General features: G+C 36.9%; 4 protein-coding genes, 1 long non-coding RNA gene and 3 other non-coding genes across 10 annotated transcripts in view; 2 read left to right on the top strand and 6 right to left on the bottom strand.

The window, feature by feature from the left end:
• The first annotated feature begins 220 nt into the window (after nucleotides 1-220).
• Nucleotides 221-34329, top strand: LOC113069376 (adenomatous polyposis coli protein 2-like). Of its 3 annotated transcripts, XM_026242430.1 has the most exons (16): nucleotides 247-329; nucleotides 3206-3279; nucleotides 10588-10746; nucleotides 14277-14367; nucleotides 16119-16380; nucleotides 17382-17490; nucleotides 17912-18025; nucleotides 18173-18268; nucleotides 23868-23957; nucleotides 24633-25014; nucleotides 25738-25836; nucleotides 25962-26101; nucleotides 26364-26441; nucleotides 26596-26712; nucleotides 26853-27067; nucleotides 27151-34329. In XM_026242430.1, exons 3-16 carry the CDS (start codon nucleotides 10603-10605, stop codon nucleotides 32711-32713), a joined length of 7500 nt encoding a protein of 2499 aa, XP_026098215.1. In that variant the 5' UTR covers nucleotides 247-329; nucleotides 3206-3279; nucleotides 10588-10602; the 3' UTR covers nucleotides 32714-34329. The 3 variants fall into 3 exon arrangements, with proteins under 3 accessions (XP_026098214.1, XP_026098215.1, XP_026098216.1); XM_026242429.1 differs by lacking the exon at nucleotides 3206-3279 and having other exon boundaries at nucleotides 221-329; XM_026242431.1 differs by lacking the exons at nucleotides 247-329; nucleotides 3206-3279 and adding an exon at nucleotides 5294-5378.
• A 1179-nt stretch (nucleotides 34330-35508) lies between these two features.
• LOC113069377 (receptor expression-enhancing protein 6) lies at nucleotides 35509-41632 on the bottom strand. Its single transcript, XM_026242432.1, has 7 exons — nucleotides 41400-41632; nucleotides 40792-40885; nucleotides 40534-40672; nucleotides 38295-38463; nucleotides 37233-37309; nucleotides 37068-37110; nucleotides 35509-36942 (listed from the first exon to the last, which is right to left on the bottom strand). The coding sequence occupies exons 1-6, from the start codon at nucleotides 41524-41526 to the stop codon at nucleotides 37090-37092; spliced, it is 627 nt and encodes a 208-aa protein (XP_026098217.1). The 5' UTR covers nucleotides 41527-41632; the 3' UTR covers nucleotides 35509-36942; nucleotides 37068-37089.
• A 1147-nt stretch (nucleotides 41633-42779) lies between these two features.
• Nucleotides 42780-48374, top strand: zgc:113223 (tetraspanin). The gene is made up of 8 exons (XM_026242435.1): nucleotides 42780-43090; nucleotides 44297-44354; nucleotides 44539-44663; nucleotides 44747-44821; nucleotides 44923-45018; nucleotides 45598-45726; nucleotides 46685-46846; nucleotides 47979-48374. Exons 1-8 carry the CDS (start codon nucleotides 43019-43021, stop codon nucleotides 48084-48086), a joined length of 825 nt encoding a protein of 274 aa, XP_026098220.1. The 5' UTR covers nucleotides 42780-43018; the 3' UTR covers nucleotides 48087-48374.
• Nucleotides 48375-49679: 1305 nt separating this feature from the next.
• trnaq-cug (transfer RNA glutamine (anticodon CUG)) lies at nucleotides 49680-49751 on the bottom strand. The gene has a single exon. It is a non-coding gene; the product is annotated as a tRNA-Gln (tRNA).
• Nucleotides 49752-51175: 1424 nt separating this feature from the next.
• trnaq-cug (transfer RNA glutamine (anticodon CUG)) lies at nucleotides 51176-51247 on the bottom strand. Its single transcript has one exon. It is a non-coding gene; the product is annotated as a tRNA-Gln (tRNA).
• Nucleotides 51248-58079: 6832 nt separating this feature from the next.
• LOC113069379 (uncharacterized) lies at nucleotides 58080-59960 on the bottom strand. The gene is made up of 3 exons (XR_003279714.1): nucleotides 59900-59960; nucleotides 58505-58661; nucleotides 58080-58416 (listed from the first exon to the last, which is right to left on the bottom strand). It is a non-coding gene; the product is annotated as an uncharacterized LOC113069379 (long non-coding RNA).
• A 2812-nt stretch (nucleotides 59961-62772) lies between these two features.
• trnaq-cug (transfer RNA glutamine (anticodon CUG)) lies at nucleotides 62773-62844 on the bottom strand. Its single transcript has one exon. It is a non-coding gene; the product is annotated as a tRNA-Gln (tRNA).
• A 7563-nt stretch (nucleotides 62845-70407) lies between these two features.
• LOC113069380 (thimet oligopeptidase-like) overlaps nucleotides 70408-72089 on the bottom strand; it is a 12083-nt gene continuing 10401 nt past the window's right edge. The window contains exons 11-13 of the mRNA XM_026242436.1: nucleotides 72014-72089; nucleotides 71083-71219; nucleotides 70408-71000 (exon numbers count right to left, since the gene is read on the bottom strand). The exon at nucleotides 72014-72089 is cut by the window's right edge and continues 53 nt beyond it. Of these exons, the coding sequence (XP_026098221.1) occupies nucleotides 70839-71000; nucleotides 71083-71219; nucleotides 72014-72089 (375 nt within the window). The 3' untranslated portion in view covers nucleotides 70408-70838. The remainder of the gene's footprint in view (nucleotides 71001-71082; nucleotides 71220-72013) is intronic.

The raw sequence follows: 72089 nt of genomic DNA on the forward strand, positions 1-72089 counted from the left end.
TTATGTTGTTTATTATTAAAAAATACAAGACAGTGTGATTCCTTTTCACAGTAAATCATACTGCAATCACGTTTCTCGACAGAACTACGTTTGTAAGTTGAAGTAATTGCTTATTTTTCTTGCCAATATTTAAGTTTGAGATTAAAATTAAAAGAGAGAAATGAAGAAAAGCGCCTGTGTGTGGGAGGAAGAGAGTGAGAGGCGTGACATCAGAGCGCGCAGCATCACTGAGTGCAGAGCATCATCATCATCATCATCACCACCACACAGACAGACAGACAGCAGCGCCTCCACGCCCAGTAAACACCACCAACGCTGCTGAACATGAGGTAAGATTTCAACCAATTCAGTCTGCTAGTGAACATGTTAAACCACGGGTGACAGGTGTATCACAACATATGCATGTTCGTGGTATTTATGCGCTAAATCTGACGGTTGTGTACGCTGTGTGTCCGTGAGACGTGGTGAGGTCCTGATGAGAATATTTATGAGGGCGCTAGAGAGGACCGTTTACCACAAGCGTTTTCCCACGAATCTCACGCGTTAACGAGTGCCAATAAGATTAATCTGCATGAGGGTAACACATATGTTGTTTTAGGGGTCTAAAAATGAATATCACAGCTAAAATATCACGGCAAGGTCAACAATAAAACAGCAAGTATATCTGCTCTATCCGAGTCGTGGGTTTTAATATTTTGAAACCCGAGGGTAAGGGTCATTTTCTTATTCAGTATATGATGAAAGCTTCCTAGCAGTCATTTGAAGTCATTCGATGCGCATACAAACAAAGAAAGGAGTTTTCTGCAAATGTGTTTCGGCCTCCATTACCGTTAATTTTGCATGAGCACAAAGAAAACGTGACGATTATTCGAGATGCTGATAACATGTCGTTAGATTTGTCAGTACATTGTTGTAAATAGTCTTTTGTTAGAAACTTGGTTCATCCTAAAACAGATTCTGAAATTAAATTGTCTCAATAACCATCAGTTAGACTATTATTTAGATAGATTTAGGGTTAGATAGATAGATAGATAGATAGATAGATAGATAGATAGATAGATAGATAGATAGATAGATAGATAGATAGATAGATAGATAGATAGATAATATTCAACTATAAAACAAATAATCCAGATTGATCTGTACCAATATATGATATTCTAAGAGATACCGTGTCTGATAGAGAGAGAGAGAGAGAGAGAACACAACAATACCTGATCCAATGAGACTAAACATGGAGCTGACTGGGGCTGAATTAAGGCCACAACTTCTACCTGTGGTTAATAAACATAAATCTGAGTTCAGCCAGCATTAATTGTTTCAGGGACCAGGAGTCACTGTCCACGAAAACCCATGTCTGGACCAGCCCTGCACAGCTTGGTGACTCAACTTAGTAAACTGCTTACATAATGATATGTGAGCATTATAGAAAGTGACAGTCACTGGGTGATGTCATTGCTAGTAAAACCTTGCTGGCTATTCAGAGACAAGAAAGCTGTGCTTTGTGAACAAACCATAAGAGCTTGCTTCCTGGGTGGTGAAAAGATTTTAATGAATGAGGTTTAATCTGTAGAAAAACCATATATAGGCCAGTTTTGTTTATGTATGTATTAGAGCTCCACGATTCTGGATAAACTGAGAAACATGATTTTTATTTTTTTTGTCTCAAATAGCGATCATTATTCTCAAATAAAGATCACAATGAATAATTCATGGATAGCTGAGCATGAAATGGTTTTTAATACATGATGTTGATGCAAAGAGCTACCCAATGTGAAGCTGAATGTCTCCAAGGAGTGCATTAAAATGCTTTAATGTACAGCTTGCCGTGCATTATCCTGCTTATACCGTGGTCATTCAAATGCATTGACAAGTTAAATCTGTTAATGATGTCTGCAGTGCCAATTTTGACTGAAAAGGTAAAAATTATGGTTATTTTCATTATTATTGAAGCTATTTTATTATTAAAAAGATGTAAAGCATGGTTAACGAAATTTTCTGTGCTCCTGAATGTTTCTGGGTGCGATCTCTGTGTGCAAGTGATATGTGTGTGTGTGTGTGTGTGTGTGTGTGTGTGTGTGCGTCAGTGAAAGCATTCATTTAGAACTTGTGATTTAACTGACTTGGAACGACCTGTGCATTAAACAGTTTTTTAATGCATACCTGCCAGGCCAGTCAATCAGAATTGAATATATCATTTCGGAAAGCTTATTTTATTGATGTTATCTATGTTTAATAGAAGTTCCGATGGCTGCTGATGTGTCATTTGTTTTCCCATATGCTAAGGAAGTAAAATAATTATTTTACGAGGTGGTGATTTTGTATGAACTCGTATAATGTGATTTATATATGATTTTCAGCCATCCCTAATCCTAAATGTCAATGGGGGGTATGCAGGTTGTACGAAAATATAAAACAGTTATGAATTACCATGAGACTGTGTTGGCAAACATGATATGTATGATGTCCCAATATGTCCCAAGAGATATGTTTTTTGTTGAAAGACATGTGAAGCTGAAACTTTTCAGTAGCACTTTTTTGTTTCACTCAAGCCTGATCATAATACAATATTGATCAGTTCTTGCACATTTTCAGAGCTTCAGTTTCATTCTTCAGTCTTTAGGGATGTTGGAACTGACGATATTCCAGACAGCAACCAGTGACAGCAGAGACCCAGCCCACATCTGGCCCGCATGAGTTTCACACGGGCCAGATGTGGGCCGGATCTGGGCCAACACTACAGTAAGTTGCTGTCTGGGATAGAGTATATGGTGAAGGTTACTGCTGTGTTGTGGTTTTTACATTTAGCAATGGTTGGAAAAATGTATGGTTGCACATTGCTTGCACCTCTCTTGTCCTCCTAATTTTTGCTGACCATTAGAATTGATTGTGATGAGTCATTAATATTACACTGAATAATTCAGTGACCTTATAAACACATTGTTGACTGATGGCTTTTTGGCATGGAGGCTACTTTACAGCACTCACACTGGATCAGCTCTGAGAAATGCCACACAACTCAGTTGACTGGTTGAAATCACTATCCCCCTCTTGGCTGATGGGTGAATTGCCTGATTTTGCAGCCACCATTTTATACAAACAGTCCACATTACAGCACTACAGTCAGGTTTACCTAGTCTCTTAACAAACACATGACCTGCTGGCTCAGGTACGGGATTCTCAGGCATGGTCCCTTGCTTTGCAGGTGCTGTTTCCTTGGTAACCAGAACGTCTAGGAGTGAATGGTTGTTGTGAGATGGTCAGGGAGGCGGGAGGAGGGTAAGCATCCTCCATCTTCTTTGTTCTCATTCCGCTGCTTGTGGCCTACTTTAGTTCATTGTATCAGAAAATCTCTGCTCAACACATGTCTGGTTACAATATTTCTTTTTTCTTTCTTCAATGAAATAAATTAAGGGGTTGAATTAATAACATTTAATTGCTATCCCTTACATCGAATTAGTTTTTCTTTGGTCTTATATATAATATAATATAATATAATATAATATAATATAATATAATATAATATAATATAATATAATATAATATAATATAATATAATATGAAAAAGAATACAACATATTATATTATATTCAATTAAAGATCAGACCAGTGAAAAACAGATGAAAGGGATAATATTATTTTATATATTGGTGGATTGATAAATGACTTAGTTTAGTGAGGTTCTTTGCTGACCTTTGCATCATTTGTAGTCTTAGCATGTTTTCCGGCTGTGGTATGTGCATGACTGAAGAGCCTCAGGCTGATGTTATATCAGAGTTATAGAGGACTTTAGGACACGGTCACAGCCACACGTGTGCATCAGAGTCACTCACACAACATCACAGACCGGACAAAGGAAATCTGTTTAAACTTTGAACTACAGTATTCAACATTTGAAGTGGATCACAACTTTGATGAAAGGTTTTGATCCACTTCAAATGTAAAATTAAAATTAAATTAAATTTGTGCATTTAGCAGACGCCTTTATCCAAAGATCTATCTATCTATCTATCTATCTATCTATCTATCTATCTATCTATCTATCTATCTATCTATCTATCTATCTATCTATCTATCTATCTATCTATCTATCTATCTATAATATTTCCATAACCTCCAAACACTCAGTCGTAGCAGAATTTTTTCTGAGTCACTTATCCATTATTAAAAGAACTTGGATGAAATTAAATTTTGCAATTCTCGGATTTCCGAAAGTCAGTTTCTTTCAAAAAATACAAATAAAAACATTCAAACCTGGGTCACCTTGTACAACAAACAGCTGCACAATAGCTGATTAATGTATTGCCCTGGGCTTGTGTGTATCTGTCCTCTATATATCATGTAATGAGATATTGGATGTCTTTCCCATGTAGCCTAGGGGAGGTGAGTTATACAGTTGTAGATCTGAGGATCAACGCATATACACTGAGACAAACTGTACATTGGGGTTTCACTTTATGTCTCGTCACAATGGAAAATCAGATGCTCCGATTTTTAGAGCATTCCCTGCTGAAGAGGCCAGGGATTGGTTGTTACTATGGCAACCGCCGAGAACTGCTGCCCCGCATTGGCAGCTCACTAACACTCTTCCAGTTATTTTCCTCAAGGGATAGATCTTAGAGTAGATTACCCAGCATCCACTGCAGCACATACAGCAGAGCACAAAAAGCACAAAAGATTTAAAAAAAAAAGAAAGTAGTCGCCATTTCCTCTCTTCTCATTTCCTCTCCTCCTGACTTAGTTAATTTAGCAGTTATTGAAATACCTCCAGGAGCCAATTAAAATGCAGAAACATCTGAAGTGTCTGCATAGTGCCCAACTGATTGTGCATTCAGCCTATTAGATCTGGAACAAGACTAGCCAGATGAAAAAGATGAACCAGCTGTGCTTAAATCCCTGTAGACCGTCACGCATGCTTCATCATCAAACATCTCTCCATTCTTCAACTCACTCTCCATCTCGTTTTATATCTTTTCAGAGGCACCAGCTTTCAATTTAGGGTGTCCTGTGCTGTCCAGATTAATTCATGCTGTCCAAATCCTGCTGAAACGTACAGTCAGATACACTGTTAGCTGTGTCCTCATGATCTAAAAGCAATCGTGTCAAAATCAGCCATTGCTCTGGCCATTGTGTTCCTGTCAAATTGGTTTTCTTCATCGATCTGTGAGTCTGAATTTCAAAGGATTGATTTTGGGGTTATGCGTTATCTTTACATAATCCAGCCTGTCCTTAGATGGAGCTCACCCGAGCGTATAAAGGCACAATGTCCTCCAGAGAGGTCTGAGTGAATGTCCTGGGGTCTGGCCGGCTCTGCTAACGTAGTTTAACACTGGCTGCGACTGGAATCTGTCTGGTTTGGAGAACGCAGCAGTCTGTTTGTGAGTAAATCTTTGTTTGACTAATGGAAGGCTATTAGAGCAGAATTACAGAGACTTAATTTAGACAATTGTCTTGATTGCAGTGAATGCCTTGTGCTGGCATGTCCATCAAGGATATCATCCAAGACAATTTTTATTTTATTAGAAATGATGAATCTGAAAGATGTTAGTGTTTTATTCTGTGCTAAGGTGTATTTTGTTCTGTGCTGTGTTAACAGCTTTAATGAGGTGTGTTACATTGTGTTATGCTGTCTGGGTGTGTGTGGGGGTGGGTAGGTGCATGAGGGGAATAGGTGCTTGAATCATTATTCTAATTTATGGGAGCATAAATGTGTAATATATATATAAAACCCCTATATATATGTGAAACCCCTTAAACCTTTGGAACACAATTTCAACAAAGGTGGAACTCCCTGAATGAGGTTTTGACTGGGCTAGTTTGACCTGGCAACCCTAATCTAAATCATTAAATAAATCTCTCTTTCATGTGCACATTTATGCATTGTTATGTTGAATGCAACTTCGCAGTTGCATTCAACATAACGCAGTAGGTAGGGTATTGCCAATTGGTGTTAGTAATCAGTCAGACGTCCTTGTGCAGTGGGGACTATGCACCAGCCAGTGCAAAAATGTGACTGTTTTCTGAAAATAAGCTCAAAAACAATCTGTGACCTTTTTAACTTTGATGATAAACCCAAACATGCCTAAAATAAGCAGCATATTAAGCTTATATCGGCTCGTGTTACAATACATTGGATATATTGGCCTGTGTTAGGGTGTGTTAAGCTGTGCTGGGCAGCATTTGGCTGTGTGTCCACCAAAGCATTTTTTGGCAGCTGAAAATGCCAGAGTTTTCTTTTTCAAAAAGTAATATCAAAAAGAATATCAACCCGCCACAACAGTTTAAAATCAGCCCAATTCAATGCAAAAATTTGTGGATTTGGCAACCCTGCATCCAATACCAGCTGCTTCCAGTAATTTAAATACTCTCGGCATATTCATAGCGGCTCCCTGATGCTCGAAAATTATTTTCAATATTAGAATGTTTGCAGGAGCAGACAGTAATGGTCAGAAATTCAGCGGGAGAGGGATGAAGAAAACAGTCCCATGCAGGGCTTTGATACAAAAATGCACACAATGAATGGCAACTGTAGAAAGCAAGAGATGAATCCCGGACATTTTGGGCTATTTAGAAATCCACAGTGTTTAGCTGTGTTGATTACTGTATGTGACTGTTTTAGGGTTGTGTAAAGCTATGCATGTTAAACTAAGCATTTATTTGTTTGATTTTTCAGCATTTGGAGCAGTTTTCTTATATAGTATGAAATATATAATGTTAAATTTGGACCTCATACCTGAAAAAGAAAAAACAGCAATAGAAAGACATTTGAACCATAACCTGAAGGGGAAAGTTTCTTTTATATAAACTAAAATATATAAAAGTATACTAAAAGCCCTGTACTAGTAAACAAATATAAAGAATCAGAAGACAGAAGGGACATAGTAGATTGTGTTCAAGAAGTTCTCATCATGTTGAAAATGTCAAATAGTCCATGTAACATCAATGGTTCAACCAACTGTGTTAAGATGTGTTGAACTTTTTTAGGGCATGTTATGTTATGATGGGCATGCTGCTTCATAAGTTACGATGTTGTGCTGTGCTAAACTGTCATCTATAGTGGTATTATCAATGGGTTTATATTATGGCAATGGTGCTGTAGACTCCACTGTAAAAATGTTTGAGGTTGAAGCTTCCCCATTCCCCAGCTCTTTTTGAAGACAGCATTTCACAGGCACAAATACAGAAATCTGTTTTCTTCCTCTAAATCTCAATTACAAACATGGCCACAACTGATAAAAAAAGTGCTTAGGGTATGTGAATGTCTGTTAGTACTGGAAGGATGGGAGCATAGGAAAACAGACAGAAAGCGAGGGATAGCAAAGAAGGCAAGTGGCGTAGAAAAATGTTTAATGTCTTCTTCCTGATCTGGGCTATAGTGGGGGATGGTGAAAGAGGGTTGGAGGAGCTGCTGGCACCAGTCACAGGGAGAATTAACACAGCCGTGAATAATGCAAACCTGTCATATCAACCGCAAGGAGGCTCTGCTCATACAGACAGATGGCTTGGTGATGATTTTTTTTTTTTTGGAACTTGATTATCCACAAGCTTAAAGGCAGTCTTTGCTGTCATTGTGTATTCCAGACATGGATGTGCGTTTTCATATTTATTTGTATACAAAAAGGCTGTATTTGTTTTTTGAGGTGAAAAAATGTTTTTTCAATGCAGTTTTACAGAAAATCAGTGTTATAGTATACACAAGTACAAACAATATAGTTTACATTTTTCAAAAATAGAAGTAATCAAGCAGTTTGCTGTATGGTATATACTCTTTATGCAAGTATACTGTCTGCATACAGATGAAGTTGGACACACTTAAGAGTTACCCCAGGTTCTGTTTACTCAGGGTTTAGAATACTTTGTTTTGTTATATACTATAACAATGATGGGTCTGAGAACCGTCATTTTCAGAGGAGTCTTCGGCCAAAGAAAGTCCTGATGCCCATGGCTCAGGACTTCTGAGGGCAGGCCCCTCTGGGGAAGAATGGTTTACACCTCATCATTTGGTGCCCATCTCTCCTCAGTCTGGCTTTGAGAAGTTCTGTTTTGCCTTTGGTGCATCAGGGCACAGTGCTTAGTTAAGCTTCTACCTGGAAACGTAGCAGTTCTGGGAGGCTTGCTACCTCCGAGCATCTCTAGAGAGATCCGTCCCCTGTCGGTTCTCTGCTTCAAGGCACCAACATAGCCACTCTAAGTACACCAGAGCTCAGTTTCAAGAGACTGATTCCCTTAGTAGACTTTCTGGCAGCGTGGAGACTTCTGCCAGATGTCTCAATATGGGTCCTGCAAACTGCCAGCTCTGGTAAGGGAACAAGAATTAAACACTCTTCTGAGGAAGAAGGCCATCAAGGTTTTGCCGCCTCGTGCAGTGAGCCGGTGTTTCATTGTTCCAAAGAAGGATGGGTGTACACCCTGGAGAGGTGACTTTTCACTTCTTGGTGAGGAGATCGCCAGCTCGAACCAGTTCACTGCCCGGTCGGTTCAGTTCTGGAGTTCCTGCAGGCTTAATTCTCTGCAGGGGTGATTGTATCCTCATTTAGATCAGGTCATGTCTCAGATCAGGTCCCGAGGACTGGTTTGCATGATGGATCTGAAAATGCATGCTTACCATCCTTCCTCAACACGGGAAGCTCCTGAGGTTTACTTTGGGGGCGAAGCTTACCAATACTGGATTCTTCTGCCAGCCATATCACCCTGGAGCCCAAGATGAGTTGCCCACTGAAGCCCAGCAGGGCTGAGCCTGGTCAGGACCTGGATGGGAGACCTGCTGGGAAAACTAGGTTGCTGCTGGACGAGGTGCTAGTGAGGCCAGCAGGGGGTGCTCATCCTGTGGTCTGTGTGGGTCCTAGCGCCCCAGTGTAGCGATGTGGACACCATACTGTCAACAGGCATCGTTCTTTGGATGAGACGTTAAACAGAGGTCCTGACTCTCTGTGGTCAGTAAAAATCCCAGGCCAAATTCGCCCATTGGCCTCTGACCACCATGGGCTCCTAACAATCCCCATATCCGCTGATTGGCTTCATCACTCTCCACCCATAAACTGATGTGTGGTGGGCGTTCTGACGCAATAGGGCTGCCGTCTCAATCGGAGCAGACAGTGGTTCAGCATCTAGATGTCATTCTCACTCATATGTAAGAGCCGGAGTTAAGACTGAACGTTAGGAAAAGTGTGCTTTCTCCATTATGGAGGACCACTTATCTGTGCGTGGTGTGGGATTTGACCGCGATGCATGCATGTTTGTATCTTGCTCGGATCGAGTTGATCCTCATAGCAGCTTGACCGTTTCTGCAAGTGTTGTCAGGTCTCCACTTGCTACAGAGAGTTGTCGAGGCCTCCGCTCCCCAGAGCTCCGCTAGGACATCATCTGTGAGTGGTGGGCTCTAGGAGAACCTCCTTATAAGATGTCCTTATAAGGAGTGTGGAGTGTAGTTAGATCTCCTCTTGGTTTAGAGAGTTGTTTTGTTGCACTGCCCTGCATGCCCACTTTGTCTTTTAGGCCTTGTATGAGTTTTCTCTTTAACAGTGGCCAATTTGACCTGAAGCCCCACATGAAGTACATTCAGGCCTGTTAAGTGTGAACACTGATGAAATATGAAATAGGCCTAAACTAAATTTGACAGCTCATTAATTCACCTTTGTGACATTTGCTGCCTGCAGTATGAAATATTCCTGAGAGGTCAAGAGCCCTGACAACAACCCAGACATTGTTTGCCCATATTTGGGTTGTTATCTGGCCCTTACTGGTCCAATCTGTCTGACATGGTTCTTTAGCTGGACTACCAGATGTTGGTCCTAGATTTAGTCTGTTAGACTGTCTTGATCAGGCTGATTAGAAGAACTGCTAATACACACACACACACACACACACACACACACTCAAACATGTTTGTTTTTGTGAAAAGTGGGGATATCCCATAGGCGTAATGGTTTTTATACTGTAAAAACTGTATATTCTATGGCCCTACACCAACCCTACCCCTAACCCTAACCCTCACAGGAAACCTTGTGAATTTTTACTTTCTCAAAAAACAAAAAAAACAATTCTGTATGATTTATAAGCATTTTAAAAAATGGGGACATTTCCCTTGCATTCAGCATCCAAAAGTGCATTCATATTTGTCATGTTACATTCATTTAGTTGACTAGTGCTTTGTGCTGTATTAACAAAAACATAAATGGAATTAATAAAATAGAGGGTCTATTTATACTAAGTGCAAATTGCCCACCTTGTTGGCTGAAGCTATTTACACTAATTCCACCAACCACCGTGTGATTCTGATAGTCAACACTGCAAAAGGCACAAACCGTTGTCCATTTATTAATTTGAATTAAAATTAAAATTTACACTGAATAAGTTAATATTGCATACTGTTTTACAATGTACTACAATACTGAGGTGCAGATAATTGTCACTATTTGCAATAAGTAGTGTAGAATAGTAATGGGAAGAATTTACATTTCCTACACCCATTTTTTTCAGTGTGGTTCTCCAAGAATGTACTGCTGACTGCACGCTGTATAGACTGAATTCATAATGAACCTAGGGACGTTATTATATTGCCTGACCCCTGCCCTTTGATCTTCTCAGGGATCCTATCGAGTGATGATGTCATACCCAACAGCCTCCTATGACCAGCTGTTGCGGCAGGTGGAGGATCTCCGTAAGGAGAACTCTCACCTGCGCCGTGAGCTTAAGGACAACTCACACCACCTGTCCAAGCTGGAGAATGAAACCTCTGACATGAAGGTGAGTGAAGCTCAGATTATAAAAAATTTATTAAAAGGACAGCCTTGTCTACTCAAGCCTGGTCCACCCAATTATGAACATGTTCTTAGATCTTTGATTTTGCTTGAATGTGTTGTATATGCTTCTAAAATTACATAACGGAGCATAAAACCGAAGCTGTCATGGGTAAGGTTGCAATGTCAGCAAGGTCAGGATAATATTTGAGAATGATGTAGACCTTAAAGTTAACATGAAATCAAAATTAAAGTTTTCTTTGTGTGTTAGTATCAATATGTTAGTCTTAAGGATATCTATAAGGCAGTGTGCTCAAAAACAGTGACAAAATTTGCATGTAGAAGATATAAGCTTTCAAAGCTTACAGTTCATCACTTCAGCCAAAATGGCTCAATGTTTATTTATTTTTTTGACGTCACATCTTACTTCATCTTCTCATCAAATCTTCTGACCAATCAAATGCTCTCTAGAATACGAAGCGCCCGCTTCTTACACTATAGACTATACGGTAGCACTTTATTTTACAGTCCTGTACCCATGTACATACTATGTACTTATTATAGTAATCACAATAACTATGTAATAACTAGGTACTAACCCTGAACCTACCCCTAAACCTAACCCTAGCCCATGTAGTTACCTTGTGTTACCAGAACTTTCTTAGATAAATACACTGTAAGTACACTATAAGTACATGTTAGTACACGTACTGTAAAATAAAATGCAACCGACTATACTATAGACGCTAAAACACCAGCTGAGATCAGTCACTTGTTCACAGTGTAGTATTTCCTGTACAGTGAATGGCCCCTAGGGCACAATGTAGGCGATAGGGAATGATTCAGATTTTCGATTGGTGCAAATTAGGTCTGGTTTCACGTTGGTTCACGTGAACTGCAGCAGCGCACACAGTCTGATCCGGACTTTGGGTCCAGGCCAGAGACCTGATCATATGGAGTGGATCATGTGTGAAAGTCTGCTGTTATTAAAAACTTTTTCAACTACAACCTCAGCATGTTTATGATCACTATTTTGTTTCTGCTAAGAGTTCCATATTGAATCTAAGGGGTAATCTATTAGACTGCTGCTGTAAAATGCTACTTTACCGAGTTCAACGGCTCTGGCCCGTTATAAAAATATATTTAATTTTTTTTTTTTTTAAAGGGGGCGGGGTTGCATGATATTTCCCACCCTCTCTTCCTTTCTGAGTTGAAATTATGTCACCACATAGAATAATTCTGCATGTTTCAAAGCACTTCAGGGAACCTTTAAGGTGAAACCATTTCATAGCAAAATTGCACAACTAATAATCAAGCCATTTTAAAAAGTTTACAAGCAGGTTTGCTATTTTCTCTGCACTTCTTAAATTTTTATTGTTTGATGAAACTGGTCAGTTCTCTAGTAAATGGCTTATTAGTTAAGCGTAACACCTGACAAGTTGACTTGTTGAATTACCCAAAAGAAATACCCCCAAAAATTACCCAAATTGTTGAACAACATAGTTTGCAGCATACAAGTAGCTTGATTTAGTTGTCTTTTTAAATAAAACTGGGATAGAAAAAAAATAATATATATATATATATATATATATATATATATATATATATATATATATATATATATATATATATATATATATAATGTATTTAGATTGAGTTTATAACTATGCCAGAAACAGTTTGCGCTTATATTATATTATATTATATTATATTATATTATATTATATTATATTATATTATATTATTTTGGACAATAAAATATTATATATATTAATTTATTACATAATTTAATCAACTAGATTAGCTTGTTTCTGAATAAACATTGCCTTTGTGTGGTAAGGCTTAGTTTCAATAAAGTGTCTTTTTTGGACTGTGTCTAGAATGCTTTGAGTTTGAGACATTGAGAATTTTCATATGTTTTCGAACAATTGCATTTTATTTATTTATTTTAGAAAAAACATTCTAAACATCAAAACGCATTCATTAATTTGGAATATTGTCTGTTAGGAATGTGTAATCATTTTGATATTTTCTACAATTCTAATATGTATGAAATACATAAATATTGTATATATTACTGTTGGTTGAGCGGTGTGAAGGGTAGGTCTGTGTGCTGAGGAGTGAGTCTGCATGCATTTGTCTCTGCTGTGACCCACTTTCAACAAAATGTCTGCAGACTCTAATGATGAATGTCCAGCATCTCTAAGCTGAGCACTTTTTAAATCACTGTTGCCCATTACAGCTCTCAGCTGACCAGAGAAGGCAACCATTAGATCATGGAGCTCATTTTATTATTGACTCCAAGGCTTAAATTGCAGAATGTTTGATGTGTTACATGAGATTGATGTCAGTTCAGTTTTCGTGTTCCAGTAAAATGGGAGTGTCTTTTTCCTGTTCATATCAAGTGATTTTGTGCATGAAATCCAACTGACACACAACATGAATTCACTGAAGATGGTACTGAATTTCATCAGATGAGGAAATACACTTAAAAGGCTGTGTGTATAGGTAGGTTGAAAGAAGAAGCAGATTCATTTTTGTTTTTATCAGTTTAACTGCTTGGAGAAATTAATTCTATAGGGAATAAAACCCCTGAAGAGCTCATTAGGAAACAGTAGCTTTGTTCTGTCGATTATTGTTTGACTTAGAGATAGCTATTCATTTCAAATGTTAAGTGTTGCAACATTCATATATAAAAACTCTACAAATGTGCATTGTATTTACACTGCCATTAAAAAGTTTGGGGTCAGTGCATTTACTTTTTCTTTTTTTTTAAATCAATTAATACTTTTATATGTCAAGGATCAAAAGTGACCCTTGAAGACATTTATAATGTTTCTATGTAATAAACAATTCTAATTCAAGAAAATTTGCAAGCTAAAATTCAGCATTTCTATTTCAGATTAAAACTACCATTTTCAACTGCGATAGTAGGAAATTAAGCACCAAATCAGCGTATCTGAATAACCATGTGACACTGAACGCTTGGTGTAATGGCGGCTGTAACATCACAAAAATAAATGGCATTTTAAAAGTATGTTAATATTTAAAAATTACTATAAAATATTAAATGACAATAAATATGTGATGTAATATTTCAGTATATTACTGTTTTCACTGTAGTTTTTGTCAAGTTTTTGCCTTGGTGAGCATTATACATTTGAAAGACTAACTTTTTCCTATCCATTTAAAAAATTCAGCTGGTACTCTAAGGGTTCATTTATTTATGCAGTGGAAATGCTTGTAAGCCATTCGCTACACAAAATCATTGATTGAACTTGATTCAGAAAATGCTTTCATGAGATTATAGGTGATACATGGGTCATATTCAATATCCCATGATTCCACTGTGGTGTAAACCCTGCCAAATCTGTTCACTCTCGCAGTCAGTTCTCCCCTCAATTTATCTTTTTACTTTGAAATACAAGAGTTCGATTTTTTTCCACAACTGGACTCCACTGGCAAACAAAAGACTGTCGGCTGCTTATTTATTAGTGTGTGTGTGTGTGTGTGTGTGTGTGTTTTGTGCTGTAATAGGAGGTTCTGAGGCAGCTGCAGAGTAAACTGGAGCAGGAGGCCGGGACTCTTGCCTCTTCAGGCAGAACTGATGTGCTGGACCAGCTCAAAGGTACTGCAGGAAATCTATTCCCTTTATCCACATTGTCATTCTCTTTGCATTTATCTTTACTTTAATATATTCATTTCTTACTCTTTATTTAACAATGTTTTTGATAAATGAACAAGGATGTTCCAAAAAAAAAGTATGAATAAATACCATAGAAATATCACAGAATTATACAGATGCTAAAATTAACCCAGACTGCTTTAATATTTTTCATAGTATTCAGTCAAATTTATTATGAAGTTAAACAGTCTGTTAAAACAAATCACCGAAGGTTACATGTCTTTGTCGCACGCAGTGGATTTAACTGGTTAATGCTTCTTTGGGTCTCCTGTGATTGCAGATCAAAACTGCACAACAGTCATGAGATATTTTGCAAAACTCTTTCAGTTTAACACTGAACACTCCACACTGTATTGAGGACGTGTCACAGCATCTAAGTGAATGTGAATTTTCTTCTGTTAGCTAAAATAAAAGCCATGTTATTGTTGACGTACTCTTTGGTCCGTGAGGGTGCACACATCTTTCCATCAATCAGTGTCCTGGCAACTCTATAACACACATCAGAGCGACATGCTGCGAAGGAAACAGACAACTGACTCTCATTCACTTTTAAACATCCTGAAACTAAATCATTTTAAGGACATTCAGTTCTTTTCATGGTTCTCGGTTAGCTTGGCTATTGACAAAGATTTCATGATTCAATTCGATCAATTCACAAGTTCTTGGTATGATTCAATATCATTTGGATAAACTGTATATCAGGAACAGTACGTGTAAACATTTTTTAAGGAAAACTATAAACTATACAGGGAACCCTGTCGGTTGCTACATTACTATTATATTAAAGGTTATATCGGAATTATTAAATTACATTGTTATTTAATTTAATATATAATAATCAAGAAAGCAAAAATGTTGTATACAAACATTTAAACTAAAGTACATATTAGGCATTTTATAGCAATTTTACATTACACGTGTACAACGTTTTACACTCTTTTAATATTTAACATACATTAAATGAGGAAGACATGAATAAATGAAGGTTAAGTGAAAATGTAATAAATATATATTATTGTTCATATGTTATATTCATATTTTGAATGGTAAAAGGTAAATGTAACATTATGTGACATTGTTTACAAGCCGTTTTAAAGGCATTTTTCACAGTTAAAACTGTGACTGAGTTATTATATGAGACTTGATATAATAATATATAATAATACATTTCATTAAGTCATACTGTTTCTTTCAAAAGACCTTCTGATATTTATTTTGTGCTATAACTAGTAATAAAGGGAAATAGTTGATCGCTTCACGTCAGCTTTGTGCTTCTGTTTAAACTATTGTTCGCATTGCTGACTAGAAAATTGCTAGAATTTGAAAGTAAGGAAGCACAAAGCTTATTGTGAGTACTGGATAGTTTGCTGAATTATGTTCAAGCATCGGAAGAAAACAGCATAGTATTGAAGATCAGTCCTGGGATTTAAGATTTTTTTTTATATTGGATAATCAAAATGAAGAATGATTCAAATAAATAAATCAATACTGTCAACCCAGCTCTAATTCTTGAATGCAGAAGACTATAGCTAGTAAATATGTAAACTAGGATACTATTAAATATGCAAGCACTAAAGCAAAATAAATGTTTCTTAACTGATTGCACACATCTTAATTACTTAAAGAATCTATAAAAAATAATAAAATAATAAAAACAATAATAATAAAATCTTTGACTTTTCTTGTTTTTCTAGAGCTGCATATGGACTTGACCAACTACTACGAGCTCAAGTACCAGCCTCACAACCTGCGTGTGTTTCCAGAGATGATGACTAGCCAGATAGGAGAAGGGGAGGAGAGACTGAGCCTCGGCAGGGCCAGGAGTCCCGCCTGTCCACCGTCCCGCCAGTCCTCATCTGCATCTGGAGAGGGCACAGCTGTGCACCCTGGGAACCCTCATCAGACTGGAGAAGGCCGTGTCACTGCCCAGCACTTAGAGGATCTCTGTAAAGAGAGGTAAGATCATTACATCCAAACACTTTAATCATCTCGTTTTTTAAGGGAAGTGTTATTTCCTTTAGAGGGTTTGTCCACTTTAATAACCTGTGGCGTTTAGTGTAGGTCACATCCATGAACCAAAATTACTTGCTATTGCTAGTCAAACGTAGGTGGTTTAACAGGAAATTGGCACTCTCATTTTAAAGAGCTGGACTGCAGTTTAGCTGGAAAATTCAAATTCATATAACTTACAAAAAGTTATTTTACTATATGAATTTCCTAACATTTTGTTCTGAAAAAAAAAAAACCATGCAAAAGAACAAAAAAATAATAATACAAAGGAAACAAACAAAAAATGCATTTACTTGTCAAATAAATGTTGTTCTTTTAGAAATGATTTTCATCATGGAACGCTAAAAAATATATATCATGGTTTCCCCAAAAAGTAAGATTAAGCATCACAACCATTTTCAACCCTAATAATAATAATGAAAAATATTACTTAGGTATCGAGAATATATGAGACTGATTTCTGGATCAGGATCATGGATCACGTGACACTGTAATATAATTATTATTATTTTATTTATTTATTTCTGTATTTTGGATTAAATAGCCTTGATTTGAACATATGTGAGTTCTTTCAAAAACATTAATACATTTATTAATAAATAATAAATGAATAATTAATACATCAATTAAGAATTAATAAATCAAACAACAAGCCCCAAACTTTTGAATAGTAGGGTTTCAATTTTATATCTCTAATCTATTTCACGTGTAAAGGAGCACATATGTATAACATGTGGAAATTAACAATTTGTCACAAGAAAGAAGTAATAAAACTCCTAAGTAATAAAATATGTAATACATATTGAAGTCTATTTCAACACCCTGTGGTCTGTCGCCAATTCTATTTGATTTCACACTCACAAAACTGATTTTAAATTAGATTTCTGCCCAATGCTGCTGGAGTAGACTAATTTCAGGTTTCAGGAGTGTGTGTTTATGTGTTTTAGGTCCATGCTGCTGAGTGAGATAGAGAAAGAGGAGACAGAGCGGCGGTGGTATTACTCACAGCTGCAGAGCTTGTCTCAGAGACTGTCCGAACTGCCGCGGCTTGATACGGTAAGCAGCCTAAACAACTTCCACCCCAATTACTCACTGATGGGACTGTGTGCATCTGCAGCCAAAAATGAGGTCACCTGGTTCTGCTGCTTATGACCACAGATTGTCCTTTGAGTCAGGTGTCCCTTGTCTAGTTTAAATTAATGGCACTGATTCTTAAAGAGATATTACAGCCAAAAAGTAAACATTTGTCATTATTTACTTACCAACACGTTGTTCCAAACATTTTTTTTTTACCTTTGAACAAAAAAGGAGAAGAATGTTTGTGCAGATCTTTTCCATACACTAAAAACATGTTGATTAAATGTGTTTATAGAACAGTCTGTAATTCTCTTTCCTGTCTCTAGGGGTTTGATCATGGTAGAAAGAATAGTATGCATACAGTACAGATGATGTCTGTGCATTTTTCTGTGCTTCACAGTTCTCCATGCAGGTGGATTTTATTCGCCAGCAGCTGGAGTTCGAAGCTCAACAACTGCGCTCCGTGATGGAGGAACGTTTCGGCACCAGCGACGAGATGGTTCAGAGAACACAAGTAAGAATAGATTGTAGATTCAATGCCATGTTGTCATTAACAAAGGTCCAGCTGTTAAACCAGCTTTAATGTCACTAACCAACCAGCAGGATGTATTTGGTCAGTCAGCTAAGCTTTGATGAAACATTTTGAACTGTACTCGTACAGATTCGTGTTGCTCGATTGGAGCAGCTGGAGAAAGAGCTTCAGGAGGCCCAGAGCTCACGTGCTCCTCAAGAGAAGAGTGCTCTTCCAGAAGCTCAGGTGACCTATACACCCCTGTCCTCCATTTGAGTCTGAATCATAAAATGCAACTGTGATGCTCAGTTGATTGTCCAAAATGATTATATTGTTAACAACAACAGCTCCATCGAAAAGTTAAAGAAACAAATAACAATAAGTGACCTTTACTTAGTTTTATTTATATTTTATTGTATATGTACAAAAATTCCAGATGACTGCCCAGTGATAACAATAACAAATATAAAAAGAATACATAATAATAACAAATGATAAAAGGTCTAGTTTTCTAGTTTTAAAGATTCTACTGGGAATATGCATCATATATATAAGTGCATATATATAGGTATATATAAGTGAACCATCATATATCTAAGTTAAGCAGTTTTGTTTTTTAAAACATTATTCATTTTTTTCATCTTTTGTCTACTAAATTGAAGTTGAGTATGTGAATTATAACCAATATATAATAATAAAAATAATATCTGTAATAATATTTGTTTTAACACTAAGAATTATTTTAGTGTATAATAGTTTAGTAAACACAGGAAATTTTGTGAGTCACACTTGTTATTGACAGAAAAACACTAATCCTAATATGTTCTCGGCACTTTAATGATTTCATTCCAGTGAATTATTAAGTAACATCAAAATGCTACAAAGTAAGTTTCCCTGCTGTTATTTATCTCTCAGTAGTGGCGTTTTCTCAGCACAATTTATAGATGCTGTAAACTACTGGGGTTTGCATTGCCAGAGGCTACACAAAAGCACAGAAAACATTGTTGACTGAACCAGGCTGCTGGAAAAGTCGCATTAAAAATGTGACATTTATAGCTCAGGTAATGGATAGAGGGAGGTTGTAAAAAAAAAAAGGAAAGAAAGAAGAGGAATCACTATATATGTTACATAACAGAGCTAAAATTAAAAGTTCCTTTTGCATCACTGGAAGTTGCTAATTTTAATTACAAACATGATAAATTGTAATCATCATGAATTAGTCTTAAGCAATAAATTAGAAGTGTGGTTTCCACTATGGTGTACCATAACTGCTCTGTTACATAAAACATATATATCAAATATTTATTGTAATTTAATTTAACTTGTTGTTCCGTGTTTTATTAATGGAACATGATGCAGTATTCGTAGTATCATAAGATATTTCTGCAGTGGTTGCTCCGAGAAACATTATTCTTGCACAGCTTCACATCCACCCAGTCTCACCTGCCGCTGTCTCACAGCACACACTGGCACTCAGTGTTGCTATGCAGAAAACAGGGTATGACCTCCGCAAGCTGCCTCCTATTGGCTGCTCAGTGACTGGGATGCTTGGCAAGTGTGAAGATGTCATTTTAAAGCATAGTTCTCTGAGACTAAACGATTCCCACCGCGGCAAAATTGTCTCTGGTCAACTCTGCACTGACCATGAGCCCTTGAGGCCTGCTTTTTATTAAGGCTGAGAATGAAAAATGAAGGAATGAAATGATAAAGTCAGGATGGGATGACACCTTCAGTATAAGGTTGCCATTTAAATTGTATGCTTTAGATTTTTCTCTGTTTTGGGACCTTCACTGGACTCTTCAACTCAATTTAGAATAATAATAGTCATCAAAACTATGAAATGAATTGGAAGTATTCAGTAACCAAACTAGCAAATCGAACTTATATGCTACCAACAATATTAATAATAATGTTTTATGTTCTTTAAAGTAGGCACTCATTGTCTAAATCACACCTCTTGACTTTCTCTCACCCAACTTCATGAGGTGGATCCGGGAATACTTGTTTAAATTGGATAGGGCTTATTGGGCAAATATATTCTGAAGACTCTAGAATATCATTCAAGACATGTCTGTGTCCTCTCTTGTAATCTGGTTGTCTAGAGATTGTATTTGTAGCTGGTGCCAAATGTTGCCATAGTGAAGGGTTTGAGCATGAAAGAACGGATCAGGTCTCTGGCACTGGTGCTGATTCACTCTCCAAATGCAGATGTTGTGCACATGCTCAAACTGTTTTTAAACAGAAAAAAATCAAATGTATGAATATCATAGCACTGGGTATAAGATATTAGACCATGCTGCATACGGAAACGATGATGATGACGATTTTTTTAGCTGGTTTCAACTGGTGTTGAGGCAATGTTATTAAGTTAAGCTCTGAGGCAGATTAGTCACAGGTGTAATTCATCACTTCATGTTTGACAGCCACGGAGTGACATTTTTTCTTTATTTTGAAGAATATATTATGGAAGGCATTTTCTGCCAAATTTAAATAAATAAATTAAATGATTAAAATGAAAATTGAAACCAGATTAACAATTTCATTACAGAAAACTGTACGCAAAATATGTGACAAAATTGAGAATTAAATTAAATGATTTCATTTTCACAGTGACATCCCTGTCAAATTGAAACATAAAATGCAATTGGTGATTTCACATTTGATTTTCAATACAGTCTCGAGGCAAGACTGCCAATATTAAAATGAAAAGCCAAACGTGAAAAATAAACTACAAATACAGTTTTTACAAAGCTCTTTATTAACGCTCACGCAATAATGGTGACACAATTCAAATTTAAATGTAAATTTCACAGTTTTCATTTTCGTTTTCATTTTCAAAGACAACCTGCATGCAAATTCTATGTTAATGAGTGGGTGTGGCTCAATTACGCTGTTACGTGGAGGAGCTAAAATGGCGGTTATGGCCAGTATAGCAGCAGAATTAAACCAGCTAGCAAACATTTCGGATGATGATGACTTCATTTTGCTACGAGTTGAATCTATATTGGATACACTTGGACATTTTGCAGCCGTCACAAACTCCGATGTCGATCCTCGAGTTATAAATAGTCTTAGTGAGGTTGTGCAGTGACTTCAAGTTCGGTAAAACTGGCAAGATATTCACAGATTCGACTTTTCCGGATCAATAACTCGCGAGCAAAACGTTTTTGGTACACGAATTATGCCTCGTTTTACTCGTAGTGATGTAGTAAACGAGCTACAAGCGAGTTTGCCTGAAAACAAGCTTTCCTCCGCTCTGTACAAAATACGTTGATCTCAATGCGCTGGCGTCTGAGAGACAAGCCCTAAGGGACCGTCTGCAAAGTGCGAAATGCGAAAAAGGTTACTAATAAAATACTTAATAACTTCACAGTAACACACTGTAGTGTCACCAAATTCAGTTCACACATCACTGCTCTCCTGCTGCTTATACTACAGTGTTGGTTTTAAAAATAGTTGCTTTTGCACAATTTTACGATTTTTTTTATTATGAAAACGTCAATAACGTTACTGTAACACACTGTACTTTCACCAAATTCAGTTCAAACATCACTGCTCTCCTGCTGTTTTTTTTTTCATAATAAAAAAATCATAAAAAATGTGACAAAGCAATTATTTTCAATATGAGTGTAGTAGTATAGCCAGCAGGAGAGCAGTGATGAGTGAACAGAATTTGGTGGAAGTAAAGTGTGTTACAGTAAAGTTATTAACTATTTTTCATAATAAGAAATCCTAAAAAATGTGCAAAAGCAATTAATTTCAAAATGAAAGTTGTAGTATAACCAGCAGGAGAGCAGTGATGTGTGAACTGAATTTGGTGAAAGTACAGTGTGTTACAGTAAAGTTATTAAATTTTTTTCCTTAATTAGTATTCATAAAAAACATTTGTTAAAGGAATTATTTGCAAAATTAAAGTTGTTGTAAAACCAGCAGGAGAGCAGTGATGTGTGAACTGAATTTGGTTGAAATACAGTGGGTTACAGTAAAGTTATTAACTATTATGTTCAATGGTGACTTTATTTTCCATAATAAAAATCATAAAAAATGTGCCAACGCAATTATTTTCAAAATTAAAGTTGTAGCATAACCAGTAGGAGAAACGTTATGTGTGAACTGAATTTGGTGGAAGTACAGTGTGTTACAGTACATTTATTAACTATTGTTCATAATTAAAAAAAAAATCATAAAAAATCTGCCAAAGCAATTCCTTTTAAAATCAAAGTTGTGGTATAAACAGCAGTAGAGCAGTGATGTGTGAACTGAATTTGGTGGAAGTAAGGTGTTACAGTAAAGTTATTAACTATTATGTTCAATAACAGTGAAGTAATTAATTATTTTTCATAATAAAAAATCATAAAAATTTGCAAAAGCAATTACTTTCAAAATGAGTGTTGTAGTATAACCAGCAGGAGAGCAGTGATGTTTGAACTGAATTTGGTGGAAGTACAGTGTGTTACAGTAAAGTTATTAACTGTTTTTCATAATAAAAAAAATCATAAAAATGGTGCAAAAGCAACTATTTTCAATATAAGTGTTGTAGTATAACCAGTAGGAGAGCAGTGATGTGTGAACTGAATTTGGTGAAAGTACAGTGTGTTACAGTAACGTTATTGACGTTTTCATAATAAAAAAAAAATCGTAAAATTGTGCAAAAGCAACTATTTTTAAAACCAACATTGTAGTATAAGCAGCAGGAGAGCAGTGATGTGTGAACTGAATTTGGTGACACTACAGTGTGTTACTGTGAAGTTATTAAGTATTTTATTAGTAACCTTTTTCGCGTTTCGCACTTTGCAGACGGTCCCTTAGGGCTTGTCTCTCAGACGCCAGCGCATTGAGATCAACGTATTTTGTACAGAGCGGAGGAAAGCTTGTTTTCAGGCAAACTCGCTTTTAGCTCGTTTACTACATCACTACGAGTAAAAAGAGGCATAATTCGTGTACCAAAAACGTTTTGCTCGCGAGTTATTGATCCGGAAAGTCGAATCTGTGAATATCTTGCCAGTTTTACCGAACTTGAAGGCACTGCACAACCTCACTAAGACTATTTATAACTCGAGGATCGACATCGGAGTTTGTGACGGCTGCAAAATGTCCAAGTGTATCCAATATAGATTCAACTCGTAGCAAAATGAAGTCATCATCATCCGAAATGTTTGCTAGCTGGTTTAATTCTGCTGCTATACTGGCCATAACCGCCATTTTAGCTCCTCCACGTAACAGCGTAATTGAGCCACACCCACTCATTAACATAGAATTTGCATGCAGGTTGTCTTTGAAAATGAAAACGAAAATGAAAACTGTGAAATAAAAGAGGAGTTAAAATGAAAAGTAAAATTTACATTTAAATTTGAATTGTGTCACCATTATTGCGTGAGCGTTAATAAAGAGCTTTGTAAAAACTGTATTTGTAGTTTATTTTTCACGTTTGGCTTTTCATTTTAATATTGGCAGTCTTGCCTCGAGACTGTATTGAAAATCAAATGTGAAATCACCAATTGCATTTTATGTTTCAATTTGACAGGGATGTCACTGTGAAAATGAAATCATTTAATTTAATTCTCAATTTTGTCACATATTTTGCGTACAGTTTTCTGTAATGAAATTGTTAATCTGGTTTTAATTTTCATTTTAATCATTTAATTTATTTATTTAAATTTGGCAGAAAATGCCTTCCATATTATATACCCTGTGTATCAGTCGTAATACAGCACAGATTTGCAGTACTTCACTGATACTTTGCTGCTTTAATAAATGTTGTGTTAATTCAGACGTACAGACCAAATTTCCAAGTATCTTGTGTACTAAACAGGAATAAATAATAAACCATATCCTCTGTCCACAGAGCACCGAGTGCCTCTCAAAAGCATCTGTGTCTGACATGGATACTGGAAGTGCTGGTACTGTGGATGCCCCTGGAGAAGCAGGGAGCAAAGTAAGAGCATTGTGGTTTTTTATTTGTCTGTTGTTGATGTTTTTTTGTTGTTGTTGTTGTTTTTTTTTTTTTTTTGCTTGTTTGTTTTGAGTTTGTCAGTATTCCTAAATGTAATCTGGTTACATACAATGATATTTCAAGATTAAAAAAAATCACAGAAGAATCGTTAGGAACCTTAAAGATCAGGTTATAATTTTAACTATGTATCGTAAGGAGCTTTATCAGCCTTTCTGTAAACACAGCAGTCTATATATTTGTACTTTATTTTACTATATATATATACTATATTTTATTTAACGAATTAAAATAAATGTGATGATGCCTGTAAAGCATGTGTTGGTCTTTTGATGGACTGACCATCTGTCCCAAGATATTTCCTTCTTTTGGCCCAAGATGCTGAAATAGGATCCAGCATCTCTGTTAAGCAAGCAGTTTGGAGAATAAATGGATATTTTCCTTTATAATCAACATCAGATTAAGAATTAGCTGTAAATAATACACAAAATATCATACCTGTCTAGTACCTATGTTAAATTAATTCACTTCATTTAAACAAGACACTGTATGTTCAGCCAATGTCATTTCATTTCTGACCTTATATGCAGCGTTCATAGTGCAATAATGAACTCTAAGACAGCATATGTCAGCTATACTTAAATTGTGTTTGGGTTGCAGGTGGAGATGGTGTTTTGGCTGCTGTCCATGCTGGCCTCTAGAGATCGAGAAGAGATGTCCCGTAACCTTCTGGCAATGTCAAGCTCACAGGAAAGCTGCATTGCTATGCGCAAGTCTGGTTGTGTCTCACTGCTTGTGCAAATACTACATGAGGGTGGCACTGGGGAGGCAGCCGGGACAGGAGGCTATAGTCGGGAAGCCCGTTCGAGAGCCAGTGCTGCCCTGCACAACATTGTGTACTCGCAGCCGGATGAGGGCCAGGCACGTCGCGAGATGAGAGTTCTTCATGTGCTAGAGCAAATCCGCTCACACTGTGAGAATGGCTGGGACTGGATTGAGAACCATTTAAGTACACCCTCACCTGGTGGTGGCAAAAGCATGGGTGAGCATTGGTTAAGATATAGTCAGTGTGTTATATAATGAAAAATTTATCATTCATTTGTTTATAATAACCGTATTCTTTTTTGTGTATATCAAGTTCCAAACAAAAAGACAAAGCTTATACATATAAGTTATAAGTATAAGAGAGGTTCAATATGTTTATTTAGTCTACGTCCACAAGAAGCCAGAGCTTTCCCTATGCAATCAGAAACCCTGAGTGCGATATACAAACGAACATGGAATAATTAATTTATTAATCTGTGTTAATGTTAGTTAATAAAAAGACAGTCGTTCAGTGTTTGTTCATGTTTTTTTGCTGTTACGTGACGTAGCCGTGTCTGACTAGGCGTGGAGACGTGGGCTGATGATGTCATCGTTTCAGAAAATATATGGATTCGCTGTCCATATGAAATCGCAAGGGAGCCATTTTCAGATTTATCCACTCAGGGACCCGGTTTCAAAAAATATTTCACTCTCCCAAAACGCGCCGGGTCCGTGTAGACGAAATGCCTATACGATACAAAATATATGCGTGTATAGCTGAACGTCAGTGTATCTGGACAGGGCCTTAGATTTTTCATTTTTTAGTTGTTATATGTCAATTTAATTATATATTTTTTGATTGATATATCACTTTTATTTGTGATATTTATGATAATTTGACACATACTGTTAGAATACTATAAAATAATGAATTAATATACTTTTACTTTTATATCCACAGAAATCCCTGAGCCAGTGGATCCCCAAATGTGCCAGGCCTTATGTGCAATAATGAAGTTGTCCTTTGAGGAAGAGTACCGCAGGGCAATGAATGAACTAGGTGCATGAATACATTTTTTCTTAATAGATCAAAGAGCCATAGAGTGTATGCTGTGGTTGTAATTAAGTTGTAAATACAGTGAGGTGAAAACACAATAAAAATAATTGTGTTTGTGGATCTTTTAGGGGGACTGCAAGCCATTGCAGAGCTAATACAGCTGGACCAAGAACTGTATGGCATGCAAAATGAGCCAATTAATATGGCCCTCCGGCGTTATGCAGGAATGGCACTCACAAATCTTACATATGGAGATGTTGTAAATAAGGTAAATGTGGATTCATGATAAAAATTTAAAACATTGCTATTTGTACAGTCATCTCATCTTATTCCTTCACAATAATGTAATCACTGTCCAAACTGGCCATAAATATTTTACTGAAATATGTTTAAATGTAACTATTGTCATTTTTCACTCTAATTATAATTTTAATTGTTAACAATGTAAACATACAGTGCCAGGCAAATGTACAACTTACAAATGCAATTTTGTGCCTTGTTGTGATGTTGACAAAATGTTCTTTATTAAGGCTACACTTTGCTCAAAGAAAAACTGTCTTCAAGCAATTGTTGCACAGCTTGCATCTGATAGCGAGGAATTACAGCAGGTACATAACCTACTTTTCCATACAGCAAACCATCACTCCTTTATTAACTTCTAGGATGAGAAATATTATGCAACAGCTCATTATAATAGTACATTTTCATATGCTTCTCAATTATCTGGCACTCACCCGCACTGTGATTTGTCATTGCTTTTAGGTAGTGTCAAGTATACTGAGAAACTTGTCATGGCGGGCTGATATCAACAGCAAGAGGGCTTTGAGAGATGTCGGCAGTGTGTCAGCACTTATGACTTGTGCACTGCAGGCTACGAAGGTACAATCAGAAATGTCTATGTCATCCATTTCTTGCATTCAGTAAAACTGAACATGAGTGATTTACCCTTTAAATTGGTCATATTTGTGCTTCAATAGCACTCAGAAAGATAATTTAGCAATGTGTGGTCTCCTCCACAGGAATCTACTTTAAAGAGTGTGCTCAGTGCACTGTGGAATCTGTCAGCACACAGCACTGAGAATAAGGTGGCAATTTGCTCTGTTGATGGTGCTCTCGGCTTTTTGGTTAGCACTTTGACTTATCGATGCCAAACCAACTCATTGGCCATAATTGAGAGTGGTGGAGGTATCCTGCGTAATGTGTCCAGCCTTATTGCTACACGAGATGATTACAGGTATCATGTTTATTCACATTCACAAGTTAAACAGAGACTTAAAGTTTCCATGACATCACTTAAATTCTGTTTTTCTAATTCAGGCAAATCCTCAGGGATCATAACTGCCTTCAGAAAATGCTGCAGCACTTGCGATCTCACAGTTTGACTATTGTGAGTAATGCATGTGGAACCCTCTGGAACCTGTCTGCACGAAGTCCAAAGGACCAGGAATTGCTGTGGGACCTGGGAGCTGTAAGCATGCTGCGCAATCTAATCCATTCAAAGCACAAAATGATAGCCATGGGAAGTGCTGCAGCTCTGCGAAACCTGCTCACAAATCGTCCACTTAAATATAAAGATACTGCAGTTATATCACCAGGATCTTGCATGCCATCCCTCTACATGAGAAAGCAGAAAGCATTAGAGGCTGAGTTAGATGCGAAGCATCTGGCAGAAACATTTGATTCAATTGAGAAGCAAAGTTTCAAGCATCAAAGCATAAATAAACCTTTGAGGCACATTGAGAGCCTAGCAAAAGACTATGCCTCAGATTCTGGTTGTTTTGATGATGATGAAGCACCTAATGTATCAACCAGCTTGGATACTGGAACATTCTCCATGCTCTCCATGTTTTTGAACAATTCTGACTTCCTTAATACCCAGCCCCGTAAGCGAGAGGGGGAGCCTGAACAAGACGTCGAAACCTTTCAAACTGAGAATAAAAGGTCACAACCCCCGGATGATGAAGTGACTGTGGCAGCTGAGAAATTAGCCAAGAAGATCACCAATACTGTGGCTAAAATTGACAAACTGGTGGAAGACATTACCATGCATACATCCTCAGAGGACAGCTTCAGCGTCAGCTCAGAAGATCATTTTGTGGATTGGAATTATGGGCCAGATGAGCTTCATGAGGCACGAGCCATTTCATGTTCCCCTTGTCATCTTTCTGACACCAGCTCTTTTTCACCTAAAGAGTGTCTCAGCAGAGCACATGCCTTCCTGCATCTTAAAACAGCCAACTCGAGTTTATCCAATGACAGCCTTAACAGTGGCAGCATCAGCGATGGCTATTGTGGCAGTCAGGACCAGACTAAAACCTCAGCAAAGCCAACAGAACAACGACGTCCTAATAAACTTGACCTTAAGGTGACTCATGAAGAAACCGTGAACAGTGGTGTACATATTTCAAGAGTCATGTGTCAAAATGAGATCCCTGAAAGAGATTTTGAGACAAACAAAGATGCTATTTTGCCAGATTCAAGTTCCACCGATACAGAGAAAAGCCAGGAGCCTTTTATATCCACACCTGCAACAGTTTCAACTAAGGTGTCTTCAGATGCTAGTATACCAACTGTCAAGTTGTCTCCCTCCTATCAGCATGTTCCATTGATCCAGAGTGTTGCCAAGTTTGGCATTGCAAAAACTGCAATTAATGTTCAGGCAGCTCAAGCAATGCGCAGGCAAGCTTGGGTTCCAACAGTGATGACTGGAGGTAGTATTAGCAAGTTTTCCCCAATATGCTCTGCAAGAAGCCCCACAATAGGACAGCTGGAGACCCCTCAGAAGTATTCAGTAGAGAACACTCCAATATGCTTTTCTCGTTGCAGTTCTCTGTCTTCTTTGTCTTCTGGTGATGGAGCTCTTGATGGACAGAGTCAGACTGAAAATGACCTGGAAAGTGACTCATCTTTAGAGATCATAGAGGTGGAAGATGTGAATGTTGAGAGAAAATATGAAGAGGATGAGACACTTGATGACCTGAGTGACAGTCAGTTATTATTAACCGATCAGAAAATCAGCAGCTCTAATCCAACTGAAATCCCCAGTACAATCAAAAATGAGAAGAGGTTCCTTAGAGGAGTGTCTCCAGTAATTCTTGAGGACAGGACCCCATCCAGCTCTTCAGAAAACTACATTCATGAAACACCTCTTGTAATGAGCCGCTGTAGTTCAGTTAGCTCGCTTGGCAGCTTTGAAGCTCCTTCGATTGCCAGCTCTATTCAGAGTGATCCATGTAGTGAAATGATAAGTGGTACTGTTAGCCCCAGTGACTTACCGGACAGCCCAGGACAAACAATGCCTCCAAGTCGCAGCAAAACCCTGTGCTGTGCAGAATCAAGTGGACCAGAAACACAGAATCTTAGTGGTGTAGGAAGCCAGTGGGAAAACAGTTTGCGCAAATTTATGGAAATCGCAGACTTTAAAGAAAGGTTTAACCTCCCTCCAGATTTGGACACAATGATCTATTTCACAGTGGAAAAACCAATTGAGAATTTCTCATGTGCCTCCAGTCTGAGTGCCCTTCCCCTGCATGAACACTATGTCCAGAAAGATGTGGAGCTCAAACTTACTCCTCTACTAAACCAGCAAGACAATGATCAAGAGGATTCTGAAAAGGAAGAGGACATGGATGACCAAGACCACTATAGTGAAGGCAACTCAGAAGATGACATAGAAATTCTGAAAGAGTGCATTAATTCTGCCATGCCTTCCAGGTTTAAGAAGGTAAGGCCAACTGTGATGCCCAACCTCTCAAACCAAATTCTCAACATGCAGAGTCGAAAATCTGTGCAATTACCAGTGTATATGGTGCTGCAGAACAAAAACAATCAAATATGTGCTGGACAGAAGCTTGGAATGTCTTCAAAAGAAATATATCATGATGATTCCTCTTACACTGACTCTGCTGAAGGTACACCCATCAATTTCTCAAGCACCACTTCCTTGAGTGATGAAACACTCCAGTATCCACTCAGAACTAAAGGAATAAAAGACTGGCGAAGAAAGAAAGAGACACAAGAGTTGATTGACGTTGAGGCAAAGAGAATTGAAGACCTACGCATGTTTTCTCGCTTTCAAAAACCAACTAAAATGACATGTCAGCCTCCTATAGTCACAAACCAACTGAACAAGACAATCAGACATATGGTACCCACTCAGAGATTACTTATACAGAGTAAAGAAATGGCAGCAAAAATTACACAGCAAAGGATTCAAAGCCAATCTCCAGTTCGACAAATACAAAAGCAAGGACAGAATCTGTCAAAAAGCATGCCACAGTTAGATATTCCTATAAGAAAACAAAACACAGAGGTGTACCAAAATCAGAAAACCTGTTCTCTGAGTCATGCACAGGAAAACACTTTAGCCTTTCAGTCTAGACATCACCCAACAACTACACAAGTGGCCATCTGCCATAAAATGGATAGACGGGATGGACCGATGAATAGGACGGGACAGAAACAGCATTATGAAACAAGCAAAACTAATGTAATACGCAATGCTAATATACAGGATCAAGTCAAAGGTTGTCAATCCCGCCAAAAGGGTTTTCACAGAATCAAGCAAAACCTAATTTTAGAAGAAGCACCTCCATGTTACTCTTTGAGTTCCTCCCTTAGCTCTTTGAGTGATGCAGAATTTGAGGAATATCATGGAAAACCTCAGCATACGTGGACAAGGAATAAACATAATGTTACATCCAAACCCCAGTGCCCTCCAAAATCACAGCAAGAACGTAACAAGTTTGAAGAGATCAGCTCGCCAAGCTCAGTCAGCATGGATTCAGAAGATGACCTTTTGATAAAGTGCATAACATCTGCAATGCCTCAACACAAGAAAAAGCAGGCTGCCAGAAAAAAGAAAGCTGAGAAAAAGCACAAACAGAAAGCTACTCTTCAGAAAGGAATAGACTGGAGCCCTCAAAATGACCTAGATTCTGATGAAATGGCATCAGATAAAGACTCTGATCTCAACAGTGTTGAATGGAGAGCAATACAAGAAGGGGCTAATACGATCATAACCAAGTTACAAGCTTCAAAGTCCCAGGAACCCTCATCAGAGTCTGAGTCAGTTCTGTCATTTATGTCTGGATCAAGCTTTACTCCTAAAGAGAAGAAGGTATACAAAGATGACAAAAAGGCTAATAAACCACTTGACTTTGCCCCTCGTAAACCTGTTGCAAACTTGCCTGTGGTATTCAGGGGTAGAACAGTGATATACACGCCCAAGAAGGAGACAACCCTCTCTCAAAGACCACCTCCTAAAAAGGTGACACAGAAAGCAGATGCCCCTAAAAATCCAGATCTAGCTCAACACAGGTCAAGAAGCCTTCACAGACTGGGCCACCCCATGGACTCCACACAATTGTCATTGCCCAAAAGAAGCTCAACACCACCTGCCAGGATACCAAAGAGCTCATCTTCAGGATCATCTCAAAGTTCAACACCTTCCAGGCCTCCTCAGAAGAAAGTAACCTCCCCAACCCAAACCATTAAACAAGGTCCAGAGAAGGTAGCCTCAGCACCATGCAGTCCAACGGACAAAAGAGCAAGCATTTCAAACAACAATCAGAACTCAAAGTCTCCTATAGACAGGAAAACACAGAAATCCCCAGTCAGAATACCATTCATGCAGAATCCATCAAGGCAAACAAGAAACATTTCACCTTTAGTAACCAACCAGCCCACTAGCATCAGCAGACAAAATACGCAGATGTCAGGGAAAAGAATACTACCAGCCAATCGATTGGATTTGGTTCGCATGACATCTACTCATTCAAGTATTGGTGAATCAGATCGTAATGGCTTTCTCAGACAACTGACATTCATCAAAGAGTCATCAAAAGTCTCAAGACATGATGCTTTTTCACGTTCTGTCCCAACATCACAGCATGCCTCACCCCGAAGAGCAGTTCCAGGGGCCCCAGCAGTTTTCTTATGTTCTTCCCGTTGTCAAGAGCTGAAGGAAGCAGTTCAATCTCCAAAAAGAATGCCTGTGACTCAAGGACAAAGACAAGTGCAGGAACAGGGGGTAGTCAGACAGGGCATAACTCCATCAAGAGCCACCTCCATTGATAGGGACGTCACTGTGAAACGCCCAGCTAGACGTACAAGCTCGGAAAGTCCTTGCAGGGCCTCACAGAGAAATACGCCTGGCCCAAAGCCAAGAGAAAAGAGGGAGGATACCTTCAAAAGATACTCCTCCTCACCAAGCATAAATGTCTTGAGTCGTGTCACCAGCCGCTCATCTCTTCGCTCTTCATCTTCTGACTCAAGTGGACGAGCTAAAAGTGAAAGGAACACAAATCAAAGGCAACACAGAGCTGGATCACATAACTCTGACAAAGTGACCTGGCGAAGGATTCGCGATGAAGATGTTTCCCAGATATTAAAGAGCACTCTTCCACCCACTGCACTGCCTTTGTTGCCTTCACCTGAGGGCACCAAAAAGATTCCTTCAGCACTTCCTGGAAAACTGCCTACTTTTACTCTAGCATCACGGAAAACAAGTGATGCAACTGTTCAAACTGAGGACTGCTCAGCCAACAAAACTAATTCAAGCACCTCTCCCACGATTGAAAAAGTTCTTGGCATTACTGAAGATGTCAGAAAGATGGCCCTCCCCAGGAAAATAAGCATGGCCTTCGGGAATACCCTCCAAGATGGGGATTCAGATGGATCACTGAAAACCTACAGCACAGCATCAACCTCCACCTTTCAGTCAGTGGAAAGTACCCACAGTGGTGGTGTTGGCCATTTCCGACAGAGCGCACCCAGTAAAGCTGTCAGGGTTACACCTTTCAACTACATCCCCAGCCCCATGGTCTGCTGCTCTCTACAGACAATGGCAGAGAAGATGGGGGAAAAACATGAAGCATAATCAGTCTACTGTTCCAAGGTTGACAAAGTATTTTGCTCCTGATGCTGTAAAAAAAACTCAGGTGGTAATGGATATGGTTCTTTTTACCTCGGATATTTAATGAGTCTTGTGCTTGCCAGTGCATCAGAAGTTTTACCTATTTAAAAAACAAAAAAATTAATCTGGATGTGAACAATTACCCATGTAGTATAGAATCTCACTGGATTCACAACATTAACCTAACCCCACCACAAATGAGGGTAACCTATATATATATAATTTTGTATAGTGATAATAATCATCGCTTGTGCTACTTGGACAATTAATCACACATGTCAAAGACTGTCTCAGAAGTGTGTTATCCACAGCTAAAAATTACGGCCTAGATTTAGAACAATATGCAAACTATTCTTTGAATAAACAAGGACAAATACTTTTAAAGATCATGTGCCACCTGCAAACCGGAAAAGACTGTTGTACTCTCACATGAGAACCATGTATGCACATGCCTTTATGTCACACAGACAGGTTAAACAGCCTCTTGCCTTCACTTATTATTACTACAGGAAAATATAGCTACAATACGTAAAATCTGCACAAAATGTGTAATCATCATGGATATCTAGTGGTAATGTTGTAAATACTTATGTACAACTGTAGTCAAATGCTGCCCAGAAGGCAAAATGTAATCCTTCCATTGCTACAAATAGCATGCTAAATACTCACTCATCCACTGTAAACACGTGAAGTTGACTTTGCAGTTTCTTTTTTCATTGAAAATGACAGACTGTAAGTGCAACCATGAATCTCTGCCCACATATTTGCATTTTTGAATATAAGATTGTTGTAATTGTTGAGTGTTCAGCAAATGTATGTAAAACGACTAAGTAGCTGTACATACTCTTGCTTACTGAATGCTTTCATAATGTCATTTTGTGTAGAGTCGCGTTATGCTTTAAGTATTTAAAAGCAAGCTAATGAGTAGCAACTCTATGGATTGAGATAAATACTCGCCATTTACAGTAAGTTGGGCTGAATTCTTAACAGACTGCTGTAGAATGTTTAAAATGGCTTCCATTCAACCAAAGCCTACTGCCAAAACTGCAGCTGCACAAGCAAATATTGTAGACATATAGGTTTCACTATGGCCAATTAGTCAGCACAAAATGTGTTCGTCTTATTTGGTGAGGTGCAGTATTTACATGGGCTAAGTTTTAACTGTAATATAGCAGCTATACTCCTGTAGTCTCTGTTAGTCAGAAACATACATTCTCTCCTGAAAGTAAAGTCATTGATTCCATAAATTCTGGGAATGATACAGATAACTACAGTGTATTTCGGATGTGCTGTGACTGAGTGCCGATACCAACTGGTGTTCCCACATTAAAGACTTTCTCTGAAGATATTAAAATTGACCAGTAACAGAGATCAGTGTAATGTTGTAATGACCCTTACCAGTGGTGGTCAGGATAAACCAATATGATGCAATGCTAAATTCAAATTGACATAAAGTGAAAATTTTATGCATATTTGAGAGATCTTGTCAAAGCATGAATTGGGTTCAGAAATGTTGTTTGAAACAATGTGTTGTTGGGGGGTCCTGAAATAAACATTCTCATAAAACCTGTGTCCTTACTTTATCTGCAGTGGAAGTCATTTATTCAATGGTAGATGCATTGTGACTATCTTCAGGGTTGCCAGGTCTGCGTAACAACACTATTCCAATGGCCAATCAAAAGCAGCCCAAACTATCACAACCAACAAAATTTAAAATATGCAACTCCTGTACATGTAATACAGATTTTACAGTGTTATGTGCCATTAACAATTTCAATATGAATACCACTATATACTAGTAATCATAAACACAATCTATTTTCATACAGGAGCACAGAACTTGAAGTTTCTCAGTGCTCCTCCTTCACTAAACTTAACATCTATCTCACTTTCATAAATGTTATAAAATATTTGAATACAAACAATTTAGTTAAATAAAATGTTTAAGCTAACTGAGACTTGTTATAGCTCTTATATATCATTGTTATTTTGTTGTTTTTGATTGCTTCCATTGTCCTCATTTGTAAGTCGCTTTGGATAAAACCATCTGCTAAATGACTAAATGTAAATGTAAATAGAAAACAATTTAAAAGCCCAATTCCTGGCAGACTTGGCAACCCTGACAAAGTTTTTTTTTTTTTTTTTTTTGATTGTGGCAAACCATTTCATCATTATACAGTTTTTCTTAGTCGCTTTGGTGCATTTCTCAGATCAGAAATTCATTTCTCAAAACTTCTTGTTCGACCTCCACATCATATAGACACAATTTCACACATACAGCAATGTGCAAATTTGTACTTTAAAAATGGATATGTGGAATACATAAGAAGTCAAGTCACCTTATTTGTATATAGCGCTTTAAACAAAATACATTGCGTCAAAGCAACTGAACAACATTCATTAGGAAAACAGTGTGTCAATAATGCAAAATGATAGTTAAAGGCAGTTCATCATTGAATTCAGTGATGTCATCTCTGTTCAGTTTAAATAGTATCTGTGCATTTATTTGCAATCAAGCCAACGATATCGCTGTAGATGAAGTGACCCCAACTAAGCAAGCCAGAGGCGAAGGCAGCAAGGAACCGAAACTCCATTGGTGACAGAATGGAGGAAAAAACCTTGGGAGAAACCAGGCTCAGTTGGGGGGCCAGTTCTCCTCTGACCAGACGAAACCAGCAGTTCAATTCCAGGCTGCAGCAAAGTCAGATTGTGCAGAAGAATCATCTGTTTCCTGTGGTCTTGTCCTGGTGGTCCTCTGAGACAAGGTCTTTACAGGGGATCTGTATCTGGGGCTCTAGTTGTCCTGGTCTCAGCTGTCTTTCAGGGCTATTATGCACATGCATGCAGATGTGCCACACTAGCTAAAAAGCAAACATCCATGTATAGCAGTAGCAAAGAAGTTGGCCAAGATTAAATAATACATGTAATCACATATTACTCCACTGTTAATACACACACAAAAAAGACAATTTGAAGCAAGTAACTGAGATATGGGCTTAAAAACAAAACAAAAAAACTTCAGGATCCTAATATAATATTGTCCGTATGGGACTCACATGATAAGATTACTGAAACAAGATGACAACACACAAAAGAAGTTACCAAAGAAATTATGAATTAGATTAACATTACCAGGTGAGAAAACACACACACACACAAAAAAAAAGACAAAAGATTTGTTTGAACAGAGGCAAAACGTTATCTGTATGCTCCTCGTTGACATTACTTAAAGTATTTAAATCCTGATCCCAAGAGAAAATGTATGCATTTTATGAGATGCCCATTTCATATGATCTTTTTATGATGTAATTTGTTAGAAAACAAGTAAGCATAAAGCATCACGCGAACCTTGGGGAGTGCAGACTGTACAAAAACCTAAGAAAGGAATAATGGAAAAATAAAAATAGCCACAAATTCGCCCAAAACATAGATTAATTAGGAGTTGCTGTGGGATTGTTTTGGTAAGTTACATTCCCTGATATCCATTGGAGGATATTAATCATGATGGATAGGCTATTTTGACCTTTTAATTTGGCTCGTGTTCCTTCTTGAGTTTGTTGTGTTCGGACAAACTTGAACGTATGGTGTATTATTATTATTATTTCTTTTTTTATTATCATGCACTAACTAAACTTATATCTGAAACTATCTTCAATGTAACAAATGCACATAGTTGTTAATAAGGGAGGAATCTTTCCCCATTTTACCCCATGTGAACAAATCGTGTACTGTACTGTGCCTCTCATGTGTCTTAAGCTGATGATGTCAGTGGCACATGGGGAAAAAAATATTCTACAGGAAAGTATCTTTTCAAACGGTGAATACAAAATATTTATTGAAGATTTAAATTTCTATCAAATAATAAGATTACAAAATCCCTGACAGATGCCATGAATACAACAAATTACTAACCATAAATAAATAACAAATACAATGTTGAATTTCCTAAAGTACATTTTTGTTTTGCTATGTTTTAGTGCTGAACAAATTTATATGAACAGTGAAAATAAACTATAAAGTCCAAAACTCCACTCCTGACAATGGCTGTGTGAATATCAGGCATCGGTTCACCCATTGAGGTCTTTACAATGAGAACATATGATACAGATGTCAGATTTTATGTCTTCGGTTTTCTGATGCTGCATCTCTTGCATGTTGGTGTCATCCTCAGATCACTTTGGCCACCTGTATTTCTGCATGTAGAAAGAAAGAAAAAAAAATATATACATATTTATATATATATACACATATACATTATATATATATATAAAATTGGTAAAGCATATCAAATTTATAACTTAAGACAAATACCACCCACCTCATACACACTGAAAACTTATTTAATCAACAGTGGGTTCAGTCTTCAGTCAGACACATGCAAGAAGAGACAGCACAGAGAGATAGATTAATATGGAGAAAATCAAAGATCAGAGCAACTGCATGATTTATCAAATGTGGGTTTATTAGCGTTATGATAACATACAGGAGCAGAACTGGGCAGTCTTCTGGCTTCAGGCTGAGCTGGGCCGATAGTTCGGTTTCTCACTAGAGTCTGAAGAACTGCAACAGAGACAATAATGGATAGAACAAGTGCCAACTTAAAAATTCTGACACTTTTTAGAACATTTATAGTCATATATACAAAAAATGAGCTGACATCAATCCGACATCAATTTTACATTTAAATCGAAACTCTACGTTTTGCAGTGTGAATAAACAATTCTCCATTACATTCATGTTTACCATATGCTGTTAAATAAATAATATATCATATTACGTAATGTATTAAATGGATCTTGGTGATGGCTTGATCTGTCTAAATCGGTTTGTTCCTCAGTCTCTATATTTGGAACGTAACCTTGGTCTTTGTGTCCTTGCTGTAATCTCTGTGACCTCATTGAACAGCATTAATCCATGTGTTATGTGATGAAATACAGTGCAGGCAAATCTGAGCAGTGGCATAACAATATAATTATTTCAATTTGTATGCCACATTTCAAAGAATGTATTGTTTATTATTGTTATTGATTTCTGCATGTGTGACTAAAGCTTTTATGAGGTGTGATCTGAAAATGCTGATGTTTCATAATTATTTCATGGCTGATTGTGTCAGTTATAATATCTATTCAAAACGACTTATCATCTTAACATTTTCAGACTATTTAAACTCTTAAAATAAAAGTTGCTTCAAAATGCCATAGATAACTTTTAAATAACAAAATTACTTTTGTTGTCTAAATGGTTCCATAAAGAACCTTTAACATCTGAAGAACCTTTCTGTTTCACAAAAGGTTCTTTGTGGCGAAAGAAGGTTCTTCAGATTATAAAAAGTTAAAAAAGACATGGTTCTGTAAAGAACATTTGACTGAATGGTTCTTTGTGGAACCAAAAAAGGTTCTTCAATGAATTCTTCTATTGCTGTGTAGAACCTTTTAAGCAGCTTTATTTTTAACAGTGTAGTTGTTTGATTTTTAAATTTACTGGTCAATAAGATTAAATATTCTGGAAAAGAATGTTCCTTTGAATCAGCTCTAATGTTGCATACCCTCTCTCGTGGCGTTCTCAGCTGCTGACATGGCCTTCCCTCCTATATTGTTGACCATCTCATCTACTCTGGCTTCATGCTTCAGGAAAAATGGCCGCACCATATGCCTGTACAGTATCTGAGAACCATTCCAGGAGACTGGAGCCATGCACCACAAGAGGAACAAGCACTAAACACCAGAGGGAAAAAAAATAAAAAATACAAATCCACACACAGAAAAAAGAGCCCAAGGGAGTGAAAAAGAGGTTATCTGGTGTGAGAATGATTCACTAACATAATGACGTAGAGTGATCCCTACCAAAGATACTAAGCGGCAGAGAATTATAAATCATGCATCATGTACTCTCCCTTTCCCATATATGCATATTGTAGCAGCCTCACCTGTGACGCAACATGCACAAACAAATGATGAAAGTATACAGTTTCCCAGAAATAACTCTTAAATATAAATAATTATGGCTTAAAAAAGTGATTTAGTAAAGCAAAAACACAGGATAGAAAATGGTTTTACAGTGTACTCTGTCATTCAATTTTTGTTAATTTCAAACGGGAAAGGGTTACATATAGTGTAGTTAAAAAATATGTAGGTATTTTTTTTATTTTTTTTTACAGTTTACATTCTAGAGTCTCAGGATATTTCATAAAAAATATTTTAAGAAATCCTAAAACATTTAACTACATATTATTCACATTTATATTCAAATGATAAAACAAGCAAGGTTTAAAATGTTATAACAAATCACATGTTGTTCCAGTAGTATTTATTTACTATTATAGTACACATTAATAAAATGTATTTTATTTAGTTTGTTTTTTTGTTTTTTTTGTTTACAATAATTTTAATTTTGTATTGTGCTTTTGCCATTTTTATTGTGTTTGAAATACATTTCATATTAAAAGTTTTAAGAATTAAGGTGTGGTAATTTAGTACTTTAACATTTTATTTCAGTTAGTTTTGTAGTTTCTATTAACAAAAAATTTTTTTAGGGATTTTTTTTTTCTACCACTGAATTAAAAAAAATTCACAATTTCGCGTTCTAAAGTCAGAATTGTGTGATATAAATTCTGACTCTGAGGCACCATTTATACTCTTTTCTGTTTATTAGCATTATAGTTTTGTAATCGTTTTAATTCTAAAACGCTGTTATAAAACGTAAACGCAATAGTGGAAACGGAGAGTTGCAATTTTTTTGTCCTCAGAATTGCGAGTTTCTCATAATTGTGACTTTTTTTCCCCCAAAAAAATTTAGACTTTATAAGATTTGCAAGTTATTAAGTCAGAATTGTGAGATATAATTCTGAGAACATAAGTATTTTCTCCCTCAAAATTGGATTTTAACTAGCAGTTACGAGTTTATATCTCATAAGTCTTGAGAAAAAAAAGTCTCAGAATTATGATATAAAAGATATTATCTCGCAATTTCCAGTTATAATTCATAATTATGAGATATAAACTCACAATTCTGACTTTTTTCTCGTAATTGCAAGTTTACATCTCACAATTATGAGAATTGTGAATACGGAGCCCTGCACATGGCATGCAGAAACATTACCACATGACACAAAAATAAAATCGTAGGCTAAATCATAAATCGATTTACTAATTCATTCCATCGATTTACAAACTGTGCACACTTATTTACTGATTTGTTGCCTTGATTTGCTAAATCTTGCACTCGATTTATACATTTTGAGAATTAATTAGTAAATGGTATGCAAGATTTAGCAAATCGAGGGAAAGAAATAATCGTGTGCACTTTTTAGTACATTAAGGGAACGAATTAGTAAATCGTGTGCACAGTTTATTTATTTTTTCTTGCATGTCATGTATGCATGACTCCGTATGTTAACTTTTACTTTTTATGCAATTGCGAGAAGAAGAAAAAAGTCAGAATTGTGAGATAAAAAGTTGCATGTACAAAAACAGGCTTCCACACTGACTGTAACAAATAATTCCAATTAAATAAGATAAGATAACTAAAAATAAAAACATCTGTATAGTATGACTGATTAAAAAAAAATGCCCTTAACCACTAATATGGACAAACTGGCAGATGTCTTAAGACAAACAACAGAGCTGTCCTACATTAAAGAGCTTGCAAAACAACTAATTAACCTCTCAGATGGAGTATGACAAAGGAAGACAGAATCTTTCCACCAGATAGCAGAATGAAGCTAATAACTGATCCTCTTAAATCAGATATTAGCCAGAGAAAGCATTTGGTCTTCTTCTACCTACCTTACACACATAGTAGAAAGGAAACCAGTGAAGAAAAATGTCAGAGAAGAATTCACCCACGCTGAAGAAGCCGTAGATTACCCAGTATGTCAGCCATTGTGTGTCATCCTCCTTATCAGGACTTTCTATTGCTTTGATACTAAAAATGTAAACAGAACAAAATCTGAAGAATACGCAAGTAAGGACAAGTTAGTACAACAACAACAACAAAATACTATAATAAAGAAGTATTGTAGGTCAAAAAAACACATAACTCACGAGTAATATGCGGGGTAAACAAAACCAATCAGATTACAGAGCAGAGATGCACCGTATCCAAATAATAAATATGCTCCAGTCACACCAACAGCACCTGTCGAAAGACAATCATAAAATGTCCTTCTAAAACATCTGAGCAATGTCCTTACAGAGTAAACAGCAAATCACACGTGAAATGACTTTAGATAACTAGCTATCATAGGTATCTGTTTTTGGATGAAGCCTCAAGTGTTATCTTTAGCACTATTTTTCAATGTAGAGAGTTAGCTGTAACTGAGGGATGAAGGCGAAGTCACGGGTTGGTTACGTAAGACGACGTCAGACAAAATCTCCCTTTGAGGAACCTTTATTCAGAAATTGATTCATATATTTCAGATATTTCTTTCTGTACTTTTCATGAAGGGAAAATAATTTATCTTTACTCATGATGTTATGATATTTGTCGTTCACTTAACATGCCAATAACAGGCTTCTGTGTACCAAAGCAGCTTCGACTGACTTGAACACCGGTTACCTCACAATTTAGGATTAAAGTATGAGTAGCCTACGGGTACTTTTTGTTAAATATACAGAAAATGACACGCGCTTTATATAAAATCAGGACTTACCGAGCGCTAAATAACGTTTCTTGATGCCTGTTTTTTCTTCGATTTTATTGAGAAAGTCAGTGACTATATTCTTCTCGTTCAAAAAAGCCTCGACGCGGTCTTTTATCTTTGTAAATATGGTAAACATCGCGGCTTAAAAGAAAAATGTAACGTTATGCAGTTAAACACAAGTGCATGAATGATAATGTGTCTCTAGGATGTTTTCGCTGACTGGACAGACTCAATCCGCTTACTGTCAGACTAGTGACGAGTCTGTGGGAGGATCAGGACTCCAGACTGAGACAGATAACACCATTACACTTCATTCAAGACGTCTAACCAAGGGCAAACGACGAGGAATATTAAATTACATTTTAAATTTAACTTAAGATAATTTTCTATTGTCTTACAGCTTATTATCTCTAGTCTAGTCCTGGAGAACCCCCAACACTGCACAGTTTAGATGTAAAAAACCTGATTCAACTCTTCAGCTCATTAGTGAAGACGCAATACCTCAAATGTGTGTGTGGAGAGGCTACGGAGCACCGCACATGACATGCAGGAAAAAAATAGTAGACAAATCGAGGGAACGCTATAGTGATCGTGTGCACGTTTTAGTATATTGTGGGAACGAATAAGTAAATCGTGCTCACAATGCATTTATTTTTTCCTTACATTTTTTCAATGTATTTATGTTTTCCTCTCTGACGTAAGAGACACCAAGCGTGAAGTGCTGACGGTTCTCCAGGACCAGGATGGGGAACCAAGTATCAATCAATTTCAGTAGAATACTGAACAGTTGTAACCACTAGGGGACTCTGCTCACCTGACATTGGCCTTCGACATGTTATTTCTTCAGCACAGGAACCAACTGTACCAAATAATTGTTTAACGTTTAATTTTAAAAAAAGTAAAATAGATGAATTTTTTAAACCATTCGTCGCTAGCCTAAGTAGCCTATCTAAGCCAATTTAACTATCATATTTCTCCCCTCTGCTCATTCTATCAAGACGAAGATCTTTAATCTATTTCACATTTATTCTATTTCTGTTAAACAGTTTTGGCTTCACATATCAGCTTCCCTACAGTTCTTGTGTTCCACCAGCTCTGATTAATATTCCATAAGTAAGTTTTCAATTCGCATGTTTCTGACAATAGGGAGTTAGACGATGTCTTAAATATTATATGCATGATGGGTAAATACCATATCCACAAAGATAGATGGGCTACCTTAAAGTTAAGCCCAGCTGCAAAATATTAGCTTCTGATTTACAACTATTATTGTCATCACTTCAAAAAGTCTCTGGCAATAAAAAAAGCTCTGACGACATACAGCCCTTGAGTAAACTGTATTCTCTCTCTCTCTCTCTCTCTCTCTCTCTCTCTCTCTCTCTCTCTTTCTGTCTTTCATCTGTTTTCTCCCCCATCTTTTATGTTCTTTTGTCTGTATTTCTGAAAAAAAGGACGAATCTATCTGATAGCTTACTGGAAATGCATAGACAGACAGGTATGCGAATACCTTGAGCAGGCAAGCGCGTACACGTCATGGCGAAACGGGGGGAAATCACCTGAAGCACTAATGTCACGTTACCTCGGAAGAATTAAAAGCTGCCTTTGTTTTTTAATGACACGGAGATAAGATGAACACCAGGAGAAAGAAATCATTCAGAGCCGTGAAGTTCACGTTATTCGTGTTTTGCTACATCTTCTGGGTAAGAGCGCGTAATCAATGTAGCGGATGTATGCTGATTTATGGAGCAGCAATGTGTTTTGTGTTTTGTGTGTGTGTTTGTTGCATAAGGGTGAATTCAGGTAAAGTGGGTCGTTTAAGCTCGATTATAGTTTGCTCAGATGGTTTACAGTTTCAAAGCATAAAATTGTGGCTGATTCTTAATTATACTGGTGATTCAGTTCTGACACTTCTGAACACGAAGATATAAACAAAAATTAGTGTGACAATATTATTTGTTATTTCAGTAAACATGGATTCAAATGTGTGTAATCACTGGAATTAGCTAAATTAATTGTAGACTACTAAAACATTAAGTAAATTGTCATTCACTTGTTATTTTCATAATTAACACACACATATTAATATATATATATATATATATATATATATATATATATATATATATACATATATATGACTTTTTACAAAACTGATATGAGCGTTCTAAATGCTCATTTTATTAATTTTCTAAGACTAGTTGTTGTTGCATGTGTTATAGTCGCATTCTAGTGTTGTTCATTTGCATCAAAATTGCATTAGATTTCATCCACTTTAATAACAACACAACATTATATCAGTGGTTTTGAAATTTACACATGAATTGAGTGAATTTTACTCATAGCTCATGTTATATGTTTACATGTCAGCTGTGTTAAATATGTTTGTTTGATAATATTAATTATATATATATATATATATATATATATATATATATATATATATATATATATATTTTTTTTTTTTTTTTTTTTTTTTTTTTGATAAATCAAAGATAGCCCACTTTACCTGAAAAGACAAAATATGTATTAGTATACCTTCAAAACAGCACATTATGTGAACTAAAGAAAATGTTATGGTCTCAAAGTTAACAAGATGATGTAATTTCTATTGTTCCTGTAGCTCAAGTGGTAGAGCATTGTGTTAGCATTGTGTTCCTAACACATGTTAGGTAAAAACCTGAATGCACTGTAAGTTGCTTTGGATAAAAGTGTCTGCTAAATGCATAAATGTAAAGTATCTGCTCAATAAAAAGATATCCCACCCTACCAGAAGAATACACCCTATACATGTGAAATATATGCATATTAAATTGAATGTTGTGCCTATACTCTATGCTGTTGATAAAATTTGAATTGAATTTAAGTGTTGAAGACATTTTACACAAATGAGTGTTGTTGTGCTGAAGGTGTTCAGTGCTGTCCTAATTGCTGTTGGGATCTATGCCAAAGTTGCCAAAGAGTCAGGTATGTTAACAACATTTACCATATTCTTTCATCGTTTGTAATGGAAGAAGTTTGCAAACACTTAAGAATGACATAATATGTGTGCATGTTACATTAAACTGCATTATGCTAGATCAGTATTAGTATGTTGTTAATGAAGATTTGTCAACTACCCATGTATATATTCTTTGCTAATGCTTCACAGATGTAGTGGACACGCTGATGGCAGATCCAGCGCTGCTGTTGATCATCGTGGGCTCTCTCATGTTCACCATCACGTTTTTTGGCTGTTTCGGAGCTCTGCGCAACCTCTCATTGCTGCTCAACATGGTCAGATATTGTGACAAGCTGATATTAGTCACACGAATGAATCTTAGTTTTTATATATTTACAAAGAAATCGTTTCTGTCCAGTTTGTAGGAATTCTGCTGGCCATTCTGCTTCTTCAAGTAACAGCCGCTGTTCTAGGCCTTATGTTCTCAGAAAAGGTAAAGAACTCCCAGAAGTACAAGAAAAAACTTCGGACCAGATCCCATCTTGGAGAAATGATGTGATATTTAAAACATCTGCTTTCAATATCTGTTTGTAGGTTCAAGAGAGGACAGAGCAGCTGATGATGAAAGCGATTGTACGTTATCGTGATGATCAGGACCTGGAAAATGTGATTGATTTTATACAGAAAAAGGTGAATGAACTTTATATATACACACACACTCTATACAAAAATATTATTACAATTTAAAATACATTTCTAATTAAAAAATATAATTTATTCCTGTGATTGTAAATCTATATTTTCAGCATCTTCAGTGTCACATGACCCTTCAGTCTAATATGCTGATTTGCTTCTCTAGAAACATTTCTTATTATTATCAGTGTTGATGTTGTACTGCTTAATAAAACCTTTTTTTGTGTGTGGAAAGTATGATACTTTTATAAGAATTATTTGATGTATAGAAATTTTAATAGAATTCATAAGTATTCAGTTATCAAGATAACAATATTTGAAATAGAAATCTTTTTTAACATTATAAATGTTATAAATATTATAAATATAGGTGACTTGAATGTCTTTAATGTTATTTTCATCCGATTCATGTATTACTGCTGAACAGAAATATTAACTTCTTAAAAATACTTTTGACTCCATACGTTTGAACAGTAGTTGTATATGAATGTGAGATTGATGGATGGCTGATGCCTGCAATGGCAGAGGTCAAAAATTACACTGTTGATCTTTCTATAATCTTTCCATATCCTGTAGTTCAAGTGCTGTGGTGTGGATTCCTATTTAGACTGGTCTAAAAACATGTACTTCAACGCATCTGACCAGAACCCCAGTCTGGAGGCCTACGGAGTGCCCTTCTCCTGCTGCATACGGCTAAAGAATGAGGTCAGATCATTTATAAAACATATAATTTCTTTTTATAATAGATCATATATAATTGCTGGGCAACGATTAATTGCATCCAAAATTAAAGTTTTTGTGTACATAATATATGTGTGTTCTGTGTGCATTTATTATGTACAGTATATATATAAATAAAATAAATACACACATATGCATGTATATATTAAATACAAATTTTGTTTATATATTTATATACCATATAAATTATACTGTATGAATATAAATATATGCATGTAAATATTTTCTAAATTTACATTTACATTTATTCATTTAGCAGATGCTTTTATCCAAAGTGACTTACAGATGAGGACAGTGGAAGCAATCAAAAACAACAAAAAGAGCAATGATATATAAGAGCTATAACAAGTCTCATCTAGCTTAACACAGTACACGTAGCAAGGGGCTTTTAAATAATATAATAAATAAAAAGAAAACAGATAGAATAGAAAAAGAATAGAGCAAGCAAGAAATATATAATAACTTACAAAATATATACTGTTTGTTTGTGTGTGTGTGTATGTATATATACATAATAAATAAACAAAGTACACATGCATATTATATAAACAAAAAGTACATTTTCGATGCGATTAATCACAATTAGTTGTTGCTGTTTCTTTTCAAGAATTTTAAAATACTAGTTTGAAAGTGACACTTCGACTGTTAGAATGCTCAATATTAAAAATAAAATGAAAAGCTATGTGGTATTACGTGAACATTTGCGTACTGAATTATGATTGGTCTTTTATTGTATTTATATATGCATACCAAATTATTAATGGCACAGTTGATCAAAACATGTTTTAAATTTCATATACAGTTATATAGCGCAGGACCAATAAGATATCATGGTGGACATATAATAATACATATTTGTACTAATTTTGTATATAATTACGAAACGTTGTCTACTTCATATAAACTGTTTATGTTTGTGTAGACTGTGTTCAACTCTATGTGTGGCTATGAGACCCAGAAGATGAAGAAGGGTGTGGTGAGTCGGCTCATCTACACCACCGGGTGTCTGGACGAGATCGTCTGGTGGGGGAAACAGAATCTTCTGCTGGTGGGAGGGATGACCCTCGTCCTGCTTTGCATTGAGGTTAGGCACACATTACATCTTTTTATTTTCTTCAAATATATGTCATCCCTGCAGCACTTTATTACTGAAGAGTATTGAAAGACTATATAACAGATAGTAGAAAAAAAGATCTGCACCCTGTTATGCTCCCTTTATTCAAAAAGTTAAAAATAGCAATGTTTTGGTCAAAGACCTTCTTAAGGCAAACACACACACAAGCAAAGGTAATAGCTCATTAAGTATTCACAGTTTAAAAAAGAGTTTCAATTGATGACACCTGTTAGCAATCAAAAACAACCAAGTGAACAGCTACAGTATATCACATTAAAACAACACCTCAAAACATCATAAGACAACACCCAAATACTCCCCTGTATAAGACTATATAACAGAGCCATATATATAAATAAAAGTGTGATGCACTGAAAGAGTGGAGGATTGAGTTCTTTCACATGTAGGTGAGTAGATGTGGGCTCTCCACTGATTTCTAAAAGATTATACTGGTCATGATCATTGTCATTTATTTCATTAATTTCTTAGATGGACTGAATTGCTTAATTATATATTAGAGAGAGATTGTCTGTATGTGGGACAGTGGATTTCAGAAAAACACATATATGGCAAATCTGCTGTTGTTTATTATCATACTATAAGAATAGCAACTTGAATAGTATTACTTATATACTTAATTATGAATAAATATATGAATTGACTCACAAATCAATGAAGTTAAGCATGCAAACTTCTTGGTATAAAAGGTTAGACTTATGCTTATATTAATGCTTCACAGAACATTCTCAAAGTACATACAGCAAAATGGTATAAATGTTTCTACTCAATTATTATTTTTAGTGGAATTTTTTTTTAAATGCATAATAGAACTATTTTCACAACCTGTCTTTTTGGATCCCGCTGTATGTAAATGTTAAATTTTTAACAACTCTCATTTGCTTTTATGGTACAAAGTGATCTTTCCATACAGGACTCATTCTCTTAAACTCATTAAAACCCATACTGAGCCACTAGAAATATTATCTCAGATCCCTGATATGTAGGACACATGAAACTCAAATGTAAAAAGTCTAAACAAAAATGAAAAAAAAAAGTACATCTCTTTGCTTTGATGCTGATAAGTGATTTGTCTGTTCTTTAGATATGTATGATGTCACTGGCTTCAGTACAGCTCCGTCAAATCCGAAGTGTTCAACAGACGAGGAAACATAACAAGAGCAAAAACCTTTGCTGCAACAGAAAGTCTTGACTTGTTTAATGTGCTTACCTTTCACCAAGTGCAGGCTTTGGAATTCAATGGTGCATTGCACTTGAAATACCAAGTTACAACATGTTAGAAATTAGAAGCAAACAATGTGATTAATATTCTATATTATACTGTGAGTTATTAGGCCAAAAGCTGTGATTAAATTCAGTGAAAACAATATGTTCCTGTGCTTGTGCCCGTTTACGCTCTTTTTTTTATTAAAATATATTTTACCACGTGCTGTCTTTTACTTTTAACAATTGCAAAATTGAATAAATGACTATAAAATGACTAAATAGTAAATTGTTTGATTGCTCGTACATATGTTTTTGTTATTACAAAGTTATTATTATGTAATTATTATGTAATTAGATATATGTAATAGCACAGATGATATCATAGTTTAAAGCCTAGTTCTAATTCAGGTGGGTCTGCTGAATTGTAAGACATTTAGAACCTAGAAGGTATTTAAAGCAGAACACGTGTTGGATGCCACTGAAATTGAACTGAGCAGGGCTGTAATCTGGGAGCTTGTTGATCATGGTGCGCAGGTTTTTCTGCCAAGAGGTGATTCGGTAATGTGCTCTGAAGTTGCAGAGGGGGTTGCATCCAGCGAAAGCCCTCCTTGATGAAAGAGACATGCTGGGACATGGCAACAAATCCATCCTTTATGACTGGACAGTAGACAAACTGGATGTACAGCAAACTGTCTGTAATGAAACTGAAGCCTGAATCAGAAATAAAAGACATTATTAGCACATTATTAGTGAATCTTCCACAGACTGATTATTCATAAACTAATAGGTATAATGGGCAACAGTGAACAATCCTCACCACTAGAGACATTAATGGTTTTGTCCAGGGATCCATTGAAGATACATTTATCATTTATGTATCATTTATTGAGAAGACAGACAAGACCACAAATGCTTTATTAATCTCACACTGCGGTTGTTTGTTGGCAACATTATATGTCATCATAGGCTTGCTCCAAATCCAGAGTAGAGAACACCGAAAAATAAGTTAATGAGTTAATTATTCTTGTTGACTTTTTTTCAAGTAAAAATAGCTCAAGTAAATAAATAAATAAATAAATAATAATAATTTAAGTGCAAACCCAACCCAAAAGAAAAAAACAACAAAAGAAGGGCTCTGAATGAATAAAAAATGGGGCTGGAACCAAAAGGGACCTTTGGGAGGACAGCTGAAATGGTCTTCTTAAAACAGTGTGGGAAACAGAACGGAGAAGTTGGCTGCACAACCTGACTGATCCAAAGGTAGCGTATGTAAAACATCAATCCACGGACATAAATATAAATACTGGGGTAACAAGACCAAGAAAGCCCTGAAAAACAAAAGTAAAATCTCTCAGTTAACTCTAAAGCTAAATGGTGGCAAACGCAAAGGTGGCAGTATAGCGATGAGACAAATGGTAGAGCACTAGCTTAGCATGTGAGGAGTTGTGGTAACTCTAACCTTTTTATGCTCACATCCCTAAAAAGACAGACTGTGCGTTGATGCTATGAAGTGACTCTCCCCTCATGAGCTTTAGGGGCTCACTAATGCAGAAAATTTGTGCACATTTCTGGCAAAAGCAGGTCCCACCGAGATTTGAACTCGGATCGCTGGATTCAGAGTCCAGAGTGCTAACCATTACACCATGGAACCTTGACAGGAGCAGCTGTTGCTCACAGGGCCACAAAGATTAAATTACTTACTGGCTCACCAGCAGCACCACTAAACTTTATTCTTTTCCTGCTGAAAGAAAGCTGTTTTCACCGAAACTTGAATGTGGATCACTGTATTCAAAGTCCAGAATACTAACCATTACACCGTGGAACATGGAATGGTAATGGTGTAGACCAGGGATAGGCAACTCCGGTCCTGGAGGGCCACTATCCTGCAGAGTTTAGCTCCGAACCTAATTAAACACACCTGAACAAGGCAATCAGTGTTTTTGGGATTGCTAGATAGATACAGGCAGGTGTGATTTTATGAGGGCTGAAGCTAAACTCTGCAGGATAGTGGCCCTCCAGGACTGGAGCTGCCTATCCCTGGTGTAGACATTACACCTGGTAGACAGATAGCTGCCTGGGGAAGAAGTTAGGCAGAGGGGTTGGATCCCAGTAAATTTTGGTCTCTGGCCCCATTGACGTTACTAGCACTCTGCTCTAAACAGCTGATCTAACCAACCTAGCCTAGCCAAGCTTTGACTGGACTTCTGCCCGACTGACTAAAAACTTCCTGATATCTTGTGACCCTAAAGCAGCGGTTCTCAATTCCAGTCCACTCGCCCACCTGCTCTGCTTATTTCATGCGTTTCTCTTTGTAAACACACCTGATTCAGATAATCAGCTCGTTAGACGTGAGCTCTGTGCATGAACTGTGTTCCCATAGTTCATTGCTCCCTTCTCCCTGAGCTGGGGAAATCTGTTGACATTTACCTCACTTCAGAACATTCATTCACTGATTTGTGCTGCGCATCATCTTAACACATGGACAACTGTGACATCATATACCTCTGTAAATAAATACAATTTAAATTCACATCTCGCACACTTCAATGCACTTTGAATGGAACATATACATTCGATTTGAACTGGAATCATGGCGGAATATCCTGTGATGTCCACTTCGCAGGGCACTTACATTCGAATAGAACAAACATCTGAAGCGCTAAGAGAAACGTACAAAATGTGCAGAGCAGAGGGGCGCAAGGACTGTAATTAAGAACTGCTGCCCTAAAGAGACAAAGGACCAAGCCCCACTTTGGACCTTCCATGATTTGAACCCAAGACCTCTCGTACCAAAAGCAAGAATCAGGCCCCTAGACCAACAAGCAAGCCTTTGATCAGGCCTTAAAAATATAAAATATGTTATAATAGCAGTCGCTCTTCGAAGCATGTTTTGGAATGATGGACGTCACTCTCCCACGGCCAGGGGAATTAGATCAAATTATGGAGCGCTCGCTTAGCATGTTAGAGGTAGCGGGATCAATGCCTGCATTCTCCAAGTTCCTGCCCTTTTACGCTCATTCCCTATAGAGACAAACTACAAAGCAACACTCCCTAAGTGAGATTTTGGGTAAAAGCAGGTCCCACCGAGATTTGAACTCGGATCGCTGGATTCAGAGTCCAGAGTGCTAACCATTACACCATGGAACCTTGACAGGAGCAGCTGTTGCTCACAGGGCCAACAGTGGGGTTGGATCCCAGTTATTTTTAGTCACAAGCCCTGTGAACCAAAAACAAAACTATGGAGCATCTGCTGAAACATAGGATCAAACCTAAGACCTTTAGAACTTCAGTCCAATACTCTTCAAATTTGAAACAAATTCAAGCACTGTTTATTAATATCATGAAATATTTATCAAAATACCCCATATGCTATGTGCATAAGAATAAATGTAGAGGTAATTTATGGGGGAAAATAATGTATAAAATATAAATAATACACAATATAACTTTTTTTAATCTGCACATACAATATACATTTATTTACATTTAATTCCATTGTAATTGTTCTTCTTTTCATTTAAATCTAAATTACATTTCAGCATCCTGTTTACTACCTCAGTCGAAATCTGGAAAATGAATTGTAATTTAAAAGTCATGAATCTGATCTGAATGAGCACAACCTTGGTACTTGAACACAATCACAGAAAACAATCTATGACACGCTCACAGCTGAGTATTTCTTGATCACAGTCAATTTTTACATGTAATTCGGATGTGGCAAAGCTTGGCAGCGTAAAGACGCTATTGTACTAAATTACCAACGCATCCATAATCTACCATTAAAAAGTTAACATACTGTGTCTTCCTAAAATCAATAAAACAAATGATGACTTACCTTGACAACAAATTGAAGCACAGAGCATGAGTAACTAGCTTCTTTCCATGATTCTCTTGAAGAGTCTACACATACTGTGTCATCAATTCCTGTAGCGCCATTTTTGAGACCATCCGCTGAACGCAAACTGTGTACACTCTAATTATCAGCCGCTCTGCGTGGATGCACTGTTTTTGATCAAATCAAAGAGCAATAAATACACATAGAAAACTGTTACAGCCCTGCCTATTTTTCTCTTATTTTGGTTAAGGTTGCAGGTTCCTCCTGGATGGGCGGGATTCCAGTGTTAATTATTGGCACCTGTGGCACCCTATTTAAGAGGCTCATGGAGCTGTGATCACTCTCTCTCATTTTTGGTTTGTTTGTTTGAAGAGTGGGTTGATATTTTGTGTTCACATTTGTTTTCCACAACTCCACAAACCCAATTTCTAACAGCTATTTGATTTGATTCATTTGTTATTCTTTAATACTTTGACCCTAGACATTATTTGATTAATTTGAAATAAATTTATAATTGTATTGAAACCTATTTTTGTCTAAGTGCCCTCTTTATGTTGTGACTTTGAGCCGGGTCGTAACATAAATTGGAGCCTCGTCCGGGATCAAATTCTTGTTTGAAGTTGGGGTTTTGTGACTTGTTTTTCAAGTTTTTTGAGAGTGGAGCATGGAAAAGGTTCATAGTTATTGGATTAATAGAGGACTCCGGTTAGGTAGAGTGGTCCAGCTGGGTTGCTAGTCAATCCTTCCAACGGAGCACTGTTTGTTTTGTTAGTTTGTTTTGTTAGTTTGTTATTTTTGAAGGTATCCCGGGTGGAGATTTAATCTCTGTTGGGGGTGCGCTATTCAGGGCCTGGTTTTTACCAGGTGACATGAAGTTCAGCGTTTAAAGTGGCCCCGAGCCTGGTAAGCCTTTGAAGATTAGAGAGGTTCGTTTTTTTTGTTTGTGTAGTGTTTTACCGGAGTGGTTCTCTAGTATCCATGCCAATTGGTGTGGTACTTTGAATCAATGGCTAGTGTTGGGAACTTGTGAAATTTATTTTGTTTGTTTGCTTTTGAGAGAGCATTTTTTTTTTCTCATCCCCACTTTCTTCAAATTGGTAAGTAATTTTACACCAATAACAAACGTAGGGAGTCAATATACTAATTAACATGCAGTTTCGTGGTAGCTACCTTGTTGAATATTGTCAGCAGTTCAGGAGTGATTGCGTGACTTATGAATTAATCTCTTTTTGTAAGAGTATTATATTGTTGGCATGCTACTTGCGGAGAGGGTTTTGTTAAACCTTTGTATTCGTTCTCCATAGAGAAGATAAGGGGACTGATTCTGATTTGTTGGTGTAGATTAAATTACCATTAAGTAACTTTGTGGAAATGGAGTTGTGTATAAGGTAAAAATTTTTTTTTTTTGGTGGAGTATATTTAAAGGATATTGTTCTGATTCGTGTGAACTCCTAAAGTGGCTACTTGTTTGAAAACTTAGAGGTTTTTAGCAATGGCTTCCAATGTGGAAGAATTTCTAAAAGAACCTTCAGAGGAAGCACTTGAGAAGTGCACTAAAGAGCAGCTTTTGTTGGTTGCTGCTCATTATAATATAGAGCTCACTAAAAGTGATAAACTTAAGGAGTCTATCTTAAAGAAGGAAGCCTTGGCAATGATTTTAGCAGTTCAACATTTTGAGGTTTATTTGAGTAGTGGCAACCCAATTGAAGTGTTGACTGATCATAACCCACTAGTTTTTTTGCAGCGAAGTTGCAACTCTAACCAGCGGTTGATGAGATGGAGTCTCTTTTTGCAGTCTTTTCCTTTACAAATTCATCACATCAAAGGAAAGGAGAATGTTTTAGCCGATGCACTGTCTCGTGTATGACATTCTATACTCCTGTTTTTTTTTGTAAATGTTTTGATATATTTGTTTATTTTATTATTTGTTAAATTTATTGTTAAATACTTTAGGTTATTTAACATTTTGTTGATTGAGGTGTTACAGCCCTGCCTATTTTTCTCTTATTTTGGTTAAGGTTGCAGGTTCCTCCTGGATGGGCGGGATTCCAGTGTTAATTATTGGCACCTGTGGCACCCTATTTAAGAGGCTCATGGAGCTGTGATCACTCTCTCTCATTTTTGGTTTGTTTGTTTGAAGAGTGGGTTGATATTTTGTGTTCACATTTGTTTTCCACAACTCCACAAACCCAATTTCTAACAGCTATTTGATTTGATTCATTTGTTATTCTTTAATACTTTGACCCTAGACATTATTTGATTAATTTGAAATAAATTTATAATTGTATTGAAACCTATTTTTGTCTAAGTGCCCTCTTTATGTTGTGACTTTGAGCCGGGTCGTAACAAAAACATATCCTTATGTCACAGCTTACACAGAAGAGCATACGCTGCTTATGTTCAGGTGATATTGTCTAAAATGGCACAGACAGAGTAGACAAATTGTTGAATAGTTTTTATTTTTGTTTTCTTCAAGTACCAATAGTATGCAATACACGTCACTTCATTTTACAGTTGAACCACTGATGTGACAAGACAGTCACAAGAGTCCTGGTTTTCATCCAAAATATCTTAAATTGTGTTCCAAAGATGAACAAAGCTTTTACAGGTTTGAAACCGCATGGGGGTAAGTGATTAATGACAAAATTTTTATTTTAGGGGTGGAGTATCACTTTAAAAGCTCCTTCACTATTAATAAGCAGCAAATTATGAGTCTACTGCTGCAAACATTGTAATATTAGTTGATAGTTATAGTGAGAATCAGTCCCCAAATTGAAGTGTGAACCTAATTCTGCCTTCCTCAAAAAAAAAAAAATAGAAACATTGCATATTAAAGTTAAATATAATTCTACACTTATTTGGACTAATTCATTTTCAGGATTTGTGATTATTGATTAAACATTTCTGTAGTATTTTATACAGACTGTAGAGTGAAAATAAATATTTTAGAACCGCACATAACTATAAAAATCACACTACATTTTTTTCTTTTCCATCCAAAATTCCCTAGTCCTAGTCACCTATTCCCTATTTCCAGGTTTTCCATGACTTTGGAATAAAGAGCATAGTTTGTTTTGGATAAAAGCCACATACAAAGGCCAGTGGACTAAACAAGCAGTGCAAGCCTTACCTGAGTGTATGAAGCTGCTGAAATCCCACCTCATTTTTGAAACGGGCTGTACAGCATCAGTGCTCTGTCCCCACAGAGCCTCCAATCCAAGAGCTTCGCTTATCTTCTCAACCACAGCCATCCTGACCAACATGCCTCAAGAAATCCTGAGTATGATCACCTGCCTTCCTGTGTTTGTTCTCCTCTGAACCAGTCATTTTATCCACAGAGATCAGGAAAGTCAAGAGTGTTTACGACCCACCTCCTGCAGCAGAGATCAGACGATGAGCAACTGTCAAGTTTAATTAACCTGAAGTGTATAAAGGCATAAATGGCTGCTTCTCATTTCTAATTAGAAATTTAAAATCTGTGGAATCATTTTGCATCATTACAAATAATTATTAGGGAATATTCAGGAAAAAGGTTCAGGAGCCAGGAATCAATCTTGGGATGCTTAAAGCACAACAGTGCTAAACGTCAGTACGCTACCCACAAGGCTATTAGCAATAACATGGGAAAATAAAAACCCGATTCCAAAAAAGTTGGGACACTGTACAAATTGTGAATAAAAACAGAATGCAATGATGTGGAAGTTTTAAAGTTCAGTATTTTATTCAGAATTGTCTCAGGTCTTCTTCAAATGTTTTCTATGGGTGAAAGATCTGGACTGCAGGCTGGCCATTTCAGTACCCGGATCCTTCTTCTACGCAGCCATGATGTTGTAATTGATGCAGTATGTGGTCTGGCATTGTTATGTTGGAATATGCAACGTATTCCCTGAAAGAGACGACGTCTGGATGCGAGCATATGTTGTTCAAGAACTTGGAAATAACTTTCAGCATTGATGGTGACATGGCGTCCCAGTTTTACAAAAAGAACTTCCAATTTTGATTCATTTGACCACAGAACATTTTTCCACTTTTCCACAGTCCATTTTAAATGAGCCTTGGCCCAGAGAAACGCCTGCGCTTCTGGATCAGGTTTAGATATGGCTTCTATTTTGACCTATAGAGTTTTAGACGGCAACGGCGAATGGCACGGTGGATTGTGTTCACCAACAGTTTTTTTAAGTATTCTTGAGCCCATGTTCTGATTTCCATGACAGTATCATTCCTGTATGTGATGCAGTGCCGTCTAAGTATGGGGTCAGAATTGTTGCATTATTCCAAATAAATAGATTATTATCCATAAATAAATGTAACGAGATTCACAAAAATATATCAAATTCACAAATAAATGTAAAGAGTTTCACAAAAAAATATAAAACTCACAAATAAATAAAATGAGATTTGCAAATAAAAAAATATATATTTACAAATGTGTTTAATGTCACAAACACAACTCTACCTGGCATTTATTTGTGAACCGCTGTCTGTGCATTTGTAAATTACTGCACGCATTTGTGGATCGCTTCCTGTGCATTTGTGGATTTGAAACACTTCTAGCGTCGACGTGCAGATAAATCCACAAATAAGTGGACTCCACCCACCGTCTACTTAACCCAATCAGACAACGCCCATGTTGCACTGACCAATCGCAGCACGCTCTCTCTCCAACCAATCACGTTTTGCCTAACAACCAGGGCGGGATCAGACACATGAACGCGAGTCACTCGCTACAGTCTCTTCAACATGGCCGATCAAGAGGAGTAAAGACAGGTGAGTGATGCTAACACAGTAATTAACTGAAGTTTTACCAGGTTCTTGATATGTCATCATTTGTCATAACTAGTGAGGTAGTTTGACAATTTACACCATGATTTAATAAGTTATTATTTGCTCTCAAGCACCATTTCGAAGACTGTCGCATTTGTCTGCCACATACATCAAGGGTGTCTTAATTCTAAAATGGACCATTATTCATTGTGAGGTGTAAATTGTTGTAATTTCTTTACTTTTGAATTTCTTTACTTGTGGCCTACAAAATGCGACCTCCTTGAGAAAGCAGCCATCGAAACAGTCAGCGGATTTATTTTACATTTAGAATTACTGAATTAGTTTATTAGATTAAATAAACTATTACTTAATATTGAGTGCAAGATGAAGAATATGTGAAGCTGCGGGTAGATTCGATGTGCGCCTGTAGTAAGGTTGCCAACTGCCCTAATTATACAGATATACGTTTGGGGTAAGATCTTCCACTGCATATTACATGAGACTCGGTTTTATTCCCCCTTGTCACCCCCCGCAGTGGCATCGTCTCAGATACTACGAGTATGTGTGAACTGAGGGTCATAAGCTGTTGTTACGTTACCTGTAATGCATGACATGACCACAGCCTGTTCATAGATTTATTGTAATTTATTATAAAGCACATTTGAGGAAAAATTGGTATGTCGTTCAGGTTACTATGATTGTAAGTATTAATAACATGTATTTAGTTACCACTTATAGTCCAACTGAACTTCTTGACTTGTACTACAAGTGGTAACTAAATACATATTGTTTTAAATAGAGGTAGTATATTAAAAGCACATTTTAGTTTATGGTGTCTCAAAAGAGCACAGTTGAGTACACTTAGATGTTCTTAAGATTATATTTTTTATTAATACTTTGCAAATCAAATTAGCGATATTTATTGTTTTAATATGTATTATAAATGGCTTAATTACAATATAAATCCTGTAAAAAGTATTTTTCAAACTTCTCATTCTAAGACTCATTGCAGTTTGACAGTTTTAATGCATACAACCTTCCATAAAATGTTAAGAGTTGTTTGTATGCATCTTCTGATTATTTTTCCACACAGTTACTACAGACCAGCTACAAAAGCTTACATCATTTTGGACTGGATGGGAAGTCCCATCCAAGAATCTCCAGGTAAATGTTTGGAATGGAAGATACTTCAAGGCTTCTACCTGCAGCAGGACCCTGATGATACCAGCTGAAATAACCACAATGGATAACTTTGCATCTACATTGCAAGCTTGTGCTAACACATCCTCCACTGGATTTGGACTCATTTAATTCTGGACACTGGTTCTATGTAATTTTTTTTTCTATGTACAAGTAATAATAATAAATAAAGTACTTCAATAACATTTTAAAATAAATTTAATTATTTTACATGTCTTAAAAGGTTGTTTCCACAAGTTTTACTTAAGATACAACTATATATACACATTTACAACCTTGCTGTCAAAATTAGAGCAGCAGAAATAAACCTTCAAATATCCCTTTATTCAATCAAAGTCTGTACATATGTGAGAGTCTTGAGGTATACATCTACTCCAAATGAATCAGACACTTGCAGTGGGTCAATTTGCTCATTTGTGAGTTGTGGCCTGTGAATTACAGGCACGTTGACTGCAAAGTGAACATGGTCAGCATCTCCACCATCTTGTTCAACTGCCATTGAGTCTGAATATTCCATCTAAAGGTAAACAAATAAATCATTTTAAATATGGGGGGTTAATCTAACAGAGCAAAACCAATAAAGCATTGTAAGAAGAAATAATTACCTCAGGGTTAATTATTGGATTCTCTCTCTGGCCAAACACATTCTCTCATCCGACGAACGATAGTCGTATGAGTGACACCTAAAATGTTACTGATGTTTTCCTGGGGTAATCCAAGCTTCAGAAAGTGGATTAGTCTGTCATTTGCTGCCTCACTGTCCTAAAATGCATAATAACAAACACAGAACATTTTGATCAATGAAATAAACCTTGTTCATAATGAAATATTAGTCTAATTGGTAAATACAGCACAGTACTTTAGATTTTTTTATTTTTAGCAGATAGCCAATATTCCAACAATATTTTTAAATGTAACATGCTACATGACTAAGTGGTCATTTAATTACCTTAAAAAAAAAAAAATTTAATAACACAGACGGACGGATGGGTTCAGGAAACACCAGAGAGGTAGAAAACTGGGAAACACTAGTTAAATTACAAATAACGTTATAGTTTTATTTTGGATGTTACTACAGTAATGAGCATTATATATAATAGTAATTAGTGGAGCGGCTTGGCCCTGGTGTCAGATCCCTGGCGATGATCTGCACTAATGCCCGAGCAGCACTTTCACCTTGTGCAGAAAGGCCCTGAACAAACAGTAAGTAAACACAAACTGCAGCCAAATATTTAACTGAACAGACTGTAGTTTAAAGGTGCATGGAGTAACCGTTCCAGTTATATACAAGGGAACATAATAATGAGGAAAGCCAACTTTTCACTAGTGATGGGAAGTCAGGTTCTTTTTTCGAAAACTGGTTCTTTTCGACAGTTAATTTCAATTAACATGTCATGCATTACAGGTAACGTAACAACAGCTTATGACCCTCAGTTCACACATACTCGTAGTATCTGAGACGATGCCACTGCGGGGGGTGACAAGGGGGAATAAAACCGAGTCTCATGTAATATGCAGTGGAAGATCTTACCCCAAACGTATATCTGTATAATTAGGGCAGTTGGCAACCTTACTACAGGCGCACATCGAATCTACCCGCAGCTTCACATATTCTTCATCTTGCACTCAATATTAAGTAATAGTTTATTTAATCTAATAAACTAATTCAGTAATTCTAAATGTAAAATAAATCCGCTGACTGTTTCGATGGCTGCTTTCTCAAGGAGGTCGCATTTTGTAGGCCACAAGTAAAGAAATTCAAAAGTAAAGAAATTACAAAAATGTACACCTCACAATGAATAATGGTCCATTTTAGAATTAAGACACCCTTGATGTATGTGGCAGACAAATGCGACAGTCTTCGAAATGGTGCTTGAGAGCAAATAATAACTTATTAAATCATGGTGTAAATTGTCAAACTACCTCACTAGTTATGACAAATGATGACATATCAAGAACCTGGTAAAACTTCAGTTAATTACTGTGTTAGCATCACTCACCTGTCTTTACTCCTCTTGATCGGCCATGTTGAAGAGACTGTAGCGAGTGACTCGCGTTCATGTGTCTGATCCCGCCCTGGTTGTTAGGCAAAACGTGATTGGTTGGAGAGAGAGCGTGCTGCGATTGGTCAGTGCAACATGGGCGTTGTCTGATTGGGTTAAGTAGCAATGGGTGGAGTCCACTTATTTGTGGATTTATCTGCACGTCGACGCTAGAAGTGTTTCAAATCCACAAATGCACAGGAAGCGATCCACAAATGCGTGCAGTAATTTACAAATGCACAGACAGCGGTGCACAAATAAATGCCAGGTAGAGTTGTGTTTGTGACATTAAACACATTTGTAAATATATATTTTTTTATTTGCAAATCTCATTTTATTTATTTGTGAGTTTTATATTTTTTTGCGAAACTCTTTACATTTATTTGTGAATTTGATATATTTTTGTGAATCTCGTTACATTTATTTATGGATAATAATCTATTTATTTGGAATAATGCAACAATTCTAACCCCATATCTAAGGGCTGAAGATCACAGGCATCCAGTATGGTTTTCCAGCCTTGACCCTTACGCAGAGATTGTTCCAGATTCGCTGAATCTTTGGATGATATTGTGCACTGTAGATGATGATAACTTCAAACTCTTTGCAATTATTTTCTGAGAAACTCCTTTCTGATATTGCTCCACTATTTTTTGCCGCAGCATTGGGGGAATTGGTGATCCTCTGCCCATCTTGACTTCTGAGAGACACTGCCACTCTGAGAGGCTCTTTTTATACCCAATCATGTTGCCAATTGACCTAATTAGTTGTAAACTGGTCCTCCAGTTGTTCCTTATATTTACATGTAACTTTTCCGGCCTCTTATTGCTACCTGTCACAACTTTTTTGGAATGTGTAGCTCTCATGAAATCCAAAATGAGCCAATATTTGGCATGACATTTCAAAATGTCTCACTTTAAACATTTGATATGTTATCTATATTCTATTGTGAATAAAATATAAGTGTATGAAACTTGTAAATTATTCCATTCCTTTTTTTACTCAAATTTTTTACAGTGTCCCAACTTTTTTGGAATCGGGTTTGTAATTGGTAACACTTTATCATAGGGACCAATTCTCACTAACTAGTTGCTTATTAGCATGCCTATTATTAATATATTGTCTGTTTATTAATATGTATAAAGAACATATTCTGTATGAACATATTTAACATCCATAATCCTACTCAATACCTAAACTTAACAACTAGGCCTAACTATAAAAAAGCATCAAATTAGGAGTACACTGAGGCAATAATAATAATAATAATAATAATCATAGTTAATGGTTTGTTAATATAGCAAAAATTGGACCTTAAATATAGTGACCAAATAAAATTAAAAAATGTGTGTTTTTCATTTAAAGTTTCTTTTTAACAGGAATCTTATTGGTGTCAATGTACATTAAAGGGGCTAGTTCAGTCAAAAATTATAACTAGCCCATGAATTACTTGGGCATCCTAGTTGTATGTGACTTTCTTCTTTCCTACGAATCCAATTTGAGTTGTATAAAAAATTGTCTTTGATCTTTCAAGCTGTTTAATGGCACTCAGCGGGTGTTGCAGTTCATCAGTCCAAAAGAAATGAAATAAAGTGCATCCATTCTTTATAAGTGCCTCACACGGTTCAGGGGAGTGAATGAAGGCATCCTGTATTGAATCCATGTTTAATTTAATTTTTAAAGAAAATTGTCTATATTCCAAACATAATATTCTAGCTTGTGCCAACAGTTGTACACGGAAGCAGCTCCGGGCGGATGACGTATGAGGTCAGCGTTGTGCATGCTCTGGTGAGTCTTGTGAAAAACGTTTGTTGGATCGAAGGAAGCAAAGTTTCCTTACTTTAGCAAAGGAAAACCAGTCTCACCTTGGCTTGTATTGAAATCCTCAGACATTCTTCTTTACAAATCCACGATTTGTACTTCTAATTTGTGACTGTTGTTTAGTTTTGATCTCTCCGCTGCACTGTCGTGTGCATCACTTCTGAGTGATAATAATTTTAATTTTTGGGTGAACGAACCCTTTAAATGTGAACTGATTTCACTTGGATAAAGTTTTTACATTGCAAAAAGCTGCAGTTTACACTATTTTGACAGTCCAGTTTAGACAATGTAATAACTTTAATAACAAGTTACGCTGCAACTACATGTCAACTAACTCTCATTAGCATAGTTAGTAGACTCAGTTCATAGAATAAGTTGACATGGTTTTTTAAAGTTTTTAAAGTCAGTAGGATGTTGATGGACCATCAAAATGCAGTGTTAGCAGTCAAATCATGGCGGAATATCCTGTGATGTCCACTTCGCAGGGCACTTACATTCGAATAGAACAAACATCTGAAGCGCTAAGAGAAACATACAAAATGTGCAGAGCAGAGGGGCGCGAGGACTGTAATTAAGAACTGCTGCCCTAAAGAGACAAAGGACCAAGCCCCACTTTGGACCTTCCATGATTTGAACCCAAGACCTCTCGTACCAAAAGCAAGAATCATGCCCCTAGACCAACAAGCAAGCCTCTGCAAACCACCTAGCCACGAGCTCCCACAGTGAGATGCCCCCTAGATTTTAAGCCAGTGTGCACGAGCTCAGTGATCAGGCCTTAAAAATATAAAATATATTATAATAGCAGTCGCTCTTCGAAGGCATGTTTAGGAATGATGGACGTCACTCTCCCACGGCCAGGGAAATTAGATCAAATTATAGAGCGCTCGCTTAGCATGTGAGAGGTAGCGGGATCAATGCCTGCATTCTCCAAGTTCCTGCCCTTTTACGCTCATTCCCTATAGAGACAAACTACAAAGCAACACTCCCTAAGTGAGATTTTGGGTAAAAGCAGGTCCCACCGAGATTTGAACTCGGATCGCTGGATTCAGAGTCCAGAGTGCTAACCATTACACCATGGAACCTTGACAGGAGCAGCTGTTGCTCACAGGGCCAACAGAGGGGTTGGATCCCAGTTATTTTTAGTCACAAGCCCTGTGAACCAAAAACAAAACTATGGAGCATCTGCTGAAACATAGGATCAAACCTAAGACCTTTAGAACTTCAGTCCAATACTCTTCAAATTTGAAACATAATTTCAAGCACTGTTTATTAATATCATGAAATATGTATCAAAATACCCCATATGCTATGTGCATAAGAATAAATGTAGAGTTAATTTATGGGGGAAAATAATGTATAAAATATAAATAATACATAATATAACTTTTTTAATCTGCACATACAATATATATTTATTTACATTTAATTCCATTGTAATTGTTATTCTTTTCATTTAAATCTAAATTACATTTCAGCATCCTGTTTACTACCTCAGTCGAAATCTGGAAAATTAATTGTAATTTAAAAGTCATGAATCTGATCTGAATGAGCACAACCTTGGTACTTGAACACAATCACAGAAAACAATCTATGACACGCTCACAGCTGAGTATTTCTTGATCACAGTCAATTTTTACATGTAATTCGGATGTGGCAAAGCTTGGCAGTGTAAAGACGCTATTGTACTAAATTACCAACGCATCCTCATAATCTACCATTAAAAAGTTAACATACTGTGTCTTCCTAAAATCAATAAAACAAATGATGACTTACCTTGACAACAAATTTAAGCACAGAGCATGAGTAACTAGCTTCTTTCCATGATTCTCCTGAAGAGTCTACACATACTGTGTCATCAATTCCTGTAGCGCCATTTTTGAGACCATCCGCTGAACGCAAACTGTGTACACTCTAATTATCAGCCGCTCTGCGTGGATGCACTGTTTTCGAACAAATCAAAGAGTAAATAGTCAAGTCAAGTCAAGTCACATTTATTTATATAGTGCTTTAAACAAAATACATTGCGTCAAAGCAACTGAACAACATTCATTAGGAAAACAGTCTCAATAATGCAAAATGACAGTTAAAGGCAGTTCATCATTGAATTCAGTGATGTCATCTCTGTTCAGTTTAAATAGTGTCTATGCATTTATTTGCAATCAAGTCAATGATATCGCTGTAGATGAAGTGACCCCAACTAAGCAAGTCAGAGGCGACAGCGGCAAGGACCCGAAACTCCATTGGTGACAGAATGGAGGAAAAAACCTTGGGAGAAACCAGGCTCAGTTGGGGGTCCAGTTCTCCTCGGACCAGACGAAACCAGCAGTTCAATTCCAGGCTGCAGCAAAGTCAGATTGTGCAGAAGAATCATCTGTTTCCTGTGGTCTTGTCCTGGTGCTCCTCTGAGACAAGGTCTTTACAGGGGATCTGTATCTGGGGCTCTAGTTGTCCTGGTCTCCGCTGTCTTTCAGGGCAGTAGAGGTCCTTTCTAGGTGCTGATCCACCATCTGGTCTGGATACGTACTGGATCCAGGTGACTGCAGTGACCCTCTGATCTGGATACAAATACTGCAGTGACCCTCTGATCTGGATACAGACTGGATCTGGTGGCCACGGTAACCTCGGAACAAGAGAGAAACAGACAAATATTAGCGTAGATGCCATTCTTCTAATGATGTAGCAAGTACATCGGGTGTTATGTGAAGTGTTTCCGGTTCCGGTTTACCTAATTAATGCAGCCAGCAACGGATTTGGATATTAAAAGCATATTAGTATGTTATGTGTAAGCCAGGTTAAAGAGATGGGTCTTTAATCTAGATTTAAACTGCAAGAGTGTGTCTGCCTCCCGAACAATGTTAGGTAGGTTATTCCAGAGTTTAGGCGCCAAATAGGAAAAGAATCTGCCGCCCGCAGTTGATTTTGATATTCTAAGTATTATCAAATTGCCTGAGTTTTGAGAACGTAGCGGACATAGAGGATTATAATGTAAAAGGAGCTCATTCAAATACTGAGGTGCTAAACCATTCAGGGCTTTATAAGTAATAAGCAATATTTTAAAATCTATACGATGTTTGAAAGGGAGCCAGTGCAGTGTTGACAGGACTGGGCTAATATGGTCATACTTCCTGGTTCTAGTAAGAACTCTTGCTGCTGCATTTTGGACTAGCTGTAGTTTGTTCACTAAGCGTGCAGAACAACCACCCAATAAAGCATTACAATAGTCTAACCTTGAAGTCATAAATGCATGGATTAACGTTTCTGCATTTGACATTGAGAGCATAGGCCGTAATTTAGATATATTTTTGAGATGGAAAAATGCAGTTTTACAAATGCTAGAAACATGGATTTCTAAGGAAAGATTGCTATCAAATAGCACACCTAAGTTCCTAACTGATGACGAAGAATTGAGAGAGCAGCCATCAAGTCTTAGACAGTGTTCTAGGTTATTACAAGCAGAGTTTTTAGGTCCTATAAGTAACACCTGTTTTTTTAGAATTTAGCAGTAAGAAATTACCCGTCATCCAGTTTTTTATATCGACTATGCATTCCATTAGTTTTACACGTAGAAAACATATCTTTATGTCACAGGTGACACAGAAGAGCGTACGCTCCTTACATTCAGGTGATATTGTCTAAAATGGCACAGACAGAGTAGACAAATTGTTGAATAGTTGTTATTTTTGTTTTCTTCAAGTACCAATAGTATGCAATACACGTCACTTCATTTTACAGTTGAACCACTGATGTGACAAGACAGTCACAAGAATCCTGGTTTTCATCCAAAATATCTTAAATTGTGTTCCAAAGATGAACAAAGCCTTTACGGGTTTGAAACAACATGGGGGTAAGTGATTAATGACAAAATTTTAATTTTAGGGGTGGAGTATCACTTTAAAAGCTCCTTCACTATTAATAAGCAGCAAATTATGAGTCTACTGCTGCAAACATTGTAATATTAGTTGATAGTTATAGTGAGAATCAGTCCCCAAACTGAAGTGTGAACATAATTCTGCCTTCCTCAAAAAATAAAATAAAAAAAATAAAACATTGCATATTAAAGTTAAACATAATTCTACACTTATTTGGACTAATGCATTTTCAGGATTTGTGATTATTGAATAAACATTTCTGTAGTATTTTATACAGACTGTAGAGTGAAAATAAATATTTTAGAACCGCACGTAACTATAAAAATCACACTACACTTTTTTTCTTTTCCATCCAAAATTCCCTAGTATTTCCAGGTTTTCCATGACTTTGGAATAAAGAGCATAGTTTGTTTTGGATAAAAGCCCAGTGGACTAAACAAGCAGTGCAAGCCTTACCTGAGTGTGTGAAGCTGCTGAAATCCCACCTCATTTTTGAAACGGGCTGTACAGCATCAGTGCTCTGTCCCCACAGAGCCTCCAATCCAAGAGCTTCGCTTATCTTCTCAACCACAGCCATCCTGACCAACATGCCTCAAGAAATCCTGAGTATGATCACCTGCCTTCCTGTGTGTGTTCACATTAGTTTTTCAAATTGGTGTGTTTCACTGGGCTGTGAGGAAATATAGAGCTGAGTATCATCAGCATAACAGTGAAAGCTAACACCATGTTTCCTGATGATATCTCCCAAGGGTAACATATAAAGTGTGAAGAGTAGCGGCCCTAGTACTGAGCCTTGAGGTACTCCATACTGCACTATTTATAACAGTCTGCAAACGTCTGGGGACTGAGGAGACAAGTTGCTCAGGTTTAGGAATAGGAATGTTGTCCCATTCTTGTCTAATACAGGCTTCCATTTGCTCAAGTGTCTCAGGTCTTCTTCAAATGTTTTCTATGGGTGAAAGATCTGGACTGCAGGCTGGCCATTTCAGTACCCGGATCCTTCTTCTACGCAGCCATGATGTTGTAATTGATGCAGTATGTGGTCTGGCATTGTTATGTTGGAATATGCAACGTATTCCCTGAAAGAGACGGCGTCTGGATGGGAGCATATGTTGTTCAAGAACTTGGAAATACCTTTCAGCATTGATGGTGACATGGCGTCCCAGTTTTACAAAAAGAACTTCAAATTTTGATTCATTTGACCACAGAACATTTTTCCACTTTTCCACAGTCCATTTTAAATTAGCCTTGGCCCAGAGAAAACGCCTGCGCTTCTGGATCGGGTTTAGATATGGCTTCTATTTTGACCTATAGCGTTTTAGACGGCAACGGAGAATGGCACGGTGGATTGTGTTCACCAATAGTTTTTTGAAGTATTCTTGAGCCCATGTTCTGATTTCCATGACAGTATCTTTCCTGTATAGTGAGTGAGTGAAGTGAAGTGAGTGAGTGATAAGTGAAGTGAAGTGACATTCAGCCAAGTATGGTGACCCATACTCAGAATTTGTGCTCTGCATTTAACCCATCCGAAATGCACACACACAGAGCAGTGAACACACACACACACTGTGAACACACACCCGGAGCAGTGGGCAGCCATTTATGCTGCGGTGCCCGGGGAGCAGTTGGGGGTTCGATGCCTTGCTCAAGGGCACCTAAGTCGTGGTATTGAAGGTGGAGAGAGAACTGTTCATGCACTCCCCCCCACCCACAATTCCTGCAGGCCCGAGACTAGAACTCACAACCCTTCGATTGGGAAGTCCAACCCTCTAACCATTAGGCCACGACTTCCCCCCTGTATGTGATGCAGTGCCGTCTAAGGGCTGAAGATCACAGGCATCCTGTATGGTTTTCCAGCCTTGACCCTTACGCAGAGATTGTTCCAGATTCTCTGAATCTTTGGATGATATTGTGCACTGTAGATGATGATAACTTCAAACTCTTTGCAATTATTTTCTGAGAAACTCCTTTCTGATATTGCTCCACTATTTTTTGCCACTGCATTGGGGGAATTGGTGATCCTCTGCCCATCTTGACTTCTGAGAGACACTGCCACTCTGAGAGGCTCTTTTTATACCCAATCATGTTGCCAATTGACCTAATTAGTTGTAAACTGGTCCTCCAGTTGTTCCTTATATTTACATGTAACTTTTCCGGCCTCTTATTGCTACCTGTCACAACTTTTTTGGAATGTGTAGCTCTCATGAAATCCAAAATGAGCCAATATTTGGCATGACATTTCAAAATGTCTCACTTTAAACATTTGATATGTTATCTATATTCTATTGTGAATAAAATATAAGTGTATGAAACTTGTAAATTATTCCATTCCTTTTTTTACTCAAATTTTTTACAGTGTCCCAACTTTTTTGGAATCGGGTTTGTAATTGGTAACACTTTATCATAGGGACCAATTCTCACTAACTAGTTGCTTATTAGCATGCCTATTATTAATATATTGTCTGTTTATTAATATTTATAAAGAACATATTCTGTATGAACATATTTAACATCCATAATCCTACTCAATACCTAAATTTAACAACTAGGCCTACCTAACTATAAAAAAGCATCAAATTAGGAGTACACTGAGGCAATAATAATAATAATAATAATCATAGTTAATGGTTTGTTAATATAGCAAAAATTGGACCTTAAATATAGTGACCAAATAAAATAAAAAAAATGCGTGTTTTTCATTTAAAGTTTCTTTTTAACAGGAATCTTATTGGTGTCAATGTACATTAAAGGGGCTAGTTCAGTCAAAAATTATAACTAGCCCATGAATTACTTGGGCATCCTAGTTGTATGTGACTTTCTTCTTTCCTACGAATCCAATTAGAGTTGTATAAAAAATTGTCTTTGATCTTTCAAGCTGTTTAATGGCACTCAGCGGGTGTTGCAGTTCATCAGTCCAAAAGAAATGAAATAAAGTGCATCCATTCTTTATAAGTGCCTCACACGGTTCAGGGGAGTGAATGAAGGCATCCTGTATTGAATCCATGTTTAATTTTATTTTTAAAGAAAATTGTCTATATTCCAAACATAATATTCTAGCTTGCGCCAACAGTTGTACACGGAAGCAGCTCCGGGCGGATGACGTATGAGGTCAGCGTTGTCCATGCTCTGGTGAGTCTTGTGAAAAACGTTTGTTGGATCGAAGGAAGCAAAGTTTCCTTACTTTAGCAAAGGAAAACCAGTCTCACCTTGGCTTGTATCGAAATCCTCAGACATTCTTCTTTACAAATCCACGATTTGTACTTCTAATTTGTGACTGTTGTTTAGTTTTGATCTCTCCGCTGCACTGTCGTGTGCATCACTTCTGAGTGATAATAATTTTAATTTTTGGGTGAACGAACCCTTTAAATGTGAACTGATTTCACTTGGATAAAGTATTTACATTGCAAAAAGCTGCAGTTTTCACTATTTTGACAGTCCAGTTTAGACATTGTAATAACTTTAATAACAAGTTACACTGCAACTACATGTCAACTAACTCTCATTAGCATAGTTAGTAGACTCAGTTCATAGAATAAGTTGACATGGTTTTTTAAAGTTACTCAGTCAGTAGGATGTTGATGGACCATCAAAATGCAGTGTTAGCAGATATTAAAGGGACAGTTCACTCAAAAATGATGTTTATCTGCTTACCCCCAGGGCATCCATGATGTAGGAGACTTAGAACACAAAGATGTATAACTCAAACTGTCGCAATCCGTCAGTCATATAATGGAAGTGAAAGGGGAATCACGGATTTGAGTAAAAAAAATAAAATAATAAATGCACAGACAAAACCAGATTAAACCCTGAGGCTCATGACAATATCTTGACGTGTAAAGACACAAAACGATTGGTCTATGCAAGAAATTGAACAGTATTTATATCAAATAAATACACAGACAAAACCAAATTAAACCCTGTGGCTCGTGACAATACAGTGATGTGTAAAGACACAAAACGATTGGTCTATGCAAGAAATTGAACAGTATTTATATTGTTACTTACCTCTGAATTACCGCAATGTCCGAACTGTCCTGAGAGCAATCTCAACAGGCGTGTGATTAATATTTTTTTTCTTGCTTTACGGCAGAACGTAGACTTATAAGTGCATACCGCCACCTATAGTATTTCTCAAATGGACCATTCACACTCTATCTCTCAATTAGGAGTATCAATGGTCCATTTGAGAGATAGGTCGTGGTAATGCAATTATAAGTTTTGCTTTCAACCTGCTGCAAAGCAAGAAGACGACAAGTCACATGCCGGCTGTTGAGGAGGCGTTTTTGGACATATCAGACATTGTAGTGAATCAGAGGTAAAAAAATATACAATATTAAATATGGTTCAGTTCCTTGCACAGATCAATTGTTTTGTATCTTTACACATCAATGTATCGTCACGAGCCACAGGGTTTAATTTGGATTTGTGTACATTTTTTGGACTCTCAAAGCACTGTTTTCCATTCACTTCCACTGTAACGGTTGATTTAAAAATCTTGGTTTGTGTTCTACTGAAGAAACAATGTCACCACCATCTTGGATGCCCTGGGGTAAGCAGATAAACATCAAATTTTCATTTTTTAAGACTAAACGTCTAACTTGGACTATCACATTAAAGTCTTACCCCTCAGTGTATTATAAGTTTATATAATGACCATTAAGAAGAAAAAGGAATTATAAAATAAACTCATGTCAAATGTTAAGTAAAGTCAAAGTCACAGGTGAGGAAACCTAAAGTAAAAAAAAAAAAAAAAAGGAAAAACAAACAAAAACAACATTTATTTGAAAGCTTTCTTTATGCAAAATGTATTTTTTTTTCTTGTTAATTTTGGGGTGGGAAGTGAGCTAGACATGTGTTTGTAAGAATCTCCCATTAAAACAAAGCAAACACATTGCTGTCTGGTGACCTGCTGTTTATCATGTAACTGGAGTCCCGTATGTGACATCAGCCGAATTATGTTTTATGAGTGCACTGAAGCAGCTCCTCGCCTTTTTTCCACAGGGAATTCATTACGCTCAACAGAAAAGAGTTAAAACACAACAAATGTCCTTTGTAGATGTTTTTTTTTTTAGACAGATGTCAATACAATTTTACATTTTAAAACGACGCTTCATAGTGAAAGCTCTTGTGATAAGAGAATGAGCGTTTTGGGTTTAATAGGAGGTATCAGTCTGAGGTTTTTAGGGCTTAGCCTAACATTCGGGCAGTCAGCAGGCGCAGGGCTTGCCCGGCTCCAGCTCAACTGTGAGTCCCTTGCTGAGGAGGAAAGCATCCTGCTTGGGTTCTCTTCCCAGGAACTTCTTCAACATGTCAGCAGCATCCTCAGATCCTCCAGGCTTCAGAATGCACTTCCTGTAGTCCAGACCCACCTGCGAGACAACACAGAAACATGAGTAAACACATAAAGGACATTTACACACAGGATTCACAATCACTATTGGTTAATCTAACCTTAGGGTCCATGATGCCTTCTTGTTTGAAACGGGCATAGAACATATCCATGGAGAAGACTTCACTCCACAAGTAACCGTAGTACTGAGCATCATATCCTCCAGCCAGGTGACCGAAGGTAGCAGGCATGTTTGTCCCTGTAAGAGCAAGAAAACAAGAAGGAAATAAGAATGAGGAGGTGCTGAGAACAATAAAACAATAAAACATCAACGGTTTGTTCCGGTCCTTAAATCTGATTGGCTGAAAGATCTTTCCAGCCAGTATCGCCACAAAAAACATTTCACAATATATTAATTTCGATTGATGCGTGGTGATGATGTGACAATATTTGTCCGACATATAACTATTAGAAAATCTGGAATCTGAGAGTGCAAAAAAAAAAAAAAAAAATCTAAATTTGTCCAAATGAAGCTCTTAGCAATGCATATTACAAATCCTAAATTAAGTTCTCATATATTTATGGAAGGAAATTTACAAAATACCTATGCAACTTATAACTTTTTTTTATTTGCTCCAGGGTCACATTTATGCTATCGTTTGGAATGGAAATCATATACAGAATTACAGTTAGTCAATCTAAAACAGCTTGTCAACCATGTCGGTGAGCGGTCTTATTTACACAGGAGTCTTTTTTTAGGTCACTTATGTGCACACCTGTATATTGCAATGAACGAATCTTCATTAAAGATGTAACATTTACCTTTTTTATTTGTGATTTGGTGTAAACCATTACAGTGATGTGCAGTTTATTTACCATTTATTGAGCATATTACTTAAATACTGTAATACTGTACAATACTGCAACCAATATGTTTCCCTTTATTTGCCCTTTAAGCCATTGCAGAGAATTCCATACTTAATATTTATTAAGGAGTTTAATCAATAAATGAAGGATTTGTATTATATTGCTGAGGTCTAAATCTCATTTCACCTGGTGAGGAAGGAATTCCCAGGAGGTCCAGGCAAAGTCTGGCATACTCCTCAGCCGGGTCGAGACCACTCTTTGT

The sequence above is a fragment of the Carassius auratus genome, unplaced genomic scaffold (genome assembly GCF_003368295.1).
Source record: "Carassius auratus strain Wakin unplaced genomic scaffold, ASM336829v1 scaf_tig00001591, whole genome shotgun sequence".
In the NCBI taxonomy this organism is placed as follows: Eukaryota; Metazoa; Chordata; class Actinopteri; order Cypriniformes; family Cyprinidae; genus Carassius; species Carassius auratus.

Bases quoted from the DNA above. Each gene is read 5' to 3' on its own strand.
- LOC113069376 (XM_026242429.1), top strand. From the start codon at position 10,603: ATGATGTCATACCCAACAGCCTCCTATGACCAGCTGTTGCGGCAGGTG. The intron at 25,837-25,961 runs GTGCATGAATAC...TGGATCTTTTAG, and splicing joins CAGGGCAATGAATGAACTAG to GGGGACTGCAAGCCATTGCA. The intron at 26,442-26,595 runs GTACATAACCTA...CATTGCTTTTAG, and splicing joins ATAGCGAGGAATTACAGCAG to GTAGTGTCAAGTATACTGAG.
- LOC113069377 (XM_026242432.1), bottom strand. From the start codon at position 41,526: ATGTTTACCATATTTACAAAGATAAAAGACCGCGTCGAGGCTTTTTTG. The intron at 40,886-41,399 runs GTAAGTCCTGAT...GTCTTTCGACAG, and splicing joins GAAACGTTATTTAGCGCTCG to GTGCTGTTGGTGTGACTGGA. The intron at 40,673-40,791 runs GTGAGTTATGTG...TTACATTTTTAG, and splicing joins GTTTACCCCGCATATTACTC to TATCAAAGCAATAGAAAGTC.
- zgc:113223 (XM_026242435.1), top strand. From the start codon at position 43,019: ATGAACACCAGGAGAAAGAAATCATTCAGAGCCGTGAAGTTCACGTTA. The intron at 44,355-44,538 runs GTATGTTAACAA...AATGCTTCACAG, and splicing joins CAAAGTTGCCAAAGAGTCAG to ATGTAGTGGACACGCTGATG. The intron at 45,727-46,684 runs GTCAGATCATTT...ATGTTTGTGTAG, and splicing joins GCATACGGCTAAAGAATGAG to ACTGTGTTCAACTCTATGTG.